The sequence below is a fragment of the Pelodiscus sinensis genome, chromosome 9 (assembly GCF_049634645.1).
Source record: "Pelodiscus sinensis isolate JC-2024 chromosome 9, ASM4963464v1, whole genome shotgun sequence".
Taxonomy (NCBI): Eukaryota; Metazoa; Chordata; order Testudines; family Trionychidae; genus Pelodiscus; species Pelodiscus sinensis.
Window position 1 is genome coordinate 42,717,521 of NC_134719.1, and position 60,948 is coordinate 42,778,468.

At 40.5% G+C, this 60,948-nt stretch overlaps 2 long non-coding RNA genes across 5 annotated transcripts; one reads left to right on the forward strand and one right to left on the reverse strand.

The window, feature by feature from the left end:
• Window positions 1-18,281: 18,281 nt before the first annotated feature.
• LOC142830672 (uncharacterized) lies at window positions 18,282-50,133 on the reverse strand. 3 transcript variants are annotated; one of them, XR_012906119.1, is made up of 3 exons: window positions 50,065-50,133; window positions 47,460-47,642; window positions 18,282-18,669 (listed from the first exon to the last, which is right to left on the reverse strand). It is a non-coding gene; the product is annotated as an uncharacterized LOC142830672 (long non-coding RNA). The 3 variants fall into 3 exon arrangements; XR_012906118.1 differs by having other exon boundaries at window positions 49,988-50,106; XR_012906120.1 differs by lacking the exon at window positions 50,065-50,133 and adding an exon at window positions 49,534-49,595.
• LOC112545249 (uncharacterized) lies at window positions 46,601-60,375 on the forward strand. 2 transcript variants are annotated; one of them, XR_003088713.2, is made up of 4 exons: window positions 46,601-46,960; window positions 50,221-50,327; window positions 52,581-52,675; window positions 58,689-60,375. It is a non-coding gene; the product is annotated as an uncharacterized LOC112545249 (long non-coding RNA). The 2 variants fall into 2 exon arrangements; XR_012906117.1 differs by lacking the exon at window positions 50,221-50,327 and having other exon boundaries at window positions 58,689-60,373.
• The last annotated feature ends 573 nt before the right edge of the window (window positions 60,376-60,948 follow it).

A 60,948-nucleotide genomic window follows, 5' to 3' on the forward strand; every position in this document is an offset into this window, starting at 1 on the left:
CTGAAACTGAATCTAGAGCCAAACTAACAAAAATTGATTGTATTACTCACTTTCCAGTAGACCTGGAAATCAATATTCCCATTTTTGCTTCCTTATTTTTAAACAACAGTCTAAGTTTGTCAGCACTGATCTAGAAATATGGGGGCTTCTTGGCAACCTCTATTGTAGAATCGAGACAGGGAACAAAACAATTCTTTATTCATACTTAGGACCATCTCTTTTATTTCTTTGAAACAGAATGATGAATTTAAATAGTAAAAAATGTGCATTGCATTCAGTGCAAATCTACTATGGAAATCCAATAAAGATACTTTCAAAACAGATTGTGGAAGTGTCTGAAAATCTCAGTATAGATTTTAACTCTCCATCGGCAGGTAGTAGAGCAAGATGAATAGCAAAATTAGTAAGTGCACCCATACAGCATGGTTTAACTTCCCCCGTATGTATGAATCATGGTAAACAAATTGCCAGTTCAATGAAAGTTTTCAAACGTCTGGATTTTCCAAAAACTCGACAATTGTTGTGGAACAGAAAGTCCATGATATGTTGTTGCAAAGAATCAGCAAAACATTCCTGTGGGAGTGAAACCTGTTTCTTGTGAGCCCAGATGCCATGGGAGCCCCAGCCCCATGGCAACCCACCTGGTGGGCTACCAAGCATTCAGGGATTCAGAAGCTCTGAAGAAGCCCACCAGGTGAGCTGCTGAGGAGCCATGGGTTCAGGTGAAGGTGTGGACTCTCTGGGCAAATGGAGAGGGGCAGAGGGATAGAAGTGGTAGTGAAGGGAGGTCTTGAGACTCAGCAAGGGGAGGAACAGCCAGCAAATCTCAGTGTTGCCTACTACTTTCAGCTGCACTTTTGTGGCAGGGTAGGGTTTGCACATCCCCATAGATGGAGTAAATTGGAGGCCCTGACATGTCAGGGGACTCTAGCAAGCTCACTCATACAATGGTTTGGCTATACCTGGAGTCTACCAGGCACTTCACTTAACTTCCATTGACCCACACACCAGGCTATGAACTCTGGTGACTGCTCTCCACACCTGTCCATAGCTGCAGTCCATAAAGGGGCACTCCTGCCTGATGCCCCAAGCAGCTCCCCTTAAGGGTCTCCATCAGTGCGCTTGTCTGAGAGCTAGGGGATCTCCTGGTGGGTATGCCTCCCCCCCATGGTGACCCTGTTCCCTCTCTGATCCACCTCGGTATGTGGGTCCCACTCTGGGGGTGAAAGTGACCCACAGAGAGGCAGTTCAGCCACATTCAGCCTGTTACATGGAGTTGGTGTCCTGTTTCGGGGTCCCCGTACAAGATGTTATCAAGGCTTGACTATGGGCTGCCACATAATTTTCCATCAAGTGACAGCCTTCACTAACATTAATGGTCAATGGGTCTTCACTCACTCCTTCCCGACAGCCTGGAGGTGGGAGATGGAGCCTCTAATAGGATTTTCGCCAGGGGAGGGGGGGGGGGGAGAGCAGAAAGAGCCAAAAGCTCAGGTGTCTCTGCTCCCTCTTCAGCATTCCTCCCTTGCGAAAACATAGGTCAACTCCTCCTTTCAGATCCTCACTCATATGCCCTGCTTACTCCTCCTCTCTAATGCGGGAACTGCAGACCTGGAAAAGGAAGATGTGAAGATGCCCTGGAGAGGTTCATTCCCCAGTCGTTTGAGGGGGTGGAGAAGAAGCTCCAGGAAGAGCAGAATGCACTAGTGAACAAGCCACACCTAGGCTATGTGTAGACTGCAAGCCTCTTTCGAAAGAGGCTTTTTCTAAAGATACTTTTGAAAAAGCCTCTTTCGAAAAAGAGCGTCTAGACTGCAAGCGGAACTTTTGAAAAAGCAAGCCGCTTTTTCGAAAGAAAGCAGCAAGTGAGTCTGGATGCTCTGTCTAAAAAGCCCTGTTGGCATTCAAGAATGCCTTTTTTCGAAAGAGCACTTTCGAAAAAAGGTGTTCTTCCTCGTGAAATGAGGTTTACCGCCGTCGAAAGAAAAGCCGCGTTCTTTTGATTTAATTTCGAAAGAACGCGGCTGCAGTCTAGACGCAGGTGAAGTTTTTTCGAAAAAAGGCTACTTTTTTCGAAAAAACCCCTGAGTCTGGACACAGCCCTATTGATTCAAGGCTCAAGGAAGCTTCACATTTATTGTGTGAGTGGATCTGATATGTGGATGGGGGCTGCAGCAGACAGGAGTGCTATGGAATACACAATTAACTGATCTGGAACAGGAAATACATAGGAGCTGGGGCAGAAATTTAACTGATGGTACTGGTTTGTAACCAAAAATCATATGTGCACTATGAGTTGTCAACAGTAATTGTCACATACACACTGTGAGTGTGAAGGAAGAGGTCAAAAAATCAGGAGACAGCTCAAAAATATTATTTAAAACAAATTTATGATTTTGATCGAATTCCATGATTTTTTGTGGAAGGATCCATGACTTCTGAACTTCAAGTGAGACCATGTTACCACTGACTTAAGCAGGTACAACTCCATTTCAGAAAAGTGGCATCACATTATATCAACACTGGAAGGGACCCATAGACTCGACAGACTAATAAATTCAATGACATGAAGAACCCATCATAATAATATAGTTTGCCCTACAGCAACTAGGTGTCCTCCTCCTAATGGCTCTGCTCATTGTCACAAGGCTAAAAGGACATGTTATTACATTTGTAATTGCTGCTATGACTAATTGTCACTGGAGAACTGTTCAGCAAAACACCTTCTTTTGGTTTCTGTCACACTGCTGAATGCAAGCCTGAGTTCAGCAATCCTTCAGCACCAGAGAATGTTCTAGTGCTAGCAAAAGCCTCCAAAGGCCTATTTGGTTTTCAATTCTCATATTTTGACTTGCATCAGAAATTGTTCATATTAAAAAAGATATGTGATGGGTTCATTTCTGAAGGTTCAGAGTTTCACGTTCAGTTTGGATGAACCTCACATTCTGGATGATTCTTCAAATTACCTTATCCCAAAATTTCTCAGGGTATGTCTACAGTACAAAGTTAGTTCGAACTAACGGACGTTAGTTCAAACTAACATTCATAGGCACTACACTAGCGCTCCGTTAGTTCGAATTTAATTCGAACTAACGGAGCGCTTAGTTCGAACTAGGAAAACCTCATTTTACGAGGATTAAGCCTAGTTCGAACTAGTTAGTTCAAATTAAGGGGTGTGTAGCCCCTTAATTCGAACTAGTGGGAGGCTAGCCCTCCCCAGGTTTCCCTGGTGGCCACTCTGGCCAACACCAGGGAAACTCTTCTGCCCCCTTCCCGGCCCCGGACCCCTTAAAGGGACACGGGCTGGCTACGGTGCCCGTGCCAGGTGCAAGCCTGCCAGCACCCAGCCAGAAGACCCTGCACCTGGCACGGATCGAGCCACCCACCCGATGCCCCCCAGCCCTCCCCCTCTTCCCGGGACCAGGCTGGCAGCTCCCGGGAGCTTGCCCGGGACCGCAAAAGGCGGGCACCCGCCTGGGCTAGTGCAGACATCGTGGACCTTGTCCACGACCTCCGCACTAGGCACAGGAAAGTGGCCATTTAGGGCAGGAGAGCTGCCAGCCTGGCCACCCAGGAGCAGGTGTGCAAGAAAATCAAGGGGGTCCAGTGAGACCCCCGACCCTGAGCCCTGAGCTTACAATGGCCGTCCTGGGTCAGACCAAAGGTCCATCTAGCCCAGTAGCCTGTCTGCCGACTGCGGCTAACCCTAGGGACCCTGGAGGGGATGGACCGAAGACAGTGACCAAGCCATTTGTCTCGTGCCATCCCTCTCCAGCCTTCCACAAACCTTGGGCAGGGACACCACTCCTACCCCCTGGCTAATACCACTCCATGGACCCAGCCTCCATGACTTGATCTCACTTCCCTTTAAACTCTGTTCTAGTTCTAGCCTTCACAGCCTCCTGCAGCAAGGAGTTCTACAGGTTGACTCTTTGCTTTGTGAAGAACAACTTTCTGTTACTAGTTTGAAGCCTGCTACCCATTCCTTTCCTTTGGTGTCCTCTAGACCTTCTTTATGGAAACTAATGAAGAACTTTTCTGTATGCACCATCTCCACCCAACTCCTGCTTTTAGAGACCTCTATCCTGTCCCCCTTCCTTCTCCTCTTTTCTAAGATGAAAAGTCCCAGTCTCTTTAGCCTCTCTTCATATGGGACCTGTTCCCAACCCCTGATCATTTTAGTTGCCCTCCCCTCTCCCAGCCTCTGTCTTCCCCTCTCCCACCTCCTTTTCCCAGTCTCCCCCAGTTTTGTTCAATAAAGAGAAATTCCATTTTGAAAGACACGTTATCTTTATTTTGTACATCAAGAAGAGGGGCTAGGGAAGGGTAAGTGGAAGGAGGTGAGGGAGGAATGGGGCACGAGCCCCCGATGGGGAGGACTGGGCTGGCTCTGTGGGCTTCTGGGGGTGGAAGCTCTCCTGCAGCCCCCCAATTGCCCCCTCTCCCCAGATGGCAGCCTGCGGCAAGTGCAGCCGGGCTAATGGCCGAGTGCTGTGATGTGCCCAGTGTGGGTAGTCCGGACAATCCAAGCCAGGACTGCTTTGCAAGCGGGGCACCCCTGAGAACTGTCTGTCCGAGGTGGGGGTTGGGACCCTTTAAGCACAGCCCTCGGCTAGCCTGAGACAGCATCTCCACGCTCTAAGTCCTCCTCTGATGCCCTCCCGGCACTGCTTCCAGCCATCCTTAACCCCAGTTCAGGGTCCACTTAATGTGGACATGCTAGTTCGAATTAGCAAAATGCTAATTCGAACTAGTTTTTTAGTCTGGATCCGTTAGTTCGAATTAGGTTAGTTAACTAATTAACTAATTCGAACTAAGTTAGTTCGAATTAACGTTGTAGTGTAGACATACCCTTAGGCAGGAACAGAATTTCTTATAAGGTTTCTAGTACTTAACTAAAGGGTCCGACTTTTAGTTTTCTTTATGTGTGCTCTACTCCTTTCTCCCCTATAGTCCACCCTCACACAACCCGTTGCCCAAAGGCCCTGCTCTCATTTTGCCTCTTCCTGCCCCACTCTTTATCCTCCCCAAACTTCACCCTCCCTCTGCCTTTTTCCACCTCATTTTCCACCTGCTTCACTCCAAGGCTCTCATCCATCTGACACTCTACAGCCTCCCTGAGTCATCAAACAGGTGTTTGGTGTTGCCCCGGAACAGCTGTGCCTAGTGGGTGCTGAACACCTGCCACTTTTTTACCAATGCTCCAGCCCTGGAGCACCCACAGAATTGGCACCCATGACTACAGCTTCACTATTCTAGCCAGAAAACTGCTGTTAAAATGCCTTCCTCTGGCTACCTTAGCCCTTCTGAATTGAGTCACTCCTGGGCTACGTCTAGACTGGCCACAAATTCCGGAAAAGGGATGCAAAGCAGGTAAGTCAGCATAGGGAAATCCGCGGGGGATTTAAATATCCCCCGCGGATTTAAATAAACATGTCCGCTGCTTTTTTTCCGGTTTGGGGAAAAGCCGGAAAAAAAGCATCTAGACTGGCGCGATCCTCCAGAATAAAGCCCTTTTCCGGAGGATCTCTTATTCCTACTTTCAAGTACTTTCAAGTAGGAATAAGAGATCCTCCGGAAAAGGGCTTTATTCCGGAGGATCACGCCAGTCTAGACGCTTTTTTTCCGGCTTTTCCCCCAAGCCGGAAAAAAAGCGGCGGACATGTTTATTTAAATCCGCGGGGGATATTTAAATCCCCCGCGGATTTCCCTATGCTGACTTACCTGCTTCGCATCCCTTTTCCAGAATTTGTGGCCAGTCTAGACGTAGCCCTGGAAAATGGAATGGGTGAATATTATCTGCACATTTCAAGCCCCTTAAAAGTTTTGGTTCATGTTAAATTGTAGAAACAGGATGTGGTTCAATTTTTCTGAATTAGTTCAACCGTCCCTAAAAGAGATACAAGAGCAACTAAATTACTTAGGCTTCAGCTTTGATTTGCAGACCTTTAATATTAGAAGTTTATGCATTTGGGAAATCCCACAAGGGACACATGTTTGTTTTTTGCCTTGTTTCAAAAATAAAGGCCAAAAAGCTTGCCACCCTGTGGAGGTTTTGATTAGAGTCATTACAGACTTAGCCTCTTACTTTAGTTCCTCAGTCTCTCTGATGATCCTGGGAGAATAAAAATCTAGAATGCTCTTTAGATATCCCTGCAGCACCCCCTCACTATTCTCTGTTTCTGTTACTTTAAGGGGGGAAATAGGGCACTTTAAAGAACTCAGTTGTCCCTGTCTCCCAGAAGGCTAAACCATGGTTATACACAAACACACAACTAAAATAATTTGCACATATAGATTATGGTGCTGCAACTTCCCAATCCCAGGTCACATCCTCTTCCCTAACTCTCCAGTTCATACACAGAAATCACAAGGAGTATATTCAGAATGGTTTTCATTTTCATAAAGGAAAAAAGATTCCCTCGTTAGCACAAGCTTAAACTTGCAGGAGCACAACTTATTCATTGCAAGTTCATAGAAAACACCTAGTTTTAGCTATAAATTCATGGCAGCACACTTGGCCCATTATATTTTATTATCTGTATTATGCAAAGCTGGTCAGAAACCAGAATTTCCATCCCTGAAATTCCACATATTTCATCCTCTACTGATCCACAGGTGCAACTTCTAAGGCCAATTTTGAATTTCTTTGTATATTAACTCTGCCAGACAGTATTGCTAGAGCAGTGGCCTCATTATGTATGTTACCTTATGTCTTTAGCCGTTCTGCTTCACAGTTGGATCCATTTGCAAGTCTGCCAGGTCCTTTCATATTAAGTTAATAATGAAGAGTGTTATCAAACAAATATATTGTTAAATTGACTAAAATTTTGAAAGCACTTCCAAAGAGAACAAAGCTGCTGAAACCACAAAGTAACAATGAGGTCACAATAACATGTTTTTATTGTGGTAGGATATTATTACTTGTTATTGTATATGACCAAGACCTGAGCATATGGGTAACAGACAGAAGGAACCAAGTAACTTAAAGTGCTTTGTAGTTGCTGACTATAGAGAACCACCAGAGATAAAATCTCAGGCAATTAGCTTGCTTCACATCATTTACCAGAACTGTCCCTTAAAGTCTTCTCTCTGGGGTAGCAAAACTCAAGGATTCAGATTCAAATGGTACATGTTTAACAACTTTACTCAAAGGAAGGAGAGAGTTTTACCTAGTGGTTACAGAGCAGAAGCCTGTAAGTCCAGGGCTTCACTTCTTGTTCCATTCTGCTACACATTAAGGTCCCTTTTTTTTTTTTTTGAAGCATAGAATCCAGAGTACAGTGCTACTGTACTGCAGCCCGAAGGGGAGGGGTGTGTGTACTGGAAGAGAAGCCTGAGCAGGGCTGGAAGGGGTATTTGCAGCCTTATTTTTGAGGTAGGGGAGGCAGAATCACTCCATGTCACGATGGCAGGGCTTAGCTGAGGCCCAAGTTGCAATGACTGCCATCCATCAGCACCTCCCTGTGGACCTCTCCTTCTCCCAAAGACTGGGAACCAGGGCCTGAGAAGATGAAATCAGGGAGCTACAAGGGACTACTCAGATGTGGATGCATAGACAGGACCAATATGAAAGTGACTCAACTGGGGCTTTTTCTGAGCAGCAATTGCAGAGGAAAATTCCCAGGACTTTACTTCCTACTTACCTGGGCAGAGGGCGGAAGATTTAGAGAAGAGGCAATGTCTGGAAAAACCCTAAGGATCCCCAAATGAATTTTGCAAGGTAGAGACTTGCACCACAACCTGGGTCCAGGACTCATTTTAGGCTTGACAAATGGTAAAAATATATATTCTAAAAATAAACCAGAAACTGAACACATGGTCTGAGTAGATATATCAACAGAAGCAGTTAAGAAGGGGTTGTGTCATGAAAGGCCTTGCATGCAAGGGTGAATATGTCAAAAGTGAATTAGGAATTCTTAAAAGGTCTTAAATCTAGAGGTTCACTTAAGAAGCATGTGCAACCAAAGATCAAATAAGCTGCATGATTTAGGATAAATTGTCATTTGAATGGGACAGAAGCCAAAAGAGCAAGAAAGGTGTTACAAATTCGGTAGTTCAACATGGCAATCATCAGTTCAGAGATACAGAAGATATTTTTTACACTAAACAGAGTCTGCCTGAGTTTATTCCTTCACCGTAAAAATAAATAAATAAAAAATAAGCTATTCCTATTAATTTTAATGGATATTCTATCCAGCTCAAGGTTTGTTTGTTTCTTTTTACTGGGGCCCTTACTGCTCGAGGTTGGAAGTATGTGTACTTGCCAGAGGGCATCTCACAGTCAGTTAAATGGCCGGCCAGCTCCACTCCACAATTTTAGCTGTTGCACTGCATGCCTCAGTCAGGTCCATTCTCTGCATTTGAAAGTAAAGGGGAGAACGAAAGCGGTCTTTCAGTGGGCTAAGCTCTTTATCTGTAAATCATGGAATGGCACAGTGATGCGGTCTATAAAAATGGAGAAAGTGGGTTGAGAAATCAAGTGAATTAACTGGCCTAGAAAAATCCTGATGAAGACGATGATATTGTATAATTCATTCTATATAACTTACAGTATGTCTCATCACTTCATTAACAATTTCAACAGTTCTTAAAAGTGAGATCTTTTGCAATAAGACACTCTCCTCCCTAACAACCTATAAGGAATGAATTTAAAACTTCCTAATTTGGGAACATTTGTGTATTATTTATTGATCAAGCATGAACGGAGCACTGGTTATATTTCTTAACACCATCCATAGAACTTGTATATGCGTGCTTATGGTCTTAAAATATTGTCTTAGGGACAAAACCAGATCCCTTTCTTTCATGTCTGTACAGATCCTCCAATGTCTCTGAATCAGCTCAGCTGAACTCCATGGAAAAGAAAGCAGGATTTTTTATGCCTACAAAAGTGATTTGACCCTGTTTACCATGAAAACTTAGGGACCTCCCTTGTGTACTATTCCTTCTGCAAGACAGATTTGGAGGGGCCGGGATGAGGGAAATGAGGCCAAAATAAAGTAAGGCGAGCAGGGCCAGATAAAGGTTAGGAGGGGCATAAGGTTAATGGGAGGGAAGAACCTAAGTATGAATTACATAAAAATGATTATGAAGGCATCATACTTAGAATAAATGAATACATTTATTCTACTTAATTCTTCAAAAAAAATTGTTTTCCTAGCCTAGCTTAGCTGTTGCCACGTCATGAATTATTTCATTGAAATCTTTGAATTACATTCTCAGTGCTCAAGAGGAACAAAGCACTGAAGTGTTCTCTCTTCTAACAAGGATCAAAAGTGTTCTCCAATCCATAATGATTCAAGAAGGAATGTTCTCCATTACAGACAGGGTATGTTTACACTAGGAAATAACTCCCAAAGTAACTAACTATTTCAAAGTACGCTTATTCCCCAAGGAATGCAGAAGACCAAATTTCAAAATAACTAGCCCGTTATTTCGAAATAAGTGTCTTGGTAGTGTGAATGCTCTTATTATTTCACAATAAGGGGCGTTATTTAAAAATAACTCCCTAGTATAGACCAAGGCTTAGTGATAATTAGTGACAAATACAGCCGTAATTCAGTTTCAAGATTTGAGAAACATTCTATCACATTGTATTCAGTGATAACTCGGTACATCCACATACATAAGCTTTCACCATCCATAAAACTGAGTGTGATGTGAATTGAACAAATTGAAGAAATTATTTAATAAAATCTTCTGGGAGATCCACTGACTTTGGAACTTTACATGTTAGGAGAAAATTTTGTCAGTACACTAAAGGTTGTGCCAATATTTTTATAAGCCCTGGTCCGATATTCTAATGAACTTTTCATTTTGTCAATATTGTGATGAAAGTGTTAATTCTGAAGGCCTTTTTGTCACTGAATGAGTGGGCATTTGCATCATCACGTGTCTTCTGTCTTTTATAGCATTTGGCTGACTTATGCTCATTGTTAGCAGTTCTTGCAGTCTCCTGAAGTTTGTACTCATCAAAACTATCCTGCATTTGTTGAAGAACAGTTCCAAAGCTCATTAGGTTTACAGCAGTGGAAAGTTCAAGTTGAACACTTTGCAAGTTTAGACTGCACTGCTGAAGTATATCTTTCCAGACTTCACACAAAATCCCACTTTCCAAAGTGTGCATTGTATCACATAGGATCTTTGCATCTTCTCTTGTTGATGATTTTTGAGAGTTCATCCTTAATGTTCTCTAGTACTTCAAGGATATTGAGGTATCCCAAAACAAGTGCATTCCCAGTTCCACTGTGCTCCTGAGAGTAATTTGGGCATAGGGCATCCCCCTTCGGTAGAGAATCTCTAAGGGCATGTCCCTGCTAGGGAATTATTTCAAAATAACTAAATTCAACTTCACTCCAATTTTTACAAAATCAAAATACTGTGTCCCCACTATGGGGAAGCCTCAAAATTAGTCCAAGTCAGGCTCTGTTAATGTTGATGAGCTACCTCAACTTAGAGCCCCAGGAAGTAATGAGGAGTAATTACTTTGGAGAGTAGTTGTTTCAAAATAGTCTCACAGAAGCATCCACAATAATGCTATTTCAAAATTAGTGTTATTCCCCTAGGAAAGCTGAAGTACAGATTTCTAAATAAGCGGCCTGTTATTTTGAAACAACAGGCTTGGTAATGTGGACTCTCTGCTTATAAACCCAGGAAATGCTGGAGAGAAATTAGAGACAAAATCTTGAGCTTTGACAGCACTTGGAATTCCTCTACAATTCTATCATTAGTTTTTCCACTATTTGGTGATTTTTTTAAAAATCGTTTAATGAGAATCCCAGTTTTAATTTAAATAAAAAGCCTGTTTCTCCTCTTTGTGGATGAAAAAGAAAAGCTTGAATATGTGACCCAAATTCACCTTAAAGGTTCAAAATCCAGAAGACAAATAAGGTGAAACCACAATGTATTTTTTAAAATTCCTTGGTTCCTGGAGGCTTAAATGATGATATCTGAATACTTGGGGCTGACAATATTGATGTTCACGTAAGTGTTGGCCTGGCATGCCTTCTCATATCCATGTAGCACTCCTACCCTCAAGATTTTTCCCATTGGAGTGGGGCCTTTTTAACTATGAAATAATAATTTTCTTCCCCAAAAGATTCAGATAGTCAGTGCTTTCCAAATGGAGAAATAGCTAAGTACTCGTGGGATTTGCATTTTCAAGCCTTCCAATATTAGAATATAAACCACAGGCCTGCTTGGACTTGGTATTAGTCAGGAGCACATCAACTGAAGCCAACAGAGATATACCCGGAGCCAATAGGCTCACTGGGCCCCAAGACAAGACAAAAGGTGCCTCTGCACTCCTGGAAGAGGTGGAGCCTCAAGCAGAAGGGGCGGGGCTGAGGCCTGCCTCCCATAGGCAGCCCTCAGTGCTGCCTGGAGCATGCCCTGTGATGCTCAGCTGGGGAATAAAGGGCCCAGGACTCCAGCCACCATTGCTGCTTCTGTAGCAGTATTAGCAGCTGTGCACCCTGGGCCTTTTGAATCTCCAGGGCCCGGCAGTAGCCCCCTTTGCTCTCCCCTGTTGGCGAGCCTGGAGATACACTCTTGTCAATCTTGCAGAGAGGAGAATCAAGACCAATTTTCACAATTATTTATGAAGTACTTGACAATGCCCATTTAGAATATTCTCATTTTAAACAAACATGCACCATGTACATAAAAGTGCATCACAGCATAATAACCTAGCAAGTGCTGGAAGGAGCCCTACCATGTTTTCCTAATTGAAAAGTGGGTAAGAATAATCAGTGAAAAAAAAAGAAATATTCAGTGTTTAAAGCTTGATTCTTGAAGTCATGTAAAGGCTTGTAAATATTTGTATACCCTTTTTAATAGCATCTGGTACAATTTTGTACTAATTGCTTTAATCAGAGCAACTTGAAGTCAGATAGTACTTTTCCATAATTAAGCAGTAGGACATGACAAGCTCTGCTTTGCTGTGTTATTATAGTACATTCTGATGTTATAATGAACAGCAAAGATCATGCATCTTAATTATGATCAATAACAGATACCATACACATTTAATTATATACTACACTGGTATGCCCATAACTTTAAAAAGATGTCTTGATTATTAGCATTGCTTAAATATGCACTCACATTAATATGCTGTGATCTCTATTAGTGTCATCCCAAATACCGTGCAGAGATCTCTACTGTTTTAATTGGAAAGAATGCAGTATCTACTTTCACTTACATCAGGGAAAAGCAGGAATAACAATTCCGAGTCAATGAAATTATGTAAAACTTCTGTATAATATTTTAGACCCAAAACTTGTAAATATGTAGTGTGGATGCACATACACAGGAATGCTGCCTTTAGAATATTTCTGAAGTCTCTGGAGCAAGGTGTGTATACCATTTTCATCCCCATATTGTTGATTAGTGAATGTGAATTCACACTACTTTCTGTAGCATCCTGGGTGTTCCATAAAGGACCGGACTAAGATCTAATTAGGACTGGTCCTAGTTAGCATGTGAGATCTGACGAGATCAAAGCTGAAGGTGATATCACCAAAAAATATAGCACCCTTTTCTACCCTAAACACAAGAAAACTAGGAATCCATAGGTCCACAGCCATCACAGGTTCCTCAAGAGATGTGATGAATAAGCCATGTTCTGCTCCCCAGCAAGGCCTAGCCACTTTTTGAACTGTGCAAAGCATGTCAACAGAGCCATGCTTGCCACCAACTTCTGCTTCTATGTCCCTGCCAGAGAAAATGTTCACTTGCTTGCGGTTTCAGATAAAGTTCTTCTGGCAGAAACTGGGCAATGATTCTCATTCATTATATTTTTCTTGTCTATAATGCTCTCCCCTACTCTGCAATTAGCTAATGCATCCTCTGAAATACATGATCAAAGAACCATGAGCCTGGCTCTGTTTTCACTTAAGCTGGATTTATATCCACTCACTTCAATGAAGTGAGTTACTCCAGATGATTGTAAGTCAGTCTTTAAGTTTACATTTTATGAGGATGTCAGAACATAATCTGTTACATAGAGTATGCGTCTTACATCATTAAGCACCAATGTTGTACTTATTTAATGCATTCATGTCTTACCCAAATGTTAACAAAAGGGCTGCCACTATTATGAAGCTAGTACTGTGAATGAAACAATTTGCTCATGAAACAAGCTTTTGCTGCTGGAAGACTAATTAAAATTATAGGACAGATGCAGCCACTTATTTTTCTAAAAGTTGTCATGCTGCCCTAATGGATGTAAAGTATGTGCATATATCATCTAATATGTCAGATGAGCCTCTATTACATTTAAACAAGGTATATTCTACTCTAAAATGTAAACCATGAATTCAAAGGTTTTTCTCTGAAACCATGATACTGTTCTGGGAAATATGCTGGTAGCTTTAAGTTTGTTGAAGTGTAACTAGTGCAGAAAAAGTCTGGGCTACTTGTGGTCAGACCTTAACTGCAATCCATATTCTGGCAGCGTACCAGGGCCAAGAGAGCCCTAAAAGATCCTGACCCATGTCCTCCCAGGGAGTAGCTTTTCACTAAAGTCCACTTAGATGGCAACTGGCAAATTCCCCCAATCTAGAGGAATCATTCCTGACTCCTACACCACTCCCCTCCTGGTCACAAGCACAAAGGGCCAAATCAGGAGACAGGACATATGGCCTGGCTCCTTCATGCTCTCGCAAACTCCAGGGCTATGTCTACACTATAGCCTCTTGCGCAAAAAATATGCAAATGAGGCAAAGCGTGGAATATTGTTGCACCACATTTGCATAATTCATTAGTCTCTTTTTGTACAAGAGGCTTTTGTGCAAAAAGGAACTGTATAGACGGCTCCTTTTTGCGCAAAAGCCTCTTGCACAAAAACGGAACCTCATTAATTATGTAAATGAGGCATGGTGATATTCCCTGCATCGCCTCATTTGCATATTTCTTGCGCAAAATGAGGGCAGGGTAGACATAGCCCCTGTGTTGATATAGCCTCTTCAGGCTATTGCTTTTCACAATCAGATATTAGTGGCTCTCAAACTCCATTGCACCACAACCCTCCTCTGACGACAGAAGTAACTACAGGACCTCAGAAAACCTGAAACCCGAGCCTCGCCACCTTAGGGAGAGAGGACAAAGCTAAAGAATGAGGGTGTCAGACCCCGATGGGGGGGGGCTGTAACCTGAACCCCAGTACCCAGCGCTGAAGTCTTCAAGCTTTGGCTTTAGTCCCAGGCAGTGGGAACCAGGCTTCAGGCCACATTCTGCCACAATGCAATTTACTTCATGTTTCCTGTTCCTTTTTCCATCTCTTCCTTGCCTCTTTTCCTCATTCATTGCTCTTTTGATTTCTCCTTCTTGTTAAGTATTTGCATGGAAGTGGCAACTAGAGGCCCACTTGAGATCACAGGCCCTATTGTGCTAGGCATTGTATAAATACATAGTAAGAAACAGTCTCTTACAGTCTTCTGATTGTCCCAGTCCTTATTTACTACTTTTCCCTCTCATTGCTTTCTCCTCTGTCAGTTCCACTTGCTTTCTTTCATCTTTAATTTTATTCAGACTTTACCAATACATTATAGAAGAACTATGAGAGCATAGACAAGTGCATCTCTGCCTGCAGTTCTGTTCTTATAAAAAAAAAATAAGAAAAAAAATATCTCAAAGCCTTCAGAAAGCTGTACTAAAGCCACTGGAGAAATCTTGAAGACCCAATAAGTAAGGACAAAATTTCAGATTTGAATTCAATGTTAAGTTAAGAATGTTATTCATTCTTGCTTTTCTCCAGCCAAGTCATACTCTCAACAATAACACTCAACAAGAACACTGATAATCATGAAGAGGAGGAGGATAGAGTGTCTTCTTCACTGTTCAAACATAAAAAACTAGATATGATCCCAGCCCTGAGGAGGTAACAGGGTTGAACAACTTCTCAGACTTTTTCATATCATGGGCAGTGGCCCATGATATGAAAAAGTCTGACCTCTTCTCATGGCTACCTTCTTCTCTGAGCCCACTGTCCCAGCTTGGCACCTTCCCAGCGGTAACCAGACTTCTTTATTATGTAAAAAATAAGACAAGATATAATTAATGCTACTGTGCTTGGTTATGTCTGTGCATCTGTGCTGTTTATTTCCTCTCCCTGATTATATAATTTTTCATTTATTTATTCCCACTTTAATCTTTTCAAGTCATTTTTCAGTTTGATTCTGTCTTCCTCTGAATTTGCTACCTCTTCCATATTAGATAAGTTTGATGAAGGCTGTATTTCCATCCCAAAAAAAGCACCCAGCAGAGAAAAACATAATGGTGAGTACAACCAAGGTCTTGCTATTTTGAATTTAATTGGGAAAATAAAAAAAAAGCTGCCTCTAAAAATTCTGAGAGTTCCTGGAATACAATTAGTGAAATGTAACTGCCTGAGAATTAATGGTTGTTTCCTTAATCACTGATATAACAGATGGACCATCATGGACCACTAGTGATCCATGGAATACAGCTGGAAAACCATCACATTCTAAACATTCATGGATTAATATTATCTAAATGACACCAGTCTCCTAGGAGACATAAGACTTTCTGAAAAGAATAAGCTTTTCTCTCTTTTTAACTAAATTCAGCCACTATGCATCTTTAAATGTCACCAACTACATGTGAATCTTAGGACTTTCTGGGGCAGGGAAAAAACATTTATCTATTTTTACTATATTCCACCAGTGCTTGTGACTACAGTCCTGCGAGGCCAGATTATGGACCAGTGCCTGGCCACGGCACAGGTACTTGCTGAAGGCTGAATGAAAAAAAAAAAGCAACAGGCTCTACGATACCCATAGCGAGACTAGTCATGCACACAGTTGAGCCCTGAACTACTATATATATATTGAAGCTGTTGCTCATTTCCACGAAGGTTGCTTTAGACTGCTTTAGGAGTGGTAAAAGCCCATAAAGTGGGTATGAATTAAGTATGCCCACTTTTAGGTCCATTAACTTTAGAAGGGTTGCATTGGTGACACAGTGGATATAATTTGATTCTCTGTGCCTTGCCAGTCCCACTGAAAAGCCTGCCCTTAAAAGAACACATGGGGTCCAAAGACAATAAGGTGCATCCATGACTGCTGGCATGCTTTGGGCTCATTTGCCTGACACCATAATTCTCTATTCATTTGTGTGCCTGTAAATGTCAAACCACTGTCAAGTGGCTCTGTCTCAGTTGCTAAGTTTTCAGCCACAGAGAGGCAGGGTTCTCAGCTTCTACATTATGAATAATGGCACTCCATTTTCCAGTGGAGACATTACACTGAGGCTATGCCTACACTGCAGAGTTTTTGGGCAAAAACTTGCAGAGCGTCCACATTACAAGCGTGTTTTTGCACAAGAAAAAGTACAGTTAATCATAAGACCACAGGGCTTTTTGCACAAGATTTATTCCTCTTTCCACAAGGAATAAGCCTCTTTGCACAAGAGCTCTTGTGCAAAAAGGCATGTGTGGACAGGCAACAGGGTTTCTTGCGCAAGAAACCCCTATGGCTAAAATGGCCATCAGAGCTTTCTTGTGCAAGAGAGCCTCCACGCTGCCATGGACGCTTTTGCGCAAAAGCACATCTTTTGCGCAAAAGCACATGGCAGTGTGGACGTGCTTTTGCACAAGAGGTCTGCTGTGTAGACGTAGCCTGAAATCCTTTCTGCCTGCCTCTTGTTCAGATGGATATTAAAGATTTTACTCTTTTCCAAAAGCATAGCATTTAACCTTACTGCAAATCCTGACCATCAGTTCCAAGAGAACATGTAATCTCTAAAACCAGGTGAGGAATATTTTCAACTATATAATAAATAGTTGAAAGGTTTAGAGAACATGACCTATGAAGCCAGGCTTCATGAACTGGGCTTGTTTAGTTTGGAAAAAAGAAGATTAAGGGGGGACATGATAGCGGTTTTCAAATATCTAAAAGGGTGTCACAAGGAGGAAGGAGAAAATTTGTTCCACTTGGTTTCTGAGGACAGGACAAGGAGTAATGGGCTTAAAGTGCAGCAGGGGAGGTTTAGATTGGACATTAGGAAAAAATTCCTAACTGTCAGGGTGGTCAAATATTGGAATAAATTGCCAAGGGAGGTGGTGGAATCTCCCTCTCTGGAGATATTTAAGAACAGGTTGGATAGACATCTGTCAGGGATGGTGTAGACGGAGCTTGGTCCTGCCTTGAGGGTGGGGGGCTGGACTCGATGACCTCTCGAGGTCCCTTCCAGTCCTATTATTCTATGATTCTATGAAATGTCATGTTAGACCAAAAATTTGTATAGGTAGTAAATCTTGCTTCTACATTTCCCCCCTCCCCTCATGTGAAATACATGTACTTCATAACATAGTCTTATCTGGGATACCAAGATTGTCCCTAAGTTTCAACTTCTAACTTTTCAAAGGCTTAACCAAAATGACTATCCTCAACTGCTATATTCTATGAAGTGCTCATGTTGTCTTTTAAAACATTTATACTAATTTTTTCTCTTAAAATGCTGGTGAAGGGTAAAGAAGCCCAAAAGAGAACACCACTTTGTTTATCCACAACTTGCAAATGCAGGCTTCTCCACAGTAGTTGCCTTGATTGCTATCCATGCAAGTGAAATGGCCATTCAGGAATGCAGAAGAGAGTCCTGTGTCAGCCTTAAGTTAAGAGTTGATTCCCTCCATAGTGTTGAAGCCCAAAGGATCCAAAGCTAGTGATTTGTGGGTGATTCCATAGAAACTGTAAGATGGGGTCACCAGGGGCTCCCCCAAAGTCTATGAGGGGTCCAAACAGCCTGATCATTAACTCAAAAGCCAACCCTCTTCACTTACAAAAGGAAATAGCCATGGGAATCTCCACTAATAGAACTGCAGGGAATTTCCAGCACCTTGTTCAAATTTTTGCCCAGTCGGAGTGATTTGTCTGCCAAACTGCCAGCTCTTTTGGGCAGAACCCTTGCCTTTTATTTGTCTGCACACTTATAGTACAGTACAAATAAAAAGGATAAAATACATCTCCACTGAGTCCTGCCCACCTCATCCCCAAAGTACTACTTAGAACATAAATACTAATTATGTGTGCAGAACATTGAAAGAAGAAAAGTAAATGTTTCTTGAGTCCAAATCTCCCCATTGCATCATCTTATTTCACAGCTGTACCTCAGTCAGTAACTGTTAAATTGTTGTAATTCACTGACCCTCTGAGAAGTCTGTATGTGATGTATAAACTGTTTCTTTGTGGTTTGATTCCAACTCTAGAAGTTAGGTTAAAAACTGTAATAAGAAATGCTTTACAATATGTAGACTTTAATGACTGCCAGATTACAGTGGAATTCTGATCAAATAATATACGACATTCCCATTTAGAACAAAAGACTACTTCATGCCACCTGTCGTCACACTGAGCACCAAAGGAATATAAATTATGACTTCAGCATTAGTGAGCAGTACATTTCTGAATCATTAGGCACACATCAAACAAGGGTCTTCTTTGCAGCATTCTCCTTTCTTCCCTTCACACTCCATGCCAGGATGATGAATAAAGAATATTGGACCAGCCTGACTCTCTTCTCCCTGTTCATCATTTAGTGGATGATGATTTATAAGCCTCCAGGTTCTTCAAGGAGCCCTATATTTATGCTCCTCATTTATACTAGCAGTAATAGATTTGACTGAAAACACAGGTATCAGGATGCCTATGGAAGTGAGAGAGAAGCCATGAAAAAAGATAAACAGAGAGGGCAAAGCAGACCTGAATAAAAGCTGCTATCACTGCATCCTTACATGTTGTATTGACCTAGAAACCCTGAGTTTAATTCTCTCTGCCAGTGACTGAGTCAAGATTCCGCAATCACACATTCCATAATATGGTCTCTCAGCACCAGGCTAAATGTGAGTAGGGGTGAGGAATGCAAGTAATTATAAAGCATTTTATACTGGTTCCTTCAAGGGGAAGGAGTCTCAAAAGGACAATGAAAAGACATCTCAGTAAGCCTAAGACTGAGGCTTTTGAGAGGATAGACTTCAGGCTATTTTAAACCTCCAAGCCACAGTAAGAACCATGCCTGGTAGGTAGCATAGGGAAGCTAGTTCCCAGCCCCACTCCCTCTTGCCAAGGCCCTGCCACTTCCGTACCCACCGGAGTCCCCCAACACACACACGCACACACCCCATTGTAACTGCTGGCTCCTGTCCTGCACCCCCAACCTCCCGATTGCAGGGTGCAGGCTGGCACCTGCCCAAGACTAGTGTGTCCCCCACACCAAAGTACCAGGTTATCAGGCATTGCATCCCCCTCAGGTGGCCTTGTGACCTCAGCCTTCACCACCCCAGAGCACCAGGCAGCTGCACAGCCCCATCCTTCCCAACTCCAGAGCCTGGGTGCATGGGCAGCAATTCAGCCACAGCCTTCCCACCCCTGGACCACCAGGCAGCCTCACAGCACCAGCTTTCCTAGCCTTGAAGCACTTGGCAGACAGGCAGATCCACCCTTCACAGCCCTAGAGGTGCCAGGAAGTGTGAGCCATGCTGCCAGACCTTCCCCCTGACTGCCCCTCCTTCTCTAGCTGCCAGCTCCAATGCTAGGCCAAGAGCAGCCTGCTACATGCAGGTAGGAGGGGGCCTGAGTTGGGGCAGAATATAAGTCTGCTTGGTTAGGCAATGCCTTCCCTTGCCTTCATTACCTGCCACCCATGGTAGGAACAAAACAGAAACAGAATGAAGTATGTGAACATATTTTAAATGTTTTTACCATGACAAAATTATTATATGTAATGTATAGTTGGGCTCAGTGTCACCTATCATTAATAAATGGATAATAACGAGCATGGCAGGATTCTCACTGTTTTTAAGAGTTGGAACAGCTTGTCTGAACCTCCTTATGTCTTTCCACCCATAACAGGACAGACTCAGACATACAAAATGCAATTTAAAACATGTGACCCAAGTTTTTATAAAAAGCCATGAGAGCTGATGCAATTGATTTTTCAAACATTGTCTATTTTCACATCAGCATCAGTCTTACATTTTATTCAATTTCCTTTATGTTGCAAATGTATAAATTTAAGTATGTAATGTGGGTAGAACTGAGACCTGCTATTAGAGTCATATGAGAGGACTTAAAATTCAGGCCTTAATCTCAGAAATTCTCTGGGGGTTTACTCATATTAAAATTCTAAAGCTACAAATAAAGATAAAGCTATTCAGTCAATTTTTCCTTTTTAAAAGCCATTTCATGAGAGCATGAAGTCCTGTAAGAGAAGACTTTGTTGTTTCATAAACCTCATCTTAGACACCCATGTCTCTACATTTTTTCTTATGACACATTACCAAGATGAGCTTTGGACAACAAGCACACCTTGGCTACATCTAGACCACATCCCTTTTTCGGAAAGGGATGTAAATTAGACATATCGCAATTGCTAATGAAGCGGGGATTTAACTCTCCCGTGCTTCATTAGCATAAAAATGGCTGCCGCTTTTTTCGGCATGGAGCTTTGGCGGAGAAAAGCACCAGTCTAGATGCTGATCTTTCAAAAAAATAAAGCCTTTTCCAAAAGATCCCTTATCCCTCTTGAAATGAGGGATAAGTGATCTTTTGGAAAAGGCTTTATTTTTTGAAAGATCAGCATTTAGACTGGCACTTTTCTCCGCCAAATCTCCATGCCAGAAAAAAGCGGCAGCCATTTTTATGCTAATGAAGCATGGGAGATTTAAATCCCTGCTTCATTAGCAATTGTGATACGTCTAATTTACATCCCTTTTCCGAAAAAGGGATGTAGTCTAGATGTAGCCTTTGGGTACGTCTAGACTACATGCCTCTGGCGACAGAGGCATGTAGATTAGATTACCCGGCATAGGAAAATGAAACGGTGATTTAAATAATCGCCACTTCATTTAAATTTAAATGGCTGCCACGCTGAGCCAATCAGCTGTTTGTCGGCTCAGCGCGGTAGTCTGGACGCTCCGCGGTTGACATCAAAGGCATTTGTCGACCTCCCTCCTGGGATGAGGCATACCTGGGAGGTCGACAGATGCCTTTGATGTCAACCACAGAGCATCCAGACTACGGCACTGAGCTGACAAACAGCTGATCGGCTCAGCGCGGCAGCCATTTAAATTTAAATGAAGCGGCGATTATTTAAATCGCCGCTTCATTTTCCTATGCTGGGTAGTCTAATCTACATGCCTTTGTCGCCAGAGGCATGTAGTCTAGACGTACCCTTTGTTAGCTCTTCCTGTTTCAAAGGAGGTGGCGCTTCGAACATTCACTCTTTTGAAAACGTTGATTTCTAGGAGATGTGGGTCTGTTAACTTGAATGTCAAATCCAAGTTTGAGCTCTATTGGGGTTTGAATTTGAATTCCTAAATTTGCATCTTCCCTACACTTTTGATTCTAAATTAGGTCTAAAAATCTAGAAGAGACCTGCATTCAAGATCATCTCAACGTAGTGCATATTGATGGAAATGTTGCTATTGTGAGCTTAGCTCACAGAATTTTGGCACCTTTTAATATTAATCTTGCTTCTTCTTCAATACTTCAAAATCCAAAACCTTATGTATAACTAATCTTAATCCAGGTCTAAACAAAGAATTCTTAATTGCTTTCCACTGAAACCGTCTAACAACTAACCAAATATCAGATATTGAATACTCATACTAAATTGCTTATAATCAAATTGATTAAAATATTTATTGAGTTTGAATAATAAATAATTAGGAACGAGTTACAATCTGCTCATAGATGATACGGAAGGAATTTGCAAGGGAAAAACTAAATTTTTTCAGTAAAAATATTCCCTGCAAATTATTTGCTCAGGCTTCATTAAAACAAAAGGAATTTTAGGAATAGAAAAAGACAATTCGACCCAACAGATCTTCCTAGTGTTAATTGATCTCACCACATCCCTTTTTCCTTAAAAGTCTAATACAGGCAGTCCCCGGGTTACATGGATCCGACTTACATCGGATCCCTACTTACAAACGGGGTGAGGCAACCCCGCACTAGCTGCTTCCCCACAGCAGACTAGGGAGACGCGAAGCTAGCACCACACCCAGCAGACCAGGGAGATGCGGAGCGGCTTTTCTCAGAAGACACCTCAGCTTGAGAATAAAGGACTGAGGGAAGTGAGGTGTGGGAGAATAAAACTGAGCTCTGGAGAAATGTTTGGCTAGAGTTTCCCCTACAATATGTACCAGTTCCGACTTACATACAAATTCAACTTAAGAACAAACCTACAGTCCCTATCTTGTACGTAACCCGGGGACTGCCTGTATACTGAATAGTCCTTCAAATTAAAAGCTAGGCTTCTTCATTAGGACCATTCCCAAATGGAAGAGCTTGCAAGTTACTGAGCAAAAGAGTTGCATGACAGGCAGAAGTTACAATCTTGCATAGTCTTCTACAACTGATCTGCAAGGTTGAGTCATTATGATGCAGCATAGATGCTATTCACACTTATAACACAGTAAGATTTCTACTTGAGACTAACTGAGATGTTCTTGGACTTCTTTGTCTATTATACAAATGCCTTCATCAGCACCATTATCAGCCTTAGAAATGGGTGGCCATCCAACAATTTATAAGCCTTTTAGAAAAAAATCCACTATTCATGTACATGTACTACTTTTCCTCTTCGGTCAGACATCATCATTTCATTACATTCTGCCATTCCAAAGAAGTGAAGGCAAAAAACCACACAAACTTGCTGCTTACTCTATATTGTTTCTCAGTATCTCAAACAACCTGATTCCATAGTGCTAAGTATCTTTCAACTTCAGTGTTAAAAAAAAAAGTCCATAAGACTTTGATAATACTATACATAAAAAAAGGGAAACCTAGTCTGAATAATCTTATGGGTAGAGGTCAAGGAAGTTGGGCTCACTAGAAAAGAAGACTTCAAAGAAATCTAACAGATATATTCAGAAGGATGAAAAAGTGTTCAATAAAGGAATATTGCATTAGATAGTTTACATTGAAAAAAAGATACCAAAATTTGGGAATATAACCTACAAATGAATCTAGTAGGAGTAATTAGAATAGTGGCTCTAAACACTCCCAATTTACTAAACTCCTTTCAGGAGCCAGATTTGTTTTGCGTACGTCAAGTGTCAGAGCACACTATTACTGAAAAATTGCTTACTTCCTCATTTTTGCCATATCATTATAAAATAAATCAATTGGAATATAAATACTGTATATTTCTGGGTCTAGCATCTAGAGGAGTAAAAACAAGTCATTGTATGAAATTTTAGTTTTGACTGACTTTACTAATGCTTTGTATGCAGCTTATTGTAAAACTAGGCAAATATCTAGATGAGTTGCTGTATCCCTGGAAGACCTTTTCATAATCCCTGGGACCTGTGTACCCCTGGCTGAGAATTACTGAACTAGAAAACTTGGGCAAAATCATTTCATAACATAGGTAGTCAAAAGGAAGTGTAACAAGGTGACACTCAAAACAACTGGAACAAAACCCAAAAAGTATGCTCACTGGTCATCCTGAGAATGAAGTGGTATCCAAAAGAAGGGCAGGCATACTGAGCTACTTTGCCTTCTGGTACTTCTCGAATTCTTTGAGCCAGATTTGGTATCAATTGGCATCACTTCACTAAAGTCACTACAGCAATATTGATTTATGCCAGCTGAGCGTCTGGCCCCTCATGTTTTTAGGAAGATTCAGTGGTGCTATCCAATTCCTAAATATAGATGTAAATGTCAGAGAAACCCATAACAACATTATTTTATTTGATTAGCACTTCTACTACTGTTTGTCTGTGTCATGGTTTATTATGTAGAATTTCATATTCTAGAAGGGATGAGAGAAAGATCTGATACTTCAGCACTGTGCAGCGGTGTACAAAGTTCCATTTTCAAGAAGAAAATACTCTTTCAAGTTACTTCCCCCAAGGCTGCTGTAACAGAACACTGTATTTAAATCATCAGGTCATGCACAAGAAGATGGTTTAACTGCTAATTAACACTAGATGATATACTGAAAATTACATGCTAATTAATTCTCTGTAGATCTAAATGCCCTTCCTTCTATGTCACTTTCAATGAACATTTTAACATGAGGAATAGGATAACATTAATTACTAATTCATATAACAAACATGGGACTCTATATTAAAAAGTTGATAGAGGTTAACTAAAAGAAAAAGAAAAAAAGCAAGAGGTGGGTCAGAGTTGCTATCCCTAGGCCATGATTTCATAGAATCACACATGGTAGAAAAGGAAAAGACCTATTATATCATTCAGCACCATGTCTCTGTCAAGTCAATATTATTCCCATATAGAACATTTTCTTTTAGGCAAATCAATACTCAGAATAATGAAGATCATCTCCTTGTAAGAATGCGATAGGAAAAAAAATCTCCACAATGAAAGAAAGTAAATTGAATGGAAAGGAAAATCATGTTTTTATTAAGTTATGACAGTTCTGATCATTTAAATGTTAATCATACAAAATCTAATAGCTCCTCCCTCTAAACCCAGCGGAACTGGGTAGTCCCTGAGTAGACTGGGTATTTTGATTTACTACTTATTCCATCACAAATGCATGGTTTAGAGATTCAGCACATCATCATGCTCAGTAGGGAGCATCATTTTTCAGATTAGTACATCCAAGGCAATGCTCTGGCAGCAATTCCTGGAGTAATGAAACAATAAAGTTCCCTCCAGATGTCTGCAACTCCTGTACTAAACTGAAAGGCAATCATGAGCATGCCGGAGCCATAGATGCTAGAACGAAGAATTCTGTGACTGCTGCCTAGTTTGAAATCATTTCCATCATACATAGGGTTTACAATTTGGTTCAGTGGCTGTCAGCACTCCCCACTATACCAATTGTTCCAGAACCCTTGATGGCAGCTGAGTATCTAATTATCACTACTTCCAAAAACCTTAGCATATGGCAAATGGTGGTCATGTCTCAACAGCCTTTTAAAGAGCATAAAAAAGAACAGTTAAAGGAGCAATGGTGCTTACCTGTTGATAACTCACTAAAATTTTAATTTAAACTATGATGAAAAATGCAAATAAATATGTAGATGATTACTGTAACTTAAAATAATATCATCATAACCCTCACGAGGATTCCCAGCTTGTCTGTTTCTAGGTCAAGGATTATCCAGTATTACGTTATTTTTATTATTTGCAATAATACCACAGATCCAGATCAAGAACAGCACCCCATTATTCTAGAGTTAGATCAAACACATAGAAAGACAGACAAATCTGCTCCTGGGACTTGTAATTCAAAAAAAACCAAGCAACATATGCTTGAATGGACAAATGTGTACAGACAAAATGTATACCGCTTTTATATACCTTGTGGATAAACTTTGGGAAAAAAATGAGTTTCTACAGCTAGGCTCCTCATGTTAGTTGCAGTTAATCACTGGGAATACGTCTAGACTACACCTCTCTGTCGACAGAGAGATGTAGATTAGGTACATCGAAATTGCTAATGAGGCAGGGATTTAAATATCCTGCGTTTCATTAGCATAAATATGGCCCCGCTTTTTTTCAAAACCGAGCTTTTTTGAAAAAACAGCAGTCTAGATGCAGATCTTTAGAAAAATAAACCCTTTTTCAAAAGATCCTGGATTCCTCAAAAAATGAGGTTTACAGGATCTTTGGAAAAAGGGTTTATTTTTCAAAAAATCAGCATCTAGACAGCTGTTTTTTACGAAAAAGCTCTGTTTAAAAAAAACGGTGGCTATGTTTATGCTAATGAAGCATGGGATACTTAAATCCCTGCCTCATTAGCAATTTCGACATGCCTAATCTACATCTCTCTGTCGACAAAGAGGTGTAGTCTAGACACTACCTAGACATACTCTGGAAGAATTTACCAAGGGATCGCTGTCATTTAAATCTACAAATCAAGACTAGATATCCTTCTGAAAGAGATGCTATAGCTCAACCAAAGTGGGCTTCATACAGGAACCATTGGATGAAATTCTGTGATCTGACCTGTAGCACCTGGGTGTGTGTCTAAACTACATGGCTCCATCAATGGAGCTATGTAGATTAGGCTGATCGGCAAAGGGAAATGAAGCCACGATTTAAATAATCGCGGCTTCATTTAAATTTAAATGGCTGCCACGCTGAGCTGACAAACAGCTGATAAGCTGATACCTATATATGTAGGTATCATGAGCTTTCGTGGGCACAACCCACTTCCTCAGATGAGCAGAGTCAAATCTGAAGAAGTGGGTTTTGCCCATGAAAGCACATGATACTAATATATATAATTTAGTCTCTTAGGGTATGTCTAAACTACATGGCTCCATCGACGGAGCCATGTAGATTTGTTTGTTCAGCAAAGGGAAATGAAGCCACGATTTAAATAATCGCAGCTTCATTTAAATTTAAATGACTGATCAGCTGTTTGTCGGCTCAGCGCGCTAGTCTGGACGCTCCCACACCGACCTGAAAGCCCTTTATCGACCTCCCTGTTATGCCTCGTAAGATGAGGTTTACCGGGGAATGTTGATAAAGGGCTTTCATGTCGGCAGGGGAGCATCCTGAGTAGCACGCTGACCCGACAAACAGCTAATCAGCTGTTTGTTGGCTCAGCGCGGCAGCCATGTAAATTTAAATGAAGCTGCGACGGAGCCATGTAGTTTAGACGTACCCTAAGAGACTAAATTATATATATATTAGTATCATGTGCTTTCATGGGCAAAACCCACTTCTTCAGATTTGACTCCTTTCATATGTATGTACATTTTGGTTAGTCTCTAACTGTGTCTACATAGCAGCACTGTATTGAGATACCTCCAGTATCCCGAAACAGCTATTCTGCATCTTTTAGCGCACCCATTATTTTGAAATATAATGGGCTCACTATTCCAATATCTTTGTAAACCCGATTCCACAATAATTAAGGAACATATTGGAATAGCAAGTTATTTCACAATTTGGCACAGTCTAGACAGTTCCAAATTACAAAATAAGGTATTTTTAAATGGATTCGATATAAGCTATACAATTTGAGCCACACAATTTGAGCCACATCTTTGCCTACCCCCTCGAGGGACAGCAAACTCTTCTCAGTGTGCACTCTGGTTGCCCTTGTGGACCCCACAGTACTTCTGCCATGGAGCCAGACGTGTTACAAAGCACTCACCAGTTCTTAGACCTCATGCTGCACCTCCTGGCACAGTTAATGCAGGCTGCCCTCATGGCTCTGCAGGACCAGGAGCAGCAGCTCACTCTGGGGCACCACCTCACCCCATTTCACATACTTTCATGCACCACAGCCCCTTCCTTGCAGTGCCACTTCTGGAACTGCCACACCAGTTCCAATTTGTGGGACTGGATCGTCATGGAGTAATGGGATGACCAGCAGTGGCTCCAGAACTTCCGCATGCAGGAGGACACCTTCCTCAAGCTGTGCTAGTGGCTCACCCCTGCCCTCCAGTGACAGGACACCTGCACATACAACCCACTATGCCCCTCCAGAAGTATGTTGCCATTGCAAACTCACCACGTGGGACAGTTATTCACTTCAGATTTGACTCCACTCATCTGACAAAGTGGGTTGTGCTCACAAAAGCTCATGATACTAAGGTATATAAAGATTAACAAATGATAATCCCTGGTCTACACTAGGGAGTTATTTCTAAACAACTTCCCTTATTTCAAAACAGCAAGCAGAGCGATCACACTATGGGCATGTCTACACAGCAGTGTTATTTCAAAATAACTAAGTGAGCATCTACACAGAAAGCCTGTTATTTCAAAATAATTTTGAAATAACAGGTTTCTTATTCTGAACTCTGTAACCCTTATTTCACAAGGAAGAACACTTAGTTTGAAATAGGATGTGTGTGATTCCCACACTCATCAGAACACTATAGCTCCCCTTCCCTGCAGTCTTTAAAGTTGCAGTCTCAAGGGAAAAGTCTTGTGGCACAAGGAAAGCCCTGCTAGTCCTGTGCCACACACTAGCAGCCTTCCTTGCCTTCCCCATCACCATGAGCAATCCCTGTGCTCCCACTGAACCCTCCATGGCTCCAAGGGAGCCAGCAACCAGCTCTGAGGCCCCTGCCTGGGAGCAAAAGAGCAGGACACCATCCTGGTCTGATGTGGAGATCCTGGATCTCAATGAGATCTGGGAGAGGAGGCAAACCTCCAAGATCTCCGCATCAGGTGCAGGAACACAGTCATATATGGCCACATGGCCAACAGCCTGGACTAGAAGGGCCACAGTCACACCCAGGAGCAGGTATTAATGAAGGTGAAGGAGCTGAGACAGGCTGATACCAAGGCCAGGGAATGCAGCTCCCACTCAGGAAACCAGTCCCAACTCCATCCCTGAGCCCCACCTTCTTTCTTCACCCTCCCAGGTTCTTCCCCTCCATATTTACCCCAAATAAAACAGAGTTCCTTGTTCCAAAACTAAAAGTCTGGTTTATTGTATTTGCAGGGAAGAGTTGAGGGAGTAAGGGAGGGTGCAAAAAGAGGGTTGTGAGAGGAAAGGCACAGAGGTGCACTGCTGAGTCCCCTTGTGGGAAGGCCGTGGGGTCAATCTCACAGGTGTCCCTTTCTGAAAGTCACCTTCAAGGCCTCCAAGATGCGTGCGGGCCCTGATGGGCCTGCCCAACAGCAGCAGTGCATGGATGCTCAAAGGACCTGGCCAACCACTCAGCCTCTGCCCCCTGCCCTGGCAAATATATCTCCCCCTTGTTCTTGTACAGGTTGTGCACAACACTGCTTATTTTGAAATAAGGGTGCTGTGGAGATGCACCCTAGATGTACACTACCAAGCCCATTATTTCAAAATAAGGAGTTAGTTATTTTCAAGAAATAACTCCTATAACTTATTTTGAAATAATTTCCTAGTGTAGACATGCCCTAAGGTGCAACAGGACCACTCCTTTAAGGGTGTGTTTTTTTTAATTTACAGACTAACACAGCTATCCCTCTGACACACTATGGTCTGTGTAACTAGTCTGATCTACTGATTGTATATGCAACTAATTACTTAAGAACTCCCCACTTACACCCTGAGGTTTGGTTGGTTCCAGTCACAAAATCAGGCACAGAATTATTAGAATTTTTATTCAGTTGGGAACCCAGATACACTCAAACATAAGAAACACCTTTTGAATTTGCTATAGTTTCAGGAGTACAGTTAGCAAAGATACAAACATTCCTACCTAGTGAAGTAGATCTGGAAAATATGGAATGTGCATTTTATCTTGTGATATCTTCTAATCCTAGGGTTGGTTAATTAACTGTGCTAATTCTTTTAGTTTAAACTTAGAAAACCAGTAGGTTTTGAGAGTGGAGGTGCTGAGCTGTGCCCTTCCTTACCATTGTCCATGCCTTTTACCACCCCCTTGAGCAGGGTTGTGGCTCTGGGAACAGGGAATTTAGATGGGATCAGGCGGCTAAGAATGAGATCAGAGCTGGAGATGGCAGCCAGGATCCCCAGGCAAGGAACCAGCAACAAAACCATGGGGTTAAGCCACATTCCCGGCACCCCTACTGTTCCCTTTTGGCCTTAAAAGTTTTTGAAGGTGATTATAAATGAAGATAAAATTTAGCAGTGTCCCCCAGTGAATGGGATATTGGTCACAGGAAAACCAGATATGTTCCTGAGTCTCCCAAGGTATATCTGTACTACAAAAAAGAGCCACAGACGTGAGGCTCAGAGCCTGTGTCTACAGACTCGAGATGGCTCTATAGTAGTAAATATAGCAGTAAGGAGATTCCCACTCAGGCTGGAGTTTAGGCTCCACAATCCACTCCATTTGCTAGAGACCTAGCTCTACTAAGAGCAGGAACATCTACGTTACCATTTTAGCATCATAGTGAGAGCACCCAGAAGCCTGAGTCTGTAGACTGCAGCTATGAGCTTTTTAAAATTTTTATTTATTTATCTGCTGTGTGGATATATCACTTCTGGGTGACTCTGGGCAAGCAACTTTATCTGACTTTGCCTTGGTTGATTCATCTATGAAGGATGTATGGGAGGGGGTAAAGTTACCTCCTTTGTATAGTGCTTTGAGATCTATGGATAAAAAGCTCTGCATAAAACCAAGATATTTTTAGGTTTAGAAAACAGTCAGTATTTGAGCCATCATTGATGGCTATATAATGCAAGCCAAGCAAATGCACTCTCATTTCGTTACTTTCAAAGGAACTAAAATGTTTTTTCCAAGCCAATCGGTCGATCTTTAAGTAAAAGCTCCACTATCTATCTGTCTAGCATTTCTATTTGTCTACTTATTTATTTATTGCTTTCATGCATTATTCTATTTGGTCTCCTACATTAAAATTCTAAATATTTAACAATCATTAAAGTCAACAGAATAGCTTTGGAAACATTCTTGTAAAGGAAATTCAAGCAAAATGAGTCCTTTCCTTGATACATAATTGTTAGGGCTAAATATAAATAGTATCATTTTTCAATTTAAAAAAATTCTTGAGTAAACATTAATTTTTTTATTTAGTCTTTAATTCAAAGATTTAATGTGCAGATCACGTTAAAAGTCAAAATAAGCATTCAAATACATATTTTCTATAGGGACTGAGTTTTCCTGCATTAACATACAGTTTAAGTAGCAAAATCATTTGGGACATCTGCATTAAAAATTGTGTTAAACACAAACATTTTCTAACTCACTAATCTAGTAAATTTTTATTTGTAAACTGAGGAGTGCGAGCAACCAGAAAAAACAGTAAGAAAATGCAGCATTAGGGAAATTTGTTAACTCCGAATTTTATGATGTAAGAGGAGAAATGAGATTAGGTAGTGTAGTGGGTCAGTGAACTAGCCTTCTATCTCTTGCAATCAGGATAAAGTTCTACATAACCTCAGGCCAAGACTAAGAACAATCATCCTGGCTCTTTTTTTTAAAAAATCCAGATCACAAAATATTAAAATTAATACATTTTTTTCAAAAATAGTCTCTAAATTTATACCTGCACATAATTTATTCATATGAAATCCTTAGTACTGCTTACAGTGCAAATTTCCCTAGGCATATGGAACAGTTAGTCATCTAACTATATAGTATTTTGTGCATAAGTGCCCTCTGGAAAAAAAATTACAGGCACAAATGTGGAGGGTACAGCAGGGACCTTTTTGAACCTCTTATCCTTTCCACTTTGTGTGCAATGTCTTGATCCATTAGAGATGTCATACTGCAAGCTAATTTGTAGGAATGCCATCGACATAATAGAGAGGCACTCATAATCTACAGTGGAGTAAAGATCATTCTATTAAGGATGAAATAAAATTATACAGACTAGAACAGGTTGCAAGCACTTTTCCTTTTTCCCTTGGACTAAAAACAGTAAAGCCATAATAAAAAGCCATCACACAGCTTGCCATGATTTGCAACATCTGCACAGAAAAGACACTCACAAGAATTACTGCACTGGTAATAGTAGTCAAGGCTGTCATTCATGTGCAAGCTACATGGATTAAATTGCCAAGTACCTGCTCACCTAAAGCCTGGTTCAGGCTAGTGCTACGGGTCCCTCACTGTCATAATTTCTACATTCTCCCAAATTAAAAACAAATACAACTGAAAAATGGTCTGTTTAAAACGCATACTATATGTGCTACTAGGAGATCAAGTCATTCAGGCTCATATGGCAATTTAACTAATTATTTAAGGAGTCCTTCCAAGTTAACTCTTAAATTGTATGTCTACACTATATAATATTTTGGTCTTTATTTTCAGGCAGTTTCTTTGCTTAAAATATCCACCCTTGTATCTTTGTGATGTCATAGCATTCTAACTATGCTTTTCACCAGGGATTCACAGTGTGGCAGAATAAGCAAATTTAAAATCTGGCATATATATATGGGGAAGGCAGATGAGCTAAGTTTGGAATAACCAACTGAATGTGAGGTTTGTCTATACTCATGCTATGCCCTTTTATGGAAAGAGAGTGTGTTTAGTTGGTAGGAAACTACACAGGGAATTGGGAAACCGTGGTTTTATTTCTGTCCCTTGCACTAACATAGGGTACATCTAGATTACATGCCTCTGCTGACAGAGGCATGTAAAATAGGCTACCCGACATAGTCAATAAAGCAGGGATTTAAATATCCCCGGCTTCATTAAAATAAAAATAGATGCTGCGCTGTGCCAGCTCAGCTGATCGTCGGCACAGCGCGCGAGTCAAGACACAGATCAGTCGAGAAGGGAAGCCTTTGTTGACTGCTCCCTTATGCCTCATGAAACGAAGGCTTCCCTTGTTTTCGGATCCGCGTCTTGACTTTTGCACTTTGCCGACAATCAGTTGAGCTGGCACAGCGCGGTGGCCATTTTTATTTTAATGACGCCGGGGATATTTATATCCCTGCTTCATTGACTATGTCGGGTAGCCTATTTTACATGCCTCTGTCAGCAAAGGCATGTAATATAGACGTACCATAGTGTGAAACTTAGTCAAGTCTTTTCAGCTCACTCTGCCTCATTTTCCCCATTTTAATTGGCATAATAATTAACTTCTTGTGTCAAGTGTTTTGATACTTAGATCTTAAAAGCAAGAAATACAATGTATATATGCTCGGAACGATTCTATTTTTATTGGTCAATGTCAGTAGATGTTTTTGTCACACACATGCAAGCAGCTGAAACAATATTTCAACAGATAATAAAGAAGGTTTACAAACAGGCAAATTTAACCAATCCTCCTTAATTTGAGTTTGTTTTAAGGATATTCAATTTGTGAATTTTAATAAGGAAATGTTGATAGTTTGTGTTTTAATGGATATAAAGCTTTAACTTTTTGAATCTCTACCTCTCATTTCAATAAATGGTCGGATACTACCTGTTATCGCCTCTTGGCTTCAGGGACAGTACCATCAGGAAGAGTTCTCAATACCTATTCCCTCTATATAACCTGAGCCAGTTCAGCTTCCCATCATCCCTTATTCCTCCAGAAATGAGGTTTACAGGATCTTGCACAAAACAGGGTTTTTACGACAAATGGCCCCATCTATACGCAAAAACCTGTTCTGCAAAAAGGATCGGAAGAGAATATGCACATGAGAGCACGCAATTTGCAAATGAGCGCTCCATTTGCATTTCCTCTTCTGAAAAACTGCCGCAGTGTAGACGTAGCCCCAGATTCATCATATCTCCAGGAAATCTGCCACCAGAGCTCTAGACAGAACTCTGAGCTAGCCTCCCCTTATGGAACCCTACCTAGAGGGCTGCAGGGGTGATGCCATGGCTGCTACTTACAGCATACAGAAAAGATTCATGCCAACACAGGCAGGAGCATCCCTAGACTAGCTGCCAGCCACTGGCACCCTAGGCAAACCATGCAATCAGGCTCCCACCTCCAAATCCCTCAACGATATTGTAACACCATTTGGTGCCCCATTTAACTTGGCGCCCTAGGCAACCGCCTAGTTCGCCTATATGGACGGGCCGCCCCTGAACACAGCCAAGATAGTCACCAATAATATATATATTATAACATATACTGAGTTCATGAAAGATATAAGCTCTATGACATTATTAAATTCTAATCAGGGGATAACTAGTATAAAGTTAAAGCATAAACTTTTTCATTTTACATTATTGTATGATCATAAGTTCTCCATGGAGTAAAAAGAGAAGCGTACTCTAATGAATAAGCATAATTTTCAGTTTGGTAATTATAAGGGTATGTACCACATGTGCATTTGCATTTAATTATATTAACATTGGTGCTGGCTTTATAGTAGGTTTTTAATGTTTGTTTTTTGTTGGTGTAGGCTGTATTGAAAATTAGTCCATTTGAGACACAAACTCTCATAAAGAATCTGTCTGGGAAATAACATTGTAGTTCGAAAGAGGGATGGGTAAATCTCAGCAGGATTAGGATTTGGGTTCTAATTTGCAAACAGGGCTTGTGTTTGGATTTGGATTTGACTCCAATTTCACTTTATGGATTTACGTAAAGCTTTTATTAATCATTCATCCTAAATGGTAGTCTGTGTCTCTGTGTGATGGAATCTTAGACATGTTTTTATTTAATAAAACAAAACAAATGCAGATCCTGAGTCTGATTTCAGTCTCTGCTGCTGGTCTCTTAGAATTTAGAAAAAAGGGTGAATACAACCATTTAGTGCACTTTGTACATCAGTGGAGAAGTCACAACTCGACTGCTGAGATTCACTCAGAACTGAAATTTGGCAAACAACTGTCCTCAGATCCAGAGTGAATATTTTGAGCATTTACTGTATTTCAAATATTTTTAATTTACCTTCAAAAAAAGGAAGTTTTTAGTTTAAATCTACAGGGCCAATATAACATAGGCTTGTAGCCGAGAGATCAAACTGGTGGGGTCTTTTATAGAACAGCAATAAATAGAGCCATTTTTCTAATTTATGCCTAGAATTTAGCTCTGCCTCATTTCTACATTGATTATAATTCAGCAGAAACCCTTACATTGCAAGCAGTATAATTAAAACAATATTACATGTATGTCCATGCCCCAGTTAATTTCAATGTGCCATTATTGCATTCTGGTTACACCTTGCATTTCTAAGTGTTCTTCAACTGGCATGTAATCATACTTTGCACAATGGAGCAGTTTCCACATGGGAGAAATCCCTTTTTATTCCTTTCATACTCTTCCTTTCTCCATCCCAAACTCTCTACCCAAGCTCCAGCCACATACAAGTTCTCTGCTTGAAGCATGTAAGCAAGAGGGGAAAAGAATGTCTACCAAGCATTTAGCTAGCAATAGCGGGAGACTGAACAGGATGAACCCCTTCCAGTCCCCTGTTCCTTTGAAGGAAGACACGTGTTCCAGAGATGGATGATAATCTTGAGAGGAATGTGTCCCTAAAAACATTGATCAGGTTTGGAGCTAGAGCTTTCAAATGTGAAATTATAATTCCTGCATAGTTGGGTAAGTTGACAGATAGGTTGGCTAAATCAACATAAATCTTTGAAAATGTAGTTGAGCGATCGCAGGCAGGTGGGACATGCCATTACTGAAGCAATGTTACTACAATCTATTGACAGCAACATGCCTCAGAAGCTCTGTCATATCTCAAATGCTCAGGGCTTTCTCTGGTTGAAATAGAAGTTACAATGATCGAAGTAATTATAAGAATGCTCCAGTACTAGATGACTGAACAGCTGCAGAAAACCTTGTGTTTGCCTTGATTTTTTTTCTCTCTTCTACCTACCATCACATCTTTATTCCTGCTGGTCTCCTCTGACAAGGGCCAAATTCTGTCCTCAGGCCTGTGCCATCTATTTCCCATTTTTGAGCCTCTAAGTCAGCACCCTTCCACTTATTTTCATCTATATCAGTTCTGCTCCCTTTTTGCCAGTTACCCATTTATCCCAACATCTAAGGGCTTGATCCAAATTCTGCTGAAGTCCATGGGAGACTGCTTTCCTTGAAAGTAACTGACATTGATTGTTCAGCGATCTTGCATGTGTCTTTAGAAAACATGATTGGTATTTGAAAACAAAAAGAGTTACATCATATTTCTGCTAGGAAATGCTATTTGTTGAGGGGGAAAGGCACTGTCCAGAGTAACCTATATAGTACTACACATGCGCCACAAACACACACTAACAGAAGTTGAATTTTTAACAACAAGCATTCTGACCCATAATAGGAAAATGTCATAGTTCTTTCTAAGCAACATTCTTTCCTGAATCAACATAGACTCAAGTATAATCGACCCAAGCTATGATAACTTTAAAGGTTTGCATTTACCTGTCAGGCTATGTAGATCCTTATCCCATAGGTGACTGACTAGTTTTGTGTCCTTTTTAAGCCTTGCCACCTATACACCTAAAAAGTTTGCATATGTGGTTTGTTGCACAGGGAACAATCTCATAACCCTTAGGCATGCAAAACCTACCAAACTCAAGACCATAGAATCTCATCAATGCCTATTGACAATTTTCTGTACAATACCTGTAAAAGTAGTTTTGGTTTATTTCCTTACCATTCTGAGTAGATTATACCGCTCCATTAATTTTTTTTCACAGCTTCATCTTTGAAAGATCCAATCTTGATCCTCTCTTCACCTTAACTTTTTTAATAATACAGTCTGAGAGAGAGAACACATCTAAATGGAAATTGCTTCTAGAGATTGTTGTAATAAATATATGCCAGTATATCATATGGGTAGGTTTTGTTCGTTTTTCACTCAAAACAGTTGGTGCTTGAGATGTGGAGAATTGGAACCTATTCCATATCTTGTATTTCTGAAATTGTTAAGGAAGGTGACATTTTTAAATGAACATATTTTTATTGAACTCCTGATTAAATATACGCTCCAAAAATCAAAACTCATTTACCTTCAATAATATTGACTGCACATTAACAACAAATAATCAACATTATCTACAAAATAATCAATATTCAATGAAACTATGAGTTTCAAGAAAGAATTTTTGCCAGCATTTACTTGATATTGCCCTTAGAGTACATCTACACAGCAACATTATTTCAGAATAACTAGTGTTATTTTGAAATTACTTAGTCCGCATCACCACAGCAGGCAGTTACTTTGAAATAATGTAGAAATACTGTCAAGCTGAAGGACTTCTTACTCGGACTCCTATAACCCTCATTGTATGAGGAGTAAGGAAAGTCGGAGGAAGAGTGCTCTATTTCAAAATAAGTGCTGTGTAGACACTCCCAATTTCAATTTCAAAATAAGCTATGCAATTGATGTAGCTCAATTTGCATAGCTTATTTTGAGTTAAGTCCTGCTGTGTAAATGAATTCATATATAAGCATGTATTTTTAAGATGAGTATTTTCTAGGATTGTATAATGATCTTTAGGATTGTGGGGTTTCAGCAAAATATTTTAATCAACTACAATTTACATTAGGATCACCCTTAACTATTACACGTAATAAATACTACGCTGGTCCTTCTGTATTTAAAACTAGCATGATCTTTATTGTCCTGGAAGTACACGTTAAATACATAATAAGGGCAAAAGTAAGATTTAAAAATTCAATCCATGGACTCATGTCTGCTCTTACCAGGTCAATTCCCTTGAAGAAGAAAAAAAAAACTGGTGTAAAACCAGAGTTAGAGTAGAACCAGACCCATTGGTTTTATTTAGACAAACTCCAAGAGCCTCGTCAAGATCTACCAGAAGGGATCTTTTGGGAACCAATGGAAAGGCTGAAGATTAAATTAGATTTCCCTTGCTGAATTTAAACATCTGTAGAAAATTAAACATGTATGTAAGTGGATCCTCAGAATAAAACTTTGGGGTTTATGGCCCCTCTGGTAGTTTATGTCAATTGGAAATCCTCATGAAGACTTAGCAAAGTGCATGAGCGCTAATTAAAAAAAAACACAACTTTAAAAGTAGCAAAAAATATTCACCTCAAAACCATCAGTATTCCTGAGGACAGAAGTTGTGAAACCCTTAATTGAGCAGAACTCCCACGGAGAACAACGGGAGTTTTGTTCAGTTAAGGACTGAAGAATGTGGCTTTGAATACATAGTACTTTAAGTGCTTTATGAAGAAAAAGCTTTTACAATTATACTCTATCGGGCCAACCTAGACAATTGTGCTATATGTCAGGATTAACTTTATATCTATGTATCTTTCTCTCCCACACATACATATTCTTTTGTTCATTTATTATTTGTGGAAGTTATATACAGTGATAAGTAGAGCTGTGAAAATAACTGATATTTTGGTTCTCTGGCTGAACTGAAATTTTTTTTAAAAATCATTTCCGATAGACCGTAAGCAAATTTTATTTATATATGTATGTGTGATGAACTTTTCTTTGACCCAAAATAAAACATTTTAATTTTTACCTTTTATTTAAAAGTGAAATAAGATTTAAAATAAAAAGTTGCAAATTTAAAAATCTAAGTGCCTCTTTTCAAAAAAGACATTTCAATTTTTCATATTTGTATTTATTAATTTGGCAAAGTTGGCATGAATTGAGATGATTTAGTAAACCCAATCTGTATTTTTTTCATTTGCATGGAATCCTCTATTTGCTAAAATATTTGTTATGACCAATTTCTGCATTTGGACTTGCACAGGGTGTTTCAAAATATAGGACAGTTCATTAGTACAAGATTTTCTCCTTGTTTGATTTTCTTGCTCAGTCTGCCTCTCTGCATTTCTTCTGTAGTTTCTTACTCTCTAATTCTTGAAGTAACTCTGCAGCTCAGACTTAATTGTACCTAGTTTACTATATTTTCCACTGACTTATCTGAAAGGAAATAAAAACATTCCAAGAGCAAAGATTCCCATTTTATTTTCAGACATACATTATGAGTAGCTCCATTCACTGACTGGAGTGAATCCAATCAGATTAAAAACCCTAAACTACACCTGTGATGTTCAGTTTGCACTCGTTCTTTAATTTTATCCACCAAATTAGAAAATGTTGGGATCAAAATAAAACAGATTAACTTGCCACTTGTTTAAAAGCTGGTTATTTATGGTAAAGAGAAGAAAGCAATCATTTTAAAGCACGTCTGGCAAACTGTCCCTTTTCTTTTTGGAATATTTGCTCCTATATCAAACCATTCTATTTCACATGACAAAAACAAAATGCCTCTTTTGTATTGCATATGTTAAGAAAACTAACTAACGAAAAATACAGTCAGAGGAAGGGAAAGAGACACTAGGTTATTTTGCTTCATTGGTTTTATAACAAAAATGAAAATTTCCATAGTGTGTGTTTTTAATTATTATTCTATTACTCTTTCCTATTTTAATGAGATTCCTCTATTTCTTGTACTAATCACATTGTGGTATTTTATCTCAGTACATGAGCTTTTTGCTTTTAATACCAATAAAAACAGTTTAAGAAAGATAGAAGCATATATGTGTGTATACATATTATAACATACTTGCATATATATATATATATATATATATATATATATATATATATATATATATATATATATATATATGTAAAAACTGATGGAGTCAATATTTTATTTTGCTTTATATAGTGTAGAATATGTCTAGATGAGTGCAGATGGATTGAACAATAAAATGAACATGACAAAATGGGTTTTAAGTCAGGAAACAGAACAGTAAAGCAATTTCCTGAGTTATTTAAATGCTTTCATTGTAGAAATGTCATTACATACTTGAGTTACACTGGAATATAATTATATAAACACCACAACTAACAATGTTTTACCAAGAAAAACAGAAGTTAATAGAGGGAAAATATTTCCTGCCATATTTCTTCATTTTAGGACCAGGTTTTCAGTGTTCATATTTAAGGAATAAATTACAAGAAAGGTTCTCAATTTCTTGTAATAGATTATGGCTCTAGTCCTTAGGCACATGATTAACTTTACACACAATTAGCTCCAAATATACAGTTTTCCCACAGGTTTAGGACTTCACCCCATAGTCTTCACTCATGGCAAATGTCCATGACTTCCCAAAGATAATTTCAATGGAATTTTGTCTGAAAAATTTTGTAGCTTGAATCCCTAATAATAAGGTCTGTCATTTTTATTATTCTAGAAAATGGAAGCTTATAAAAGGCTAGTTATCAGCAACTACCTGACACTCCTTTCTTGATCCAAGTATAGAATGAAAGGACTTCATGTCTCATTACATACATTTCTTGTCTTCTGTAAATTACATGATAACAAGTAACCACAAATATCACCAGGTAAGAGTTTCTAACTGAGGCTGAGGAATGGAGAACAGAGGGAGGAGATTAGACTAAAATGCTGTCTGAAAATTAAATGATGGAGTTGTTCTGAAAGTTTTCAATTGTTTTTTAAGAAATTTTGAACTGTAGTAGATTTAAAAAATATCAAAGTACTCTGAAAATGACGCCATAAAACTAGCACTGTGCGATTCAACATTTAGCATTCAATAATTCACATGTGGTATGTTTAGTTGCTATTTACCCTTATTTACTTTCATCCAACTAATTGCTTTCAAAGAAATTTCAGAGAAATAACCCAGGGCAGAATTTGGTCCTGTCCAGACCTGAAGTTTTAATCTGACATCTGAAAATCAGACCAGGTTCTATTCAGGTCTCCTATCATCTCCATCAGAAATTGACATGTGTGTGGGGGGGGGAGGCGCAGGGGTAAATCACTCATGGAACTTAAATCCCCATCCTTCTCTGTGAGAAGGAATCAAAACTGAGTGAACTTAAACAATGCATTTCCCTATGAGTCCTCTGATATGGGATAGGGATGATGAGAGTTTTGTGCCCAGGAAATTATATTCTATCACCAGAGAGTAAATTTTAACTTTAAAAAGAGTTTTGTGCATTTTGATTTTTGGCCAAAAGTTTATGGCAGTTCTTTTATTCCAACCATTCTGCCAATCTCTAATATTTGTGAATGCCAGCAAGTCAACAGCAACAGTGCTGTATTCCCAGCGTGCTGTAGTTGGAAAAATAACCTCACATCACTTGAATAATCCTTATTGTGAAACATTTTGATATAGTAGAATTTCAGAGAGTTTTCAACATGATTTATTCAGCAGCCCTGATTCAGCAACTCTTCCTCTCAGATATTTCCACATTTCCCAATCACCACAATGTCTATGCCGGGTTTGTATTCTGAAACTGTGGATATACTCCCAATTTCCCCTCTTGGCTGTCTCCTAGCAGCTTTTGAAAACCCCTTGTGAATTCTGCCAAGAAAACTCTGATTCCACCAAAGCTTCATCAGATGGTCAATGGAAATTGGAAGATAGTCACTGAACAAAATTGCCTATTAAGGTACGTCTACACTGCGGCGCTATTTCAGGATACTTCCGGTATCCTAAAATAGCTATTCCACGTCTTTGAAACAAGCCCATTATTTCAAAACATAACAGGAGCGCTATTCTGATGCCCCTGAAAACCTCATTCCATGAGGATTAAGGGCCGTTTTGGAATAGCTTTCTATTTTGAAGTTTGGTGCTGTGTAGACAACACCAAACTTAAAAGAAGCGATTTCTAAATTAACTCAAAATAAGCTACAAAATTTGCATAGTTCAAATTGCATAGCTTGTTTTGATATAAGGGTGCAATGTAGAGACACCCAAAGATAGATAAGTGGAACAGATCCATATCACCTTACAAGTTCCCCAGAGCACCACTGTTTTCAGATGGTTATGACAGGATTGACTGGGTTACCTAGAGCATTATGGGATGAATTCATGCACCACTCCTCCTTTACTTCCTGCTTTAGTCAGTGGGAAGCCTTGCCCTCTTTCCTCAATACAGTAAAATAGAGCAGCAAGTTCCAAGTCTGCAGCCCCATGAGGAGACTCATCTTTGTTGTTCTGAGCAGCCCCTTTACAAAAACGACTAACAGTATAACAGGCTGAGTGAAACTAACAAGGAAGGATGAGACTGTAATTAAGGTACTGGAGTGGGCCTTCGTACACCTGAGATTTATGCCTAGCTCCACTAGAGATGCATGCACTGGACAAGTCACTTACGCCTTTATTGTCAGAAGTGATAAGCATCTACAGTTCCCACTGTCTTGAATTAAAATTGTAGCTGCTCATTAACTCTGCAAATCAAACCTTACATCTTTTGCCTCCATTCCCCCTGTTGGTTTCCTGGTTCAAAATATATTACCCTATTGTGGGAATAACATAGAAGCTTAAATAAATAGGACTGTTGTATCTTCTTATTACTATTATTGTTATATGAAAAGACAAATGTTATAGTCCATGAAACAGCATGTTTTCTTCATTTGCAAATAAACAGTACTGATATTATCACCCAACATCATTTAGCATATTAAAGTTAATGCAACAGTAAGATACAGATAGTTACTTTGGACAGTTGTAATATGAATAACATGGGTATCAACACCCAGAAGAATTGACAGCTGTAATGAAATGATATACTTTAAAGCACATATGAAGGGTTTTTATTTTTATTTTAAGGCATCAGCAACAAATTAAGGATTTTTATTATTTCTCAAATTAGCATAAAATTGCTGACCAGCCAAAAAAAAAAGCACAATTTCATATACATAAATAAATGAGATGGAATATATACCCTATTGTATGAATTATTCATCATGTGGAATATTTTTCTTCATACCTCAGAATTGTTTCCCAACCTAATAATACCAGTCCCTTATATTCATCATTATACCTTAGCACTATTTCTGTCACAGCACTGATGCTCATATTGCCTCCAAGCTCCATGTATTTATTTGGAGTACTAAAAGTTAATGAGGACATGCAATTTATGAAATGAGATCACCAGGACCCAAAAGAAAGATCAATTTATTGATTTTCTATTTTTGGGGGGAAAGAAGATGGGTGTTTTAAGAGAAAGGCATGTGTCCATTTTGTTTAAGGTGATTATTTTTTTTATTTTTAAAACCAATGTGGGTTTTTATTACTGTTGTAGTAATTAAAATGCTACTAATCTAGCTCCACCTCTTCAGGTGCTTTATTTCTCCTCATAGAAAGATTAAACATATTGACATAAAAAGAAACAGAAAGACAGTCACCTTAGGCTATTATAATCCCCCAGGACAGGGAGAATCTCTGTCAAAGATAAATATATCAAATGTAGGTATAAAGGGGGGGGGGGGAGGAGGAGAAAATTATAATAAGGTTAGGGGGAAAAAATTAGGCCATAATATTATCTTGTCTCAAGAAATAGAATATACTCTTACAACATGGATTTTTAGATAGATATCTGTATAAACACCGTGGTTGCCTATAATGACGTGATTAGTTCCCAATATCAAAGTCATCATGTGAATGCAACAGGGAGCAGAATGATCCAAATTTACTGACAAGCCTATGTTATGAAAAGAATGTATTCTCTCTGTATGATCTAAGGATGTAGCTAATACTGTACAACACACATCTAGACAGCCTCTGCTTGGGTGAGTTTGCAAAACAGGCCCCGTCTTCTGAAATCTCCTTGTTGTAATCACTCAGTGGTGCCCAACAAGGGAGTCAATGGCAGGATTAGTCATTCAAAGCAACATACACATACAGGGAAGGAACTGGCCTGGATATTTTATTTTAGTTATACCTTGTTCTGTTGAAGTCTCACAGAAGGGAGCTGTTAGCCATTTTTGAAGGAGAGAGTGAGGACCTGATATACTGGAAATGGGAGGGGTGCCAAGTATAACAGGCAGGACTGGGAGAAGGAACAGTGAGGGGAGTGGAAAAACTAAACAAATTACTGTTGAGGCTGAATGTTGGAGGGAGACATGGATTTGAAAAAAAAATGCAGCAATTTCCCTTCCTGAACATGTTCTTAATATTACTGGGTTTGTCATAAGCCCATAGTGACTTGGCTTAGAAGCTGCTGGCTTCTTTCTGTGTATTGTTATCGATGTGGGTGGCTGCCTTTGACTAAGTCTGGTGGAACATAGTAACAGTTGTTTAATTATTAAAAAGGTTTATGAATACATGTTGCTTTCCCACCTTCCAGAGGACCTTGAATAAGTCTTCTGCAAAATCTGCCTGGGTTCCATTCTCGCTTGCAGTGTCCCAGAAGTTCTAATGACCACAAGGGGGAAACATCCAGAAGAGCATGTACAGTGAAGAGCAGAGCCATCCGAGGGTGAAGCAAGAGGGAGAAAAAGGGGACAGGAAGCTGGGGAGATGGTTTGAAGTGAAATGAGTTTTTTCTTGCACAGCTTACAAGGGCTAAAAGGGATTGTGTCACTAATCAATATACAATTGGTTCACAAAAGGAAATTCACAATCAGAGTCCTTTGTTATGTTGTTAAGATTATAAATCTCTCTCACATATGAAGCTGAAAGTCCCCCGATCCTGTTCTGTACACACACATTCACACATCCCCCCATTTCCCAGGCATCATCTCAGTTTGTTTATTTGCTCAGCCTTGCACATTAGAATGTAATCTCTCTCCATTTCTTCCCTAGAGAGGGCAAGCTCAAGGCTAATGCTGCCCTGCATTTCAGATAAAACAAATGCACCCACACTGGATGAGTCAGAAAAATTAGATGGATTTTTTGGGGGGAGGGGTAAAATAGTCCAAACAGTTCCCCCCCCCCCCCCTCTCTTTCTGTTTTCCTGAAACCCAGAAAATATTGTGGGAAAGCCAATAAAATGAAGCAGATAGAGAAGAGCAGAAAGAGAAACTTCTCTTTTCTTCACTCATTGTAAGTTTTGTTGATTGAATGCATCTAATTACATTTTCAGTTAAAAAAATCAGCCTCACTATCTGGGGCATAACCATGCGATGGCAGGGACAGATTAGTACAAAACTCTATTTTATGGCAGGGGCCCAAAGGGAGAAACCTCTTTTGCAAACTCTCACTTCCTCCTAGTCACATTCAGAACCTGCAAAGAGGCAGCACTTGGGGTAACACATTGCCCAATCACTGTGCTATAGGACACAACATGCATGGAAAAGGTAAGCCAGGCACTACATGCTGATCATCTCTGTGACAGAAAGTAAGGCAATCTCACTGGATCAGACAATACAGAGCCACAGCAGAAGACTATGCCACTTCTACATCAGCCATGGTAAACTGCAGGAGCATTATCCATGCCTCTTTCTGGAGCTTTTGGCTGCACAGGAGAATCCTCTCCTGCCACGGTGCCCATGCAGGGCAAGTGGCAGCCAGGACTGCTGGCCTGAATCCTTTCAACTTTATATTTAAAGGAGATGGTAAAATAGGTGCTTCTGTTTAAGCCCCTTTCAACCATTCCTTATGTTAAACGTCAAAACTATATTTTAACTTTGTGAATGCGGGTCACTCTTTGATGCTCATGCATGAGCATCAAACATTCAGTTTTGTACTAGATATGTCAGCAGCAACTGCAGTTCTCATGCACATAGTCTCTGTACAACACCATCACTGGAATGAAACACTCAGCATCTTAAAATGAGACTCAGGAGAGTAGCCATGTTAGTCTGTAAGGGCGCATCTGGACAGATGCTTCCAATACACCCTTAGGAAAGCCCAAAGCATCTCCAAGCAATTACAAACACCATTTGAAACTATTTATTACTTTTTTTGATCACTTCCTCTACCCTACTCTCTCCACTAGCTGCAGCCCTGGTGCCCCATAGGCTCTCCTACCCTATTGGCCAGCTCCACTCCAAGCCACCAGCAAACTCTGGCTCTGAGGCTCTCTAATCATGCAATGTCCGGAATGTTCCAGAACACAGATGTTGCTGGACCAAAGAGTCCCAGACCACAACAGTTTAACCTGTACCTTTAAATTTTGTGACTGAGGTCTTGTCTACATGGCAGAGTTTTGTCTACAAAAGGCAAAATAAAACCACCTTGAATTCAGCTGGTTGCAGACATGCGCTCCTCCCCTTTCAAAGCTCCAAGAAGTTTTGACATTCCTCAGCCTGCAGATCTCCCATGGTATGTTGATACTAGGAAATTATTTCAAAATAACTTATTTAGAAATAATAACCCCCCGGAATAACTATTTCATAATAGAGTATCCACACATTGGGGAAGCCTTGCTATTAGTCCAAGGCAGGCTCCCTTAATGTGGGCACACTACCTTGAATTAGAGCCCTAGGATGCACTAGGAAGTAACTAGGGAATTGTTCCAAAATAATTCCCCTTATTTTGAATCCTCAGGGGACCACATGCTACATGACCTCCTCCAACCCCAGGAAGGGCCAGGAGAACCCCCTTCTCCACCCAGATCCATCCCTCTCCCCACTCTTACTCTGCCCTCTCTCTGCCTCTTCCCTGCCCTCCCCCCAACTGAGGCAGCCTCGGGGACTAGTGGGGCCAGTTTCAGGCCTGCTACCCTCCCCCCGCCGCCCCCCCCCCCCCCCACACACACACACACTCACCAGCAGTGGCAGGGTAAGTGGAACAGGACAGCCCTGCTGTTTTGCTCTCCTGGCCATTGCTTCCTGCTGGGTTGTGAGAGGCAATTTCATCGCTTCCCCCAGAGTGGTATGGCTGGGAGAGTAAAGTAGTGGATCACTTTGCTCTGCTTACCCCATCGCTGCTAGTGAGTGTGCAGGGGGCAGACCCATACTGTAGGCACCAGGCCTCTCCTCACTAGTCTCTGCCCCCCAGTCAGCTGCTGGCTGACCCTCTTGTCCGTAGCATTTGGGATGCATGTGACCCCTCATACTCTCCATGTGTTGCCTGTGCCATGAGGCATTGAAAACCCTTTCCAAAGCATTGTGTGGGATAGCTACCCACAATGCACTGCTCTGTGTCAACACAAGAGCTGCCACACTTGGTCGATACATGGAGCATAGCAGATATGCAACTGCAGATTAATAAAAGGCTTTCAATAAAGCAGCATAATTTTGGTCAAAAACTCTGTACTTTAGACAAGAGCTGGGTGTTACAGGTGTACTGTTCAAGCTACTGGGAAACTGATATTCTGCACCTCCACTACAACTTTCCAAAGAAGAAAGGGTGGAATATTGTACTGAACATATGTGAATTGCATGTTTATTGGGTTACAAATAAACTGGAGTCTGGACAGAGAAATTTTAAAAAAAATAGGAGTCCATTTTTATCTATTCTCAGTACAGTTTTCTCCCTGCTCTGTTTAACACCCGGAATGCAAACATTTAAAGTTAAATTGTCCATCCATTAACTGAAAAGGCTTCTGTACTTCAGAGTATACAGAATGATTGTCAGTCAAGTGAATGTCACTGTGTTACTCATCACCATGTCACTTAGAACGTGGCATGGTAGGAACTGGCTGTAAAATATCACATCAGCTGTGTGACATGACTGTCATATGGATTCAATATAACCTAGTAATTTTCAGTCATTACTCCTTGTTTTGGAAAGTAATACTAAACTTTATGTATTTTTGGTAATCATTGCCTGGGATACTCCATTGTGCAATAACTTTTCAAATTAAAGTTGCGCTCCCCTCCCCCCCCCACACACACCAATAGAAGTGTGCTCTAGAGAATGTTACTTCCAGCTAGGATTATGTTCCCCATGATGCAGATTAACAAATAACCAAGAGATTATCCCCTCTCCGAGAAGACCATTTTCTACAGTGCCTGTTGGGGAAAAGAGGCCGTCCCAGACCGAAAGAAGAGTTTTCGGTAAGATAAAAATTTTGTCTCTCTCACCATCAGAAGTTGGTCCAGTAAGAAATATTATCTCAGTCCCCTTGTCTTTCTAATATCCTGGGACCAATCCAGCTACAAAACAATAACAACACTGCATAACCAGAGCTTTAACTTTTGCTAAATGGAGCACTTGATATAAGCTTATTGCAGTGACTCTGTTACATTTTCTATGTTTTAAAGTAGGGGTGAGACTAACAAAAGTAGACTATGTGGGTCAGGTAATAGGAAGATTAGTTCTGTGGCACAGGCAATGTCTTTATTTACAGGGAAAAAACACAAATGAAAAGATTAACCTGACCATTGAGGACAAATTTAACATAAGCCTACCTCAGGCTCATCATTACCAGAATGTCACTCCTGACCTTGAAAAGCTTTAATATTAACTGAAAGAAGCAAGTAGAACTAGGATACAAACCTCAACAAACTGCTATTCTGAATTCTGTGCATCAGTAATTATCCATGGGTTTCTTACCTTGAGAAGTGGGGGTGGTGGAAGAGAGATGTTTCCATTTAGATGAATTATTCATCCCACATTTCCAGGACGTGGTGACTTAGAGAGGCCCCTCTTGTGCAGACAATAATAGAAGCAAAGATATCATCCCACCATCCATTACTCTTCACGATTCAGGAAGGCACAGGCATTACCTGCCAGCACCTATTTTGAAGAGAAAAGTTAGTCTAGCAGAAACAGGAATAAAATGATTACGGGGGACAGTGTCTCAATAGACACATTTCTCATAGCAGTGGGAGGATGTTGCTAAATCCAAAATGTCACGGCTGGGACCAGTGTGATATGGGACTCAGTTATTTGACAAATTCCTCCATGTCTAGTTAAGATTGTGACATGCTTTTAGGGCACCTTTGTAACCCACACTTCTGGGCGTGGTGCACTGTCCCTTCTAATGGTACTTGAGACCACTTACAGAGACTATAATGAATGAATCTGCTTTACTGCCTTAGCTAACAGCCAACTGGCTTTTAGATCTTGTGGTCGAGGCTCATGCACTAAGCCCCAGAGGTGCCAGGTTCAATTGTGCCCACAGATGACCAGCGTTACACTTGCTGTTAATTCTGAGGACCTGGCTATGAAGGGCACCAAAGCTTTTCCAACAGCCCAGGCTTCTGGAATGTATTCTTTCTTTCAAAAGTTTTGGGAAACAGCATAAGCTCTGACTTTTCTTTCAAGTGTTTAACTAAGCTCCAAAACATTTTTGGCCATTGTTTGTATTAATATCGCATTCATATTAAGGGGCCAGATGATAAAAAAAAATCCAAATTTCAGAGACTATTTTTAATAGATGTAAAGTGTCCAGATTTCATGGCAATAGGCAACTAAAAAAGGACACCATTAAATCCATCAGCTTGTTACAGCAATAGCTGCAGAATTTTGGGTCTTTAACTAAGGATTAGGGTTTGTTCAAATTGAGTCCCTGAACTTTGTGGTGCGTCTATGGCTTGCACCTTTGAAAACTTTACTTGGATAGAAAATAGCCATAAGGAAGATAAATAAAAATGCAAAATACTATACATATAGATTGCACAGAATGGCATTTTAATTAAACTAAGCAAATTCAGCAATGATTTACCAATAGTTAGCATTTCTCTTTGATCTGCAGGGTTCATGTTTTCTGTACAACTATATTTATTATTTAAATGTCATAACTCATTCATTTATAGAAAATTTATTTTAGATGTGGTTCAGCAGGTATGAGCACTTCCATTGAACTTAAAGGCTCACTATTTTCTAAGCAGGCCTTCCATTTTTGTAGGCACAAACCATATCTTCTCAGCATCTGCAGCTGTAGCTACAAACCAGAGTAATTGTGACTGGAGCTGGAAGCTAATTCTTCAAACACTAATTCTACAGATGAAACTTCTATTCACAAATACTGAGGTGCTTAGAACTCTCAACTACAGCCAGACTTACAGAAGTCCTCTGTTTCCAGTTAGGCATCAAAATGAGTAGTGACATTTTCAAAAGCGCTCAACTATCTGGCCCTTATTTAAGTGCTGAGATCTTTGAACCTCACATCTGGGTGCGGACTAATATTGATAATCTGGCTCCATTCGAACAAAATAGCAAACAGTAAAACTAAACAATTTCTATTAACGATGTCAAAATGCTTCCTTACAATTAAAAGCAAACTAAAGCATTTACCCAGATGTATATGTTCAAAGAGATTCTGAATCGTTTGCTTATCAAACCATGATATAACAAGACAAGGAACCTTTTTTTTTCCTGAAAAACGTTGTTGACATCCTTTTGAGGTGGGGAAGGGTGAAAATGATCATTTTAATGATTTTCTATCATGCCTCTAAGCGGATATAAAAGCTGTGAATACCAGACAAAAAGTTACAGCACTAAATGACAGAAATGGCAAAAATGGCAGTGAATGTAGCACTCTCCTAGGGAACCTTTATCACCGAGCTGCTTGAGTTAGGCTTTTCTGAGTAGTCTGTAGTTACCCTCAGTTCATGCTGGTCAGGTCTTTTACCAAGAGAGTTTTCCTTTCAGTATTTATGTAGTGCAGCAGGCAACTGTTTACCTCAGGGGCATGAAAGTAAATCCGGATGCGTTTGATCCATAGTGCCACAGCAGCTCCGTTGCCTATGGAAACAAAGGCTTCTTTTGAGGAAGTTCACACAGCAGGGGCTGTGATGCCAGATAATCTCATCAATTTCAGCCACTGCATTATTTGCAGGTATTTTGCTGCAATATATGTGTGTGTGTGTGTGTTTAGGGAGAGAGAGAGAGAAAAATACATAAATAAAATAGAACATCTACTATTTCAAAATTATATGCTAAGAGGATTCCTGAGTTGGATGCTAATAGCATGTTGCCTTCTTTACATATAATCCCCCTTTATACAAATTGATACTGTAAATTTAATATATTTTTCAAACCAGAAGCATGTCCTTTCTTTCCTCCCCCTTTCCTGATGCAGAGAGGTAAGTACCTTGCAGACAAGAGCATGGCAAATTGGTTTTATGCTTACTCACAAATTCAGCTTTAGAAAATGGCCCTGAGCAGAGAGGTTTTAAGACACTGGTGACAATGAAATACATTTCAGTAACACCTCTGTTAACTGCTGCTTTTGAAGGTTCAGAGGGTGTTGCACCTCCTTAGTGCCATTCATCTGTGGCGCTCCATGTGCTTTACAAGCATTCAATCAATTAAGCCTCCCCAAGCTCCTGTGTAAAATGGTTGTAACAAGATGTTTTTGCCTGATTAGGAGCTGGAGAGGCCACAGAATGAGTGAGACATGACCACAGCTGGAACCCCAAAATTCTCATCCTCAGATTTATCCACAGGCTTCAGTGGAAAAGATCTTCAGCTGGTGTAAGTCAGCATAGCCCCAGTGGTGTAAATTTACACTGACTGGCAATTTGGCTTAGTACTGCTTCTGCCTTTTAATAGTAATATTACCTTATAATAGACATATCTTATCTCCCACTAAAGTAATATCTGGCTTTGTTGTCCCCAAGACCACCTCTCATTCTGGATAAAACACTGTCTCCAAAACTGAACTGTAGAGGATGTGTAACAGATGAAAGCACCCTCTCAAACATATTCCCACTTGTATTTCACCAAAGCCAGAATATGATGGAACAAGATGGCTGCAACTAGACTGGCAAGTTTTTCCAAAAAAGCAGCTGCATTTGCGGAAAAACTTGCCAGCTGTCTAGACTGGCCGCTTGAATTTCTGCAAGAACATTGACGATCTTATGTAAGATTGTCAGTGTTCTTGCAGAAATACTACGCTGCTCCCGTTCGGGCAAAAGACCTCTTGCGCAAATGCTTTTGCACAAGAGAGCCAGTGTGGACAATGCGGTATTGTTTTGCGCAAAAAAGCCCTGATCGCAAAAATGGCAATCGGGGCTTTCTTGCGCTAAACCACGTCTAGATTGGCACGGACGCTTTTCCGCAAAAAGTGCTTTTGCAGAAAAGCTTCCATGCCAATCTAGATGCTCTTTTCCGCAAATGCTTTTAACGGAAAAACTTTTCCGTTAAAAGCATTTGCGGAAAATCATGCCAGTCTAGGCATAGCTGATGTGTCTGTACCATAAAGCCATTGAATTAAGCACTGATCAGTTAATGGTGAATGGAATTAAGGTTTCTCCTTCCCTTCCCCACACAGACCAGCATTTTTGAAAGTCTGTTTTTAATCTTTTACTTTCTTGCACAGATATCTATAGACCCCATAGATGTGCAAATACATTTGATAATTCTTTGATTCTGATTTTCTATAGAAGCACTAGTTTATAAAGAGAAATCATTCTACAAGATAACTTACAAGTTAACCATTAGACTTCCATTTAAACTGAAGTTGAATTCCACTTGAAGGAATTGGGGCCAAAGGAACTCTGAATATGTCATCAATATAAAAAAATATATCTGTGAATAATTACCTTTACAGAATTGTGAAGACAAAGTGAAGCTTCTCAGCCTTGCTGAAGATAAATATGATCATTTGAATGATTTATTGATGAGCTACTGTACAGAGGTAGTTCAAAGAGGATAGGCTGGACATTTTGTATTAAAAAAAATAACTTGATTCCAAGGATAGCTGACACTGTTATGAATGAATGCATAAAAAAGTAGCATGGGTGGGATTGTTTTGCCTTTGATCTGAGGAAGTGGGTCTGGCCCAGGAAAGCTCATCACCTAATAAACCATCTTGCTAGTCTTTAAAGTGCTGCATAGTCCTGTCTTTTGTTTCAGCAAGACCAGACTAACACGGCTACATCTCTATTACTATTTCACAATAGGAATTACCTTCAGTTACTGAAGATCATCAGTAATCAGGGGTTGGAGGGCTAGCCTAGCAGCAGCAGCTCCATTGTGTCCCACAGTGCTGGGCTGAGGAACACCCCCCATTCTTGCCCATTGACTCTCTCCATTAAGAGAAGGTTCGAGGAGCTCACCACAGCAGTCTTTGCCTGCAGAGCTGGGCTTGTGCACAGGGGAACAGTTGGTTTCCTTGTAGGTAAACAGTTGTGAGGAAGGGTCCTTTTGCCCTACCATTTTAGCCCTTACCTAGGGCCATCAAGTGTTCCTCAGATTTATACATGATTGTTTCAGGTGCTAAGAATTTTTCAGCATTGGGGCCTACTAGCATTACATTTAATGAAGTAGAAAAAAAAAAGAAAATTCTGAGACAAATCCTGCCCAACTGTCTCATGCTGAATAGCTCTATTGACATCAATGGGAATGGATTTGGCCAGCTATAGAAACCATTTAGCTACGGGGTTGAAGGCTTCCTAAAATAGCAACATGTATTAAAGAAAAAATAAGTTGCATATAATATAACCCATAATAACATAACTATTTTTAACATTATGTCAGTTGTGCTCAAGATACCTGACAAAACAATAATAATGCAATAGTCATATCACCTCACAGGCATAAGAAGTTGGAGACAACAGCTATAAATTAGGGACAAATACAATAGCTAACAGAAGTTTCTGAAAAATGGAAATACTAATCTCAAGGTTAGACAGTTAAAAGAGTGGGAAAAAAGGAAGCATGTTAAAAGAAAGATCAGCTGTAACTTCAAAAGGCTAATATTTTATCTTTTTTTTTTAACCCCAGCCCTTAACAAGTTGGTAGGAGCATATTGAGGAAGGCAAGGAACATTCTGCTGCAAAATCAGACAGAGTTTGGAAGGACGTGCAACAGAACTTAAGGTATTATATTTGGCTTAAAAGATTAAAAGATAAAAAATAAAAGTGTTCTTCCTAATTAGATAAACCATATGGTGTAAGGGATAAATCCTGGTAGTAGGATGTCTTATAATTACAACCTTATTTTTGACCAGATCCTATTATTTTTCTTCTGTTTTGTATTTTTTATTTATTTACTGGAAAAAATCAGAGATTTTACCTGATAACAAAGGTGTTTCATTAACAAAGGACATATTCTGTTAAAAATCAGATGATAATAAATATGGTCTCTCATTTTCAAAGGCGAGCTTCTTCTCTAAAATAAAAATGAAGTTAAAAGTTTTGCTAGAGGATCTGACGCAGTAGGTGCTGTGAATATTCTGTAGAGAACAAAGTTTTGACTTTCCTTTTAACAATTCATTTCCTTCTCACTGAAATTCACTGGTACTTCTTATTCTGATGATGAACATGTACCATAATGCAACATTCTGTGATATAGATACCAGAAGCTTATTTCAGCCCTTGAAATGTCTTCTGTTTATGATAGCACAGTACGATGCTGTGCAAGTAAGGAAATAGCATTAGATTTCACGCATAGAAAAATGTATTTTTATGAAGGCAAATTAAATGCTCAGCACAGCCTGGTTCACGGTCACTAAGATCATTCAGGGCATAGGAATATGAGTTGATCTGCTTCCATATTAGAAGTAAAATCCACCCAAGAACAAAAGTGCCTGCTCAGAAATCCAAGGGTATCAGTTTTTTAAAAAGCAATTCTACTGTGTTTTCTACTGAGATCCCCATAGTCCAAAATCCTGAGCCTCCTCAACTCCCATTCACTAAAAGGGAAGTCAAGAGGACTCAGCAACACACAAGATGAGGCTTTAAGTTTCTACAGCTGACTAATATTGCCACTTGCCTGCAAACCACTGCCACCGTGGTTATACGGACATACGTATGTACTTTATAGCTCACTTCCCTTTACGCTTTAACAGCAAGTGGTTGAAACAGGCTTATGCCAGTTCTGCTGTTCTGACTGCTGAGCAAAAAGGACAGGAAATCATTACAGTCAAAACATTTCTAGCAAAGGTCACTTTAATAGAAAATTACATCAATCACCTTGAAGAAAAAAGTACATTTCAACTGATGTCATGCGTTTGTGGGCTAATATCACCTTTAGTTTTAAAAGTTAAGCTAGTTCTTCAGACAAATCATTAAAAATTAACCATGTCTTCAATAGAGGTTTGAATCTTGTGTGAGCAGGTAAGATTTGATTAGTTGTTTTGCATGATGGTCTAAATGGTTATCTAGACATCTTTTTTCTGAAGATGTAACTGTGGAAGTAATATTAAAGGAAACAAACCAACCAGAGCAGAGGACCATATGGAGTTTTCCCATCTTTAGGACTGTTTAACTATCTCTCTCTTAGGGACATCATACAGTTTAAGAAATTGTTAGAAAATGCTTTGAAATCCTCACATATTTGGTGATATATATGTGAAAAGGACAAGCATTAATACAACTGTAATTCAAGCACATGTGTATTCTGGATTATGAAATACATGTAGCAAAGTGGCTTTTGGATACATATCTTTGAATAATATGATAGTCTAACAGACACATTTTCAAATAGACTCTGAAATTGAAGATGAAGTCCAAAATTTATACTAGTGCATGTAAGCTGGGCTTGCACACACATATCAGAGGCTCAGTCTTTCTATGCTTAGTACACACACTGCTTGATTCTAAGGCATTGCTTCAGTGGTGCAGGATCTACTTCATAGGCCCCATTCAGTAAAGCTTTCAAGCACATGCTTAAGTCCATCCTGCTTTAGCAAAGCACATGCTTAATTTTAAGTATGTGCTTAAATTCCCTCAAAATCAATGAGTAAACCCATTGAAGCATGTGTGTCAGTGTTTTCCTGAATAATGATGGACTGTTGATCTGGAACCATTCATGTTACAGGATCAGCCCCCTGGTAACTAATGGCCTGATTTTCAGAAGTACAGGGCCCAAGGAATTTATGTTTAAATGTCTAACTAGCCACCTTTTATAAGCATATGCAATTTGTTCAAATGCAAAAAATATGAACCAGCAAAACTGAATTCATAAGGTTGCAGTTCAAGGTAAGACTCCATTGGAAAACTAACCCAGATGGGATATTATTTACCACAGCTATCTTTGTAAAGTTCAATATCTTACCACAGTAAATATGATCTAATATTAATTGGCCTGCTCCTTAGATGGTGAGTTTACTGAGATGAGTTATGCATGCAGCTTAAGGATTGAGACCTACAAATGTGCATCCTCATATTTAGATGTTGTGTAAGCATGATGACTAATTTTAAATCTTCTTGGACATCATGGCTTGGAAAGGCTAAGTCAAAATGGAATGTCTCTTCATTTTTATTGTGCTATGAATGAATTGACCAGCAAAGGGGCAGAGAGAAATTATCCTGTGAGAAAGAATGAACATGGAGTAGAGAATGGTAAGAGTGAATAATTGAGTGTGAAAGAGAAGAAGAGATGGGGAGAAAAAAATTGTCATAATGGCATAGCTTGCCCGTATACAACATATACACATTGTCAAGTTGTAGCCGCCTCATTTTTATAAGGTTTGGCTGCTCTAGCAGTGATAAAGATTCCATATTAGTTTTCCTTTAGCAGTTCACTTCAGAAATGTAATCTATACATTTGAACTAATTTTTTTAATTGTTTGCAAGTTTTATAAAACCTCATATCATTCTATGTATGTAAAAAATATATACATGCATGTTGTGTATGTATGCAGCGCATACATCCCTTTCTAAAGTGAAATACTTTTTGTAATTAATAGATCTAATCAGAACTGTGATTTGACATGCTAAGTCACCTGTTTAGTGCACTGACTCCCACACACTCAGTAAGATTTCTGCCTTTCTGTGCTGGGGTCATTCTCTTTTGTGACATGAAACCTCTATGAAATGCTGAAGACATGTTTCCTGCTGGAGAAATCGTTGTCATGTAGTAGCTATGGTAAAATTGGAATTGTTCTTTCTCTGGTTTCCCCAGAAATGGTCTTGTACACTGGTAGCTATAGTCACCACCTGGAGATAGACTGTCGGGCCCTCCCAGGGTCCCTTTCTTCAGGTCTTTGTTTATTGTCTTCACAAACAATGAGAAAAATGTGCAACAAGTAATACAAATAGTAAGGCATTTGATACGATCTCGCATGACCTTCTTATCAATAAACTAGGCAAATACAACTTAGATGGGGCATAACTGGCTGGATAACCATTCACAGGGAGTAGTTATTAATGGTTCACAGTCAAGCTGGAAGGGCATAACAAGTGGGGTTCCACAGGGATCTGTTTTGGGACCTGTTGTGTTCAATATCTTTATCAACGATTTAGATGATGGCATAGTGCAGGGGTGGGCAATAATTTTTGACTGGGGGCCGCTTCAGAAATTTTTGAAGTGGCCCCAGGTAGCCCCAGAAGGGATGGGGCCTCAAGCAGAAGGGGTGGGGCCAGGACACTTCTGTGCTTCCTCACCCATAGACCCTGATTTGTCTGGGAGTGGGGGAGCACACAAAGTCTGTACAGCTGGCAGTTGCCTCTAGGTACCCATGCTCCTGGCAGCGGGAGGAGACTTTGCATGCTCCCCTGCTGCCCCCAGATCAATCAAAGCCTGGGGAGGGGGAGCATGTGAAGTCCCTTGTTCCCTGCCCCTGCCCTGCAATGGAGCACCGCACTTAGCAGCTGGTGGTAGACTTTAAGTGCTGAGCCCCTTGCAAGGTGGAAGGAGACTTCATGTGCTCCTCCCCCCACCCCCAAGACCTGATTGGCCTGTGGTGGGGGGGAGTGGCAGGGCCTCCGGGAACCAAATAAACTCACTTGATGGGCTGGATCCTGCCTGCAGAGGCCCTTTTGCCCACCCCTGGCATAGAGAATACGCTTATTACATTTTCAGGTGATACCAAGCTGGGAGGGGTTGCAAGTGCTTTGGAGGATAGGGTCATAATTCAAAATGATCTGGGCAAACTGGAGAAAGGGTCTGAGGTAAATAGGATGAAGTTTAATAAGGACAAACACAAAGTACTCCACTTCAGAAGGAAGAATCTGTTTCACACATACAGAATGGGAAGTGACTGTCTAGGAAGGAGTACTGCTGAAAGGGATCTAGGAGTCAAAGTGGACCACAAGCTAAATAGGAGTCAGCAGTGTGACACTTGCAAAAAAAGCAAACATGATTCTGGGATGCATTAACAGGAGTGTTGTGAGCAAGATACGAGAAGTCATTCTTCCGCTCTACTCTGCGCTGATTAGGCCTCATTTGAAGTTTTGTATCCAGTTCTGGGCACCACATTTCAAGGAAGAGGTGGAGAAATTGGAGAAAGTCCAGAGACGAGCAACAGAAATTATTAAAGATCTAGAAAACATTAGCTATGAGGAAAGTCTGAAGGAATTGGGCTTGCTTAGACTGGAAAATAGAAGACTGAGAGGGGCATGATAGCAGTTTTCAAGTATCTAAAAGGGTGTCCCAGGAGGAGGGGGGTAAATTGTTCTCTTTGACCTCTGAGAATTGGACAAGGAGCAATGGGCTGAAACTGCAGCAAGGGAGATTTAGGTTGGATATTAGGAAAAACTTCCTAACTATCAGGGGGTATGTCTACACTACCCCGCTAGTTCGAACTAGCGGGGTAATGTATGCATACCGCACTTGCTAATGAAGCCCGGGATTTGAATTTCCCGGGCTTCATTAGCATAAGCGGGGAGCCGCCATTTTTAAATCCCCGCTGCTTCGAACCCCGTGTAGCACGGCTACACGGGGCTCGAACTAGGTAGTTCGGACTAGGGTCCTATTCCGAACTACCGGTACTCCTCGTGAAACGAGGTGTACCGGTAGTTCGGAATAGGCACCCTAGTCCGAACTACCTAGTTCGAGCCCCGTGTAGCCGCGCTACACGGGGTTCGAAGCAGCGGGGATTTAAAAATGGCGGCTCCCCGCTTATGCTAATGAAGCCCGGGAAATTCAAATCCCGGGCTTCATTAGCAAGTGCGGTATGCATACATTACCCTCCTAGTTCGAACTAGGAGGGTAGTGTAGACATACCCAGGGTGATTAAACACTAGAATCAATTGCCTAGGGAGGTTGTGGAATCTCCATCACAGCAGATATTTAAGAGCAGGTTAGACAGACCTCTATCAGGGATTATTCTGGAGTTAAGGGAATTTGCCAATCTCCATTCGTGAGATCTAGTGTTGTTACATATGGGGCCTTTCCCAATGCATCCAACATCTCAACAAGCTGAGGCATAGGATATGCATCAGATTTAAATGCTCCATCCATGTTGCAGCATTCAATACAAAATCAAATACTATAGAGCAGTTTTGATACTAGTATGACTCGGCTACACCAAGGGTGGGCAATAATTCTCATTTGGGGCCACTCCAAGACTTTAGTAAGTGGTCAAGGGCTGTACTTTTCTATGGAAAAGTGCAGAAGGGAGCTTGGAGTAAGGAACTGGGGTGCAGGAGAAGGTGTGGGGGTTGACAGGGAGTTTTGGTAAAGTAGGGGATTGTGATCTGGGACCCAACCGCGAGAGGGTATGGGTGCATGATAGGTTTCTGTCCTGGAGGAGAGGAGTAGGAGGGGTGCAGGATGTGGGAGGGAGTTGTGACCTGGGGGAGGGTACAGAGGATTTGGATCAGGCCAGGGCAAAATACCTTCCACGAGCCAGATTCAGACCACCAAGCTGCCAGCATTGGCTCATGGACAGAGCAGGGAGCCTCAGACAGACTCTCTGCCTGCCTCCACATGCTGCTGAGAAAAGTAGCCATTGTGGGACTCTGTTAGAACAGCTGTGAGGCCAGGGGAGGGAGGAGAGGCTTCATGTGCTGTGCTGGCCCCCAGCATAATCCCAGAGGTAGGGGAATTAGCTCAAGTGGTACAGTGTTTACTTAGCATGTGAGAGGCAGTGTGATTATTGCCCACATTTGCCAGTGGCAATGGTGTCTATCTTCATTCTTTAAAAGAAGTTTTTCTTTTACACAGTACACGGTGACCCTGTGGAACTCCTTGCCAGAGTATGTTGTGAAGACCATGGACTTGTTCCATACACTCCCTCTGAGGCATGTGGCATTGGCTACTGTCAGAAGAAAGCTACTGGGCAAGATGGACCTTTGATCTGACACAGTATGGCTGCTCTTATGTTCTAATAGATAATTACTGCCCATCCCTGGTTTGAATGGTGACCTGGGGCAGAAGGGTTCTCTTGAGTCTGGTAGAATAAACATCACCAACTAGCTCGCTGGCTTCCTCCTGTATTCCTCTCAATGTGTGGCTCTGGGATCACCAGCTGGTACCCTACATCCAGTTCTTGTATCAGAGAATGGATAAAATATGCCTCTAGGGCTTTCCACAGTTTTTACTTGTTAACATGGTATATTTGAGATCTCTGTCACCTTCCCACCAGATGTATCTCACCACTGCATCTCAGGATATCAAAAGGGCCCTGCCATTTGGCCAGCAGCCTTTTTTTTTTTTTTTTTAAAGGAGAGAAGTAGTAAAAGCACTCAGTCTCTTGGCTGGTTAATCAGCGGGCAAGCCTTTCTATTACAGTGCTTGGGACCTTTGTGCTACCCACAAGTTCTCCTTGACAAATTCCCCTACCAGATTTAGGTGTTCCCTTAACTTAAGGATAGATTGTGCTATATAAGGGTTATAGCATTGTGCTCCTGCTATAACTCATGCGGGGGGGGGAGGGGACTATTGTAGCCCACAGCTGACTCCTGCATAGTAATGCAAAAGACAAGAAGCCCTTTGGAGAGTATGGGATTTCCCTGATGACAGGGATATTATCTTGTTCCAATTCCGGACCTCAACAGCTACAAGTTTTTGTAACATTCCTTTTAACATATGGTTAAACTTCTCTATCAACCCATCTGTTTGCAGAGGTCAGACAGAGGTTCTTGTCAAGTGAACCCTCAGAAGGGCCCATACCTCATGCATTAGCAGCAACACAGAGGCCATGGCCTGATCTGTCAGCATGACACTCAGCATCCCTGCATAGGAAAACACTTTTAATAATTCATATGATATTATCTTTGTGGCTGCAAGGTGCAAGGCCACTGCCTCCAATTACTAAAATTAATAGACAGCCACTAGAAGTTGGTTCTAAGGGTCCTAAAAGTATCTCAGAAAGTGCCTGGCCAAAAGAACTGGGGGAATAGCCTCTAATCTGTGTTTCTTGCCCACCCACTCATCATCTAACTGGTAGGACCAACATGTATCATGGGCCTGTTTTAACACCTGGTTCCAATGTGGCCTTCTCCTTTATTTGTTCCAGCTCACATGCCTGCTGTATTTTTCTCTTGGACAGGTTTGACCGCTCTCTATCCCTCTTTTCTCCCCAGAGTCTGATTGTCCTATTATAGATTTCTAAAGGAGACAGAGGTAATTAGTCCTATATGTTGCAAGTACACTAGAGAAATGTAGGAGAATATGTCCCACCGGTAGGGTTTTTAAGAAAGTCTTTGTCAATACTTTGATCATAGATGGAATTACTTGGAATAATACCAGGAACTCTTGCTTATTAAAAATGATACTGGGGTGTTACATCAATGAAGTCTGTTTTATTGTGTTCTGTCAATGAGACATCTTATTTTATTATGTAAGTACCACTTCAGACTGTAAAATCAGCTTTCCATTTCTCTTAATGAGGTATTGTACCAAAAGTAAATGACAAGAGTTTTCATCATGACATTCCTACAAAAACAGGCTGTCTTTGTAAAAGGGAAGCTAATATAGTATTTATTAGGACTGAGTGCTGAGTATTTAAGAACTAATATTGAACATCAAAAACTCTACAGGATCCCTTGCCAAAAGGACACAGAACACAGAAGGCCCATTGTCAAAAAAGAGAAAATAACATAATTCCTATAATATCAGAAATAATGAATGTTCTTTAATTTGAATATGGCAAGGGACTGGAGAGAAGGGAAGGAGGAGGGAAGAAGGAGGGAGAGCCAGTGAAGGAAATATAGGCTGGTATTTTTTTAAAAGTCCTCTTGAAATATACAAAAACATTTATTTTGAGAAGAAAAGTTGCTGCTCAGGTCCCTCCTTTAGGGATGAAAGAAATACTTAACTCTCAGAAGATATTGTGAGAGCAGATGCTGAAAAAAATCACCACAGCCACAGCATTTGAAAATAAATGTGATCTTATTTTATAGCCATAAAGCTGTGGGAACCAGAGCCACCATCTTTTTATCTAAGGGGTCTTGTTTATCTGCTTTTTGAACAAGACCAGCAA